Genomic DNA, 72089 nt, shown 5'->3' with positions numbered 1-72089 from the left:
AAGACTGCATCCATTTAAGCTAAAAATTGGTACTGTCTACTTTGCGTTCCGCGATTGGCATATTTTATTCAGAAAAGGCACGAAAGGAACCGACCGCCGGCCATTACAGACAGCTCTTGGCTTGAGAAGACACCAAATGGTGTAGTGTAAATTTCGGAGACAACTCTAACATATATACTGAAAGAAAGACTTCGTCACTTTGAAACAGCCTGTTCACAACCAGTTGTCACCCCCGGATTTATTAATTCCAAACTAAGAACTTGCTTCCCCCTTTGCAGTTTTCCCCGCAGGGGCTTCAAAGCTCAAGCGCAAAAATGTATGCTCCGTACTCTCGCATATATAAATTGCGGCTACAGAGCTGAATGCCACCAAGGTAAACCGAGAAGACGAAATGCTGCAGCTGCTGCTACTGTTGCCACAATTACGAATGCAGCAGTTGTGGCAAGTCGAGTGGATAACATTATACTTTGTTAAAAAGAGGGAACACACACACACTTACACATCTATACACATGAGCAAAGCTGTTAGCAACAAATTGAGAAAGCAAGACAAATTATTTGCTCACATGTCTACACACCATATGTGTAAGTCCGTCTGTATATATGTATATATATATATACATATGTTAAATTAATTTTTACAAATCAATCCGAATAAACCCAGCAATCATATTTCCGAACTCCAGCAGGTAAAAGGTGGAGGAACTTAGTGGACACCACGTGGTTGGTGGCCGATAAGCTCCAGGACTAAAGACCAGACTACAACATTGATTATGTGACGGCAGAGCCTTACCTTGAGCTGGGAAGAAAACTTTCGGAAAAGTCTCCCGAAGCTATTAAAAGTTCTCCGAAGCTAGTAAAAGTTGTTCACTCAGCAAAAGTGTCTCCTGGGATCTACCATAGGCATCAACATCCGTTTGAAGGCGAGTTAAAGTGAAAAGGAGAAACAATTCTCCCCAGGGTTGTGCGCTGAGTTTAGGACCCGCCACGTAAAAAATTGCCTTCCCAATGAAAAATCAGCAACAGCTTCGGAAGAGAAAAATACCCTTTAATGACAACAAACGGAATAAGGACTATGATTTGAGAGCATGCGTTTAGACTGTCCGGTCCCTTAAATGGGAAGGTGCCACTGCCCAGCTGGTCCTCGTAAAAATAAAGGCTAACATCACCGCTGTCCACGAAGTGCGATGGACGGGACAAGGACTGAAACGAGTAGATCCTTGTGGTAAAGGAGCGCAAATTCGGTGTAGGATTCGTGGTGGGATAGAGACACCGTCGCCGCGTCCTAGCATTCAGGTTTTACATTTCAGTATTCATATTTCCTTGTGTACCGGATTTCTACAACGGGCCGCGATGGGTAAAGACAAAAATGGTTTCTTTTTTAAGAGTCCTCGATGGTCTTAACTCTATAAGAAAGGAGAAAATGCATCACTACACACTACGGACCTCAGTTATAATAAATTGTGTAGACTTTTGGGCTCAGTGCTCAGGAAAATGCAACAGGTAGTGGAACTGTTTCAAACAAAGTCTTTTCGGAATCAGTATGAGGTCTTTTGTTTCAAGTATCCCTAAAAAAGGTAAGTCCTTCTCTCATATATATTACTTCAAGCCACCTAGGTTATTCGAAAATTGATGCAGAGCCACTGAGGATCGCGTTTGGGGAAGAATAAAGTCAGCTTTCTCGCGGATAATATCGGAACGTCAGTCTTAATTGACACAGTAAAAAGGTTACAATAAAGTTATGAGCATTGAGATAGCACCACTGGGCTACGGACAGCAGCTGACAGTAAAAAAGATACAAATACTTAAGTATAAAAAGTACACCTATGTATGTGTCTAGTTTCAGTTATTTAGATGGATAAACGAATGGAAGAATGAATGGATGAAATGGAATGGAATGACCAGCAAGCAAACGGTTGGTTGACTACTTGTAGAACACAATATTCTACAAAGTTAGCACAGTAAAAGGATGTGCGGTACAGGGAAAGCGCAAACACACTCACACAAAGACTTTAAAGAGAGGGAGAGATAGAAAAATACACGGTCGGACTATTAGAAAAATCAACAAAGTGCAGTTGATGCATCAAAGAAAACGTTGAATATGGCAACAAAACTGGGGTAGAACTGTAGCAACAAGAAGAACGAAACCTTTGAAATGAGAAGAAAAAACGTGGACGAGAGAAAACCAAATAAACGAAGAAAGGAAGCACTAGCAAACAGCAACGGATGCGCTGGACGGATGCTTGGTCGGAGAGATGAATAGCCATTGGACTCGTATGAGCGGATAGTTAGATAGATAGATGGCTAACTGACTGGATGGATGGATAGATGGATGGATGGGAAAAGTGCAGAAATGGCTGACGAGCGGGAAGTATGTTTATGTGTTTGTCAGGGCGACGAGATAAACTGATGAGTGGTTGGGACAGCTGCTTATTGCCACGACCGGCAAAATAGCACGCCAACGGCAAAATAAACGAAAGCCACTAATTCAATCGACAGTCGGCGTTGACCAAGGAGCAACACACACGCACACCCAAACATATATATAGTATATGTACTTAATAACTGTAAAGTAGCTGCAAAGGCATTGCGGAGGCTTTGTGCACTAACAGTACACCAGCACTACGGCGCACATACACATACAAAGCACCCACACTTCCTCCAATAAGAATTGCAATGCACGCTTTGTGCGCCAATGCACATGTGTGCGTGTGTGCGTGTGCAACACATAAGTGGCTAATGTATTGCTAATGAAAGGCATGGGAAAAGTATTTGAAGATTAAGCAAAATGTGCAACAACAAAAACGCTGGCTCACATGCTTAAAAATCGACGGCATACAAAAGCAGAGGAAATTAAAGCGCTTTAGTAGAAAATAAGAAATGCCGGTAAAAATTTGTGGAGAGAAAAAAAATACGAAGAGCAATGAATGGAGATTCTTATTTGCTTTGAAAGCACTCAAAAATGCAGCAGATTAAATGCATCACTGGCATACTGGCAAGCTGTTAATCTTTAATGCGGCATGCACGCAGACAGTCTACGGGCCCAGCTTAGGCAAAAGAACATGTCGGTGTGAGTCTATGTGTGTGTGTATGTGTCCAGACTGTAAGGCATAATATGAAATGAATGAGTGGGAAAACTTATTTGAGCTTCTTAGAAGCGGCTGCGTTGGAGTTTAGGACGAAAGCATAACAGTTGCAAAAGGAAAATATTAGTATGAAGCCGAGAAAAACAATTAAAATATAGAAAAAAAATTATTTAAGTAGTAAAAGAGAAATGAATATTAAAGCAATGAGAACAGACCATCATTTTAGAACGGGAGACTTTCATTGCGCGCGTGCTGAAATCCGAAGCTCAATACACATTTAACAGCTTAATTGAAAAGTTCTCGGCCTAACATATCCAAACACATTTTTTTTCTTGCAAAATTCGTTTTTTTATTCAAACAAGTTCCATTCATGGATTCAGGTGTAGAAGTTCACGCATTTGAGAAAAGTTCTCTGATTGCTTTTAACTTGGGAGTGGCCAGAAACGATATCGCTAAAGCAGCTCACGACTTGCGGTCTTTGACCATGTATACTCTGGGTAGCCAAAACACATCCGTTTGAAGGCGATCTAAAGTGGGAAGACACAACATCACCTCCACAGAGTTGTGCGCTGGATTTAGGATCCGCCAAAGTAAAAAACTCAAAACAACGGCCTCGGATACCGATGCCCAGAGCATACTAAAATTATCGAGGAAACATTTCTCCAGCCTCCTGAACGACAGTAAAAACATAACACAGCGAGATGTCGAATCCGACCCCACCGATGACGATGGTGAAGACGTTCCTTTGCCCAACTATAAAGAAGTTCGATGGATTGCCGGCCGAGCTATTCAAATACGCCGACGAAAAACTGATAAGGCGCATGCATCAGCTTCTTTGCAAAATATAGTCGATTGGAATTTAAGTGTGCTCTGCTCAATCCACAAAAAGGGAGATCTCATAATCTGCGCCAACTACCGTGGGATAAGTCTCCTCAAAATCGCACAAAAGGTCCTTTCAAGCGTTTTATTTAAAATATTAAAGCCCACCGTCAACAAATTGATGGAACCTTATCAGTGTGGCATTAGGGCTTGAAAATCAACAAATGACCAGATAATTTCCATGCGACAAATCTTGGAAAATACCGGTGAAAAGAGAATTGGCACACACCACTTCTTAGTCGATTTTAAAGCTACTTTTGACAGCGCGAAAAGGAGCTCCGTCAGGTTTCGGAAGAACCTCATCGAGCCGTTCGACACCAAACGAGGTTTCAGCCAAGGCGACTCCCTATCGTGCGACTTCTTCAGTCTACTGCTGGAACAAATAATTCGATCTGCAGAGCTGAATCGAGAGTTATTCATTAGTCATTAGTTAGTTCTGCTTTCTTCAGATTGGATAAGGTAGCAAAGCAAACGGGCAAGACAAAATATCTCCCGTAATCAAACAAGGAGTCGCCGCACTCGCGACTTGGCTCCAACGTCACTGTTGACAGTCATAATTTCATAGTCGTAAATAATTTGGACCCAGTTCAATGCAATAGCGATTCAATAACGTTATGTAATAGCGAATAAAAATTATTCCATGCCCATCCTTAAATACAGACGCTATAAACTTTGGAGCGGGTGCATCGTGGATGGACTCGAATGACTGTCAATTGAACTTCGCTACTTGGTTCGAGATCCAAACTACAAATTGGATGCCTAAGAACGCCCCACTAGACTAGCAAAGCTTCTGGCCAGTCACTATTGATGTGAGTGTTTCTAATGGAACACAAATCTTCTTCAAATGCGCAAGTCTGACTGTCTTTTGGTGATTGCTTACTTCGGAAGGTCCAGTTATTGGAAATACATGTTCGAATCAAAATCTGTCCCTAGAGGAATAATTCATAGTAGGTTCAAAGTAAATGATTTCCTGCCAATCCCTGGAGGGTTAAGTTAAGTGGCAGCTCTCCCAAGATGGAAGAGGGATCATACTCAGATTGCTTAGTAAAGTGCTTTGGTGAGCTTGGTACAATTTACTGTATTCGGATATTAATACTCTATAAAGCTTCTTGAATCTTGCACAAATCTGCTTAGTAATTGTATTTCCATTTCCTCTATTTCACTTGCAGGTCTAAATGTGAGAGGTCGGAAATAATTTAGTTTTGATCTGGCAAAAGCTTTTATCCTCTTCCAAACAACTTATGCAACTTACCGCATGAATACCAATTGAACGGTGTCCAGTTGCAACTCCTATAACTATGGGAAGTTGAACTTTGCTGAGGACGAGGAGCTCACTAGACCTCTTACGATTTAGTCCGAGCCAAAAGTAGCTCTTGCCGAGCTCGTTTGCGTCCCAAACATTCAAGAAGCCAGTTGAGCTCCTGTCACCGGTGAGACAGAAGTGTCTGACATAGCAAGGTAATTCGATTCCAAAAGTAAAGGGTCGAGACATCCCTTCACTAGTACGGTAAGCGTGCTATCCTTGGTCCCCACACCGTCAGAGAGTGCGCTCCAGATTAGTACTTTATTATGGAAGCCTGAACGGGGAGTTATGAGTTATTTCCCTACAGTATACTCCTCTATCAACTCTTTCCGCAAGCATTGAAACATTCGTAGAGAATCTTTGCTTTGCTTCAATCCAAATATATTCTTTTGAACACCATCCTGTCTAATCCAATCACTCTTATACAACGCGAGATACAGATTACTAAAATTATCTATCGAAAAATAATGGATTTCTTTTCCTAAACCCATTTATTCCCTGTAGTCTTTAAGAAAAAAATTTCCCAACAGGCTCTTTAAGTGGATTTCGTAATTTCCAGGACTCAATCGTAATTATATTAAAATTTTAACTATATTTATGTTTCCCTGAATAGTTAGACGGTCGTCATATGTTCCCAGGTCCAATCCCATCTCCTAACCATTTTCGGCATAGCTGAATATCTTTCTTAACTTTTTATTGAGATTTAGACATTTAATCAAACAACTTTTTTCGAATGATTTCTCATCCGTAGTCCACTTAGAATTCTTTGATTGGAATATGGAAGCTTCGACTAACGAACCAAATAAGTCTCTTTTATTCATTTCAGAGTTTAACAGAAGTTTAATGTTATTGAACAAGTGGAAGACCACAAATTTTTATAAAAGAACATATCTTATCATGTAAACTACAACAATTTTGAATGATGCTGAAACCACATACAGCATTTATATTTTTTGGAAAATAGCCAAAAGTGCCTACATTCACACGTATATGCTATACGCTTCAACGCGAAAAGACAAATGTAAAGGCGACGAGATGCTAAGATACCCACCTACGAAAAGGAGTAAAAGGCACGAATAGCGACAGCATAAGGAAGCACGCTTTGTCAAACATTCTGCTATGTACTCGTAACACATGAGTACACGAAAGATGAGACGCGTGCAGTGACAAGGAAGGAAGGTGGATACAGTGCACAAAGCTAGGCGGTGTCAAATTGCGAATCAGAGCAAGAAAACTGCATTGCCATTACAAAGAGAAAGTGAATACATTTTCCGAAGCTCGAACACACAAAAGAGGCTATGCAAAGCGCTATGAAAGGAAAAACGTAAGAAAGGATAAAGGCAATAGAGGATAAAAATTTAAATGCCATGGAGTAGCAACGGTGTTGTTTGAGAAATTCTTTATTTTCCTAGGCTCCTTTTATACGAATTTCGGTATTTAAAGGAAGCGTTGAAGTAAGAAATGCTGAACGCCTGGCATCGGCTACACAGGTGGCAAGGCATGCAAAACCAAGTTGAGCGAGGAGCGCAAATATTTGCCGAGGGCAGTGTTCATTGACATTGGCAAGACTATGCTGTAAGCTTCTGAGGTCCCCACAGTATGATACCCTGGAGGAGGTATCGACAGTGAGGCCGCAGAATCTGTGAAAATTTGTGTCAAGCGCAGGCATCTAGGACGATGACTCCTCCGCTTGGCTGTAGCAAGTGAACACCTTCCAGTATCGCAAAGGACTCAACTAGTCTATGCGTGGCTTATTGGCTCACCTGATTAACCTAACCTAACCTGCGTGCATTTTTGTGGTCTAACCTGCAATATCAGCGGTAACTTTTTAACTTTTACTATTGGAATTATGAAATTTTAAAATTTAAGTTACAAAACCAGCTGCCGCTTGCAATTCGGCTGCTAATCCACGAAAATATGCAACCGATAACAATTTTGAGCACACAATACCCACTAATCTTGTGAGGCACCAAAACGAAAACCGAAAAAATATTAACTTAAGTGAAATTACCGTTAGGAAAATTGAAGCAGAATGGCACATCAAATTTCATGGGCATATAATTTCAATAGCGAACAAGCATATGCATGAAAAAGTCACTTGTGGTGAAGAAAAAATTCAAATGCAATTGGGGAGAGTATGCCAGAATAAGGGAAATATCATAATAATAGTGCATGGGGAAAAAGTAGGACAAAACGAAAAAAGGAATGAAGGAAACATGCTAACTTTAGTTGCGCCGAAGCTATAATACCCTTTACGAGTAAAAAAAAAGTTGTCCATACAGATACTTGATTTCTAACAATCTGTTTATATGGCAGTTATATGCTACAGTGATCCGTTCTGAACAATTTGTTCGGAGATTGTATCATAGCTTTTGACAATAACACATGCGAAATTTCGAAAACATATCTTAACAAATAAAAAAGTTTTCCTTATGAGGACTAGATTTTGAGCAATCAGTTTGTATGGCAGCTATATGCTACAGTGGTCCGATGTGGGTCGTTCCTGCAAATTAGCTGCTCCTTGAAGAAAAAAGGACATATGCAAAGTTGCAGATCTTTAACTCAAAAACTGAGCAACTAGTTCATGCATATACAAAGTTCGCGGCCAAGTTACACCGTCCAGGGTATAGAAGGGAGAAAAAACTTTCAATAATAGGCGAAGTTTCGAGTGCAAAATAAATAAAATTAAACTACTTGCACAAGAAACTACACAAGGAGACATAGAAATGCGAAAGTAAGTAAAAACTACTTAAGTACAAGGCGTGCAAACAATAATGCCAACCGGGCGTATGAGTAACCCAGCGTGTCAGGTGCGCATATGTTTGCTTGTGTGGACGATATCGTGGAACTTACGGCCATGCATGCTGTGCAAAATGTCACGCATGCATTTGACAAGAAGAATAGTATAATTTCAATAATAAAACAACAACAACACAAATAGTAAACGTAAATGTAGTAGAGAATATTAAAGCTGGAAGAAAGTAGCTAAAACCCATTTAGGAGCAACTCAACAGCGATCAATAGTTCGAACTATTTACAACACATACACGCACACGCACATGCACACATGCATGCATATTTCATGTTAATGCTGCGGCATAAACGCAAATTGATAGCTACCACTGCAACAGCACTGCACTTAATTATATCATTATGGCTGAGTAAGCGCTCAGAAATGGCCGTAAGTGAGCGTAAGTGAGTGTAAGTAGGTGATCTGTGGATGATAAGGTGGTATTGAATTGAAATTTGATTACACGCAAACGAAGAGGGGAAAATAGGTAAGCGATTACATGCATGTTTAGTTGCTAGGTTAGGTGCTGGTAGCATGAATGCAAGACCAGAAATTCTCACTCATTGAAATTATTGCATATACATTTAGGAACGGAAGCTCCTTGAGTCAGCAAAGCATAAATTTCGTGTAAGGATACTTTAAGCGAAAAGCGCAAGCAAGAAGTAAGGGCGGTACAGTTGTGTGTGCGAATAAGCATTTTCTTATGGTATTGAGTTCTCTCAAATCCGTTATATACGAGTAAGAAACGGCCTTTTTGAAAACGCCTAGCATTATTTAGGGAATATATTACCCGAATATCATCTTAAGGATCAGAGTCAATAAGAAAAGTTAACCGAAATCGCAATTTCTTTTCTTCTCAAAACCAAATCTAATGGCTCCACTGCTAGAAATTTTAATAAAATTCGTTTTTTTCTGATCTTTATCTATCTTTAGCTGCTCTCAGCCCTAAACTTGTAAGTGATTACAAAGCTATAAACAGGTGAGGTACGTTGACGAAGATATACCACTGACTTTTTCCCAAGATTTCAAGTGAAAAATTGATGTTATACTTCGAGACAACTTTTATGATTAAGATACGGATCTAAAACTACATAAGATCCTATATTACGATATATTTAAGCACTCCCCTTCGGACCATCGAACTCAAGTTTCAATAGAGCAAACACAAGGTCGAGAGACATACTCTGACGTCTTCAGAAAGCCATTTGTTCTTCATTCCATCATATACCCTTGTTCCCAGTTACGTGATATGTGGCTATTAGGTAACATTTACGGAAACCTTATTTCTTCTACGATATTTAATCACTTAGTTACTGGTTACGTAATATATTACATATGACTAATAAGGCCAAAGCTTTTTAGCTACGTATTCATTTGAAGTGGAGAATCTAAAAAAAAGTAGGTTTATCCGTTCAAATTATATTATGGAAGTACGTTCAACCGAAGTGGTATGGGGGTCCCGCTATTTATCCTTGAACAGCTGTACTTTCAGAACACTCAATGAACCCTTACTGGCATATAAGTACCATACACATTTGACCGGTAGCAAAAGCAGCTGAGACTGCAGTGAACGTAAACGTCAGCGAAGCGTTACGAAATTATGACTCCGCCGGTATTTATGCGGTTGCAAGTAACTGTGCGCGCCTCATTTCACCTTTGACGCCGATCTACGATGCTGACATAGCGCATTGGTGGCTGCACCAAGCCGTCCAGCTGGTCAACGCTAATCACGGGGAAGAGAGACAATAGCGTTAGCGGTGGTCGAGTAGCGGTACTCCGCCGCCAGCTGCTTTTATGCAATGTAAATGTGGCGTCAATTCAACTACGGCGCTGAATCCAGCATTTCGACAGCTCCAAGGGCGAATGTGTTGTATAATTGACAGCCGACAACTGGTAGCTACAAACCGCCATCACTCAATAATGTCGTTTCAAGAACCATGCGCATCATAACACGCGCAACTGTGTAACAGTTTCATCAATGCAACCATCGCGAAACGGCTCACCACCGGCAGCTCTTGTCATTCCCCATCATCGTTTGCCTTGCATACCACCTACCTTATGACATCTGCTTTGCGATGCGCCAAAAGTCCATGCACGATTGCACAAAAATGGCAGCTGGGCGTTGTGAATGGGTGCACGACGTACGACGACGGTCGTCATTTGTCGGCGCCGACGAACGACAGTCAAGCGTGGTACGTGAGCATGTACGCGAAATAATCATACAAAGTGCCACTCAAATGTACGTGCCACATCGTTGTTGTTAGTGTCGAAAGTGAGTTGAAATAGTCCGGCATACAAATGGGTTAAGTGCAACGAACTGTGTTGGTTGCTTTATATGCATACGATGGTGAATCGGTCAATACAGAAAATTTTAAATCGGTAAGAAATTATTCTGGAAGGTAAGACGAAAAGAAAGGAAGCTAACAGCAATTGTTGAATGAGGTCCATTCTTTGTTGGACGAGTTGACAATAGAAGACCTTGACATGATGTGGCATTTCCGAATAGCAGTGTTTGAACTCAAGGGGAGACGAATCCGAAAAAAAAACTATCCGAAAGTCTCCCTGTGATCAAAAAGTGACAGTCACCCTTGTCACAGAGAGAAAGCAGAACATTCCCCAGCACTTACACCAACTTCGTCTTTCCGAGGCAACTTTCGTCTAGAGACTTGTAGTTTGCTAACAGCGGCCCAGACTGACCGTTGAAAGACCACTTCGCTCTAGATACAAAAAATGGTTTTTAACGATTTTGACTGAAAAGTACGATTCTACTGCGATACGCAGATGATATTGACATTCTAGGCCTTAACAACACAGTCATCAGCGCAACCTTTCCAAGCGTAGGGCCAGACAAAGTATCTGGAGGCCACATACAAAGTTTCCTCCCGTCTTGGGAACTACGTCACTGTTACAGCTATAATCTGAAAAAGTTAAGGACTTTGTATATCTCGGAACCAACATGAATTCCACCAATAATTTTAGCCTGGAGATCAAGCGCAGAATAACGCTTTCCAAAAGGAGCTACTTTGGCATCGGTAGGCAATTGAGAAGCAGAACCCTCTCTCGACAAAAAAAAATTACAATCTGTAAGTCTCTCATTATTGCCGGAAGGAAACACTTAGAGCTTTTGAGAAAACTAGTTCTCGCAAGATCTTTGGAGACGTTCGCGTGAGCGTTGGGTATCGAAGAAGATGGAACCAAGAACTATATGAGCTATACGGTAATGTGGATATATTTAAGCGCATAAATGGGTAGGCCATGTCGTTCGCATGGAAGCTGATGTTCAAGCGACCACGCATCCAATAGAAGGGCCAAATGCATAGCGACATGTTACACTCTATAAGTCTCTAATTATTTCCGGAAGGAAGCACTTAGAGCTTTAGTGCTTTCGAGAGAACTGTTCCTAGCAAGATCTTTGGAGCCAGTCGCGTGAGCGTTGGGTATCGAAGAAGATGGAACCAGGATATGTATAAACTATACGGTGATGTGGGCATAGTTAAACGCATAAATGGCTGGGCTATGTCTTTGCCATGGAAAATGATGTTCTAGCGACCACGCATCCAATAGAAGGGCCAAATGCATAGCGACCTGTCTCTGTTTATTGAAAATCTCTGTAGTAAGCATGGTGAGCATCACGATTGAAAACCCAGTCCTGCCTTAAATCTACATTTTTCAAAAGTAGAAACGCTCCTCTCGTTAAAAATTACAACATTTTAGGGGGGCTCAACAAGAAGTTCTTACGTCCTCATTCAGAAGAAGCAGCACTCTTGATCAGAGCTGAGTAAAGTTCACCAAATAAGAAAAGTTCCACTAGTAATCGAGTCAAGAAGACGGGGACGCAGTCGATGCATCCAATTGGAGCGAGCTTATGAAAAGCTGTGACGGTTAAAATATTTTTTGAGATCTCTACAAGAACTGTAAAGAGACAAAAAAGAGCGAACGATAGATTGAAAAATGAAGCTTCAATTTTTAAAGCATTAAATAAATTTAAATTCACTGTAACCCTTTGGACACTTTGAATAATGACAATGAGCATAAATAGACCTAATTAATTATTATTTCCATCATTTATTAATTATTTATACGAGTTTATTTGTAAATGACACATTTTTCCGCTACGCATGAACAACCGGTCAGTTACTCGTTACGTGCCACAGCATGATAACAGCGCTTCTTTCTCACAAACATAATGATGTCAACAACAATTCCATAACATTTGTCACTGACAATAATGAGGCAATCGACAATGCACACCGACAGCAGAACTATCAGCAAGCGGACAAATGGTCAGACAGAGCGGACGGCAAAAGGGGTTGGCAAAAGGGATATCAGTAATGCCAGCAGTAGTGCACCATTGCGGCAGATCAGTGAATGACATGCGCATAAATTTCACAACAGACCCAACAGTAGCTCGGAGCAAATGAGTCCGGTTATGGAAAATGCGATGGTAAAACGAGAAGAGTGAAATTGAGATGAGCGGTTGGTAGTTGCGGTCGTGGTATAGTATAGAGATGGAGTTCGGAAAAGACTAAGCAATTCAAATAAAATGACAACAAGCATCAAGATGAATTGAGTTGCATAAAGCGAACAGTAAGGAGAGCAATCCCAGTGCTGATGGGAAAGAAACCCTCAAGCTGCCGGGAACTGTCGAAGGTGGCTGAAAGTTGGTGAATACACTTAAGCATATGCCGGCAAATAGCAATGTAAACAGAGGTAGGTCATGTAAACATAAACAACGATAAGAGTAAGGAACTAGAGTGACAGATATTTTTTGACAAAATGAGAGCAAATACCTTTGTACAGTTATTGACAGCTATCGTCAGGCAATTCCATAAAATTTCGACATATTCACAGTATTTAAAAAAACAGTTTTGGCTGAGGACATAAAAGCAGTCGCATTTCGCTTCGCCTCATTCTTCTTCTTCTTTAATGGCGTAGGCACCGATTTACGTGGTTACAGCCGAGTCAACAACAGCGCGAAAGTCGTTTTTTCTTTTCGCAATATGGCGCCAATTCGAGGTATCAAGTGCAGCCCGGTCCCCCTCCACCTGATCTCTCCAACGGAGTGGAGGTCTTCCCATTCCTCTGTTTCACTCGGCGAATACTGCGTCGAATACTTTCGGAGCCATAAAAACCCCAATTGAAGGCGAGCTAAAGTGAGAAAGCGCACCGTCTCTCCCTGGGGATGTGACTGGGTTTGAGACCCGCCACGTTAAAAACACTACCAATGAAAAGAAGAAGCAGTCTCGCTCCTTTTTATTAGTTGGCAATAATATGAAGTAAAGCCTTTTCTAATTGATCTCATCAAGACAGAAAAGGCACTTTCTTTTTTTTTGGTTTGAAAGCTCTTTTTCTCGATTCGACAGCACGATAAAGACTTTTAAGGTTTGTCTGTGTCACCTTGGAAGACCGCCGAAGAAATAATCTAATTGTAAGAAAGATTCCCTCCAAAACAAACCAGATGCTTTAGCAGTTAGTTGTCCTGGACTACAATATCGGAACTTAACCGGCTCATGCACCTACACCTGCAGCTATTGGGAACGCAGGTTGCAGTCTTCACATGAGTCTTATAAATTAACCAAGATTCTGTTTTACTGAAGACCGTAAATTTGTATGGGCTTGCCGAATAAGACCCCTACCTATCACGCATATCTAATTAGTCGGCCACGGCTGTCCATCGTATTTATGAGTATGCATATTTTTAGCAATGAAACACATGTCAATGGTCGCCAAAGAGTTGGTCGTGGGCAGTCCGCAGACGACTATTGTGCACTACAGCTGCACTAATATGGACCGTAATGAATGGACGGATGAATGAATGAATGCAAGTGACAAGTTGCTCATTCTCACAATACAACTACGTTGGCAGCATCAACAACAGCATGCAATATGCAACGTGCCACAAGAAGGCAATAGCAGCAGCAGGCCAGTCACTACATGCCACTGCCCAAAAGGAGGTGCAGGAAGTGTATAGCACGACAGAGCAGCATAAACAAAGTCGGCCTGCAGTTTCAAGGATGGTTGTACACAACAAGCCAGTCGAGGGTTGTGCGATTGTGCAAGGCAATCGGTTGACCGAGAAATGTGTCAACTGCAAGCGGCGGCTGGTATAATTTGTGTGATTTTATTGCATTAAAATGCAACGTGCTGCTAGCTGGTTTGAGATGTCGCAGCGGCTTGCCGGAGCCGACCAGCTCAGGTTGATTTCATAGCAAGGTTTATCGTCTACAAAGACGAGGGGAATGTATAAGTATGTAGTAGAAATATATATTAATTTTACATGCAATCACTGGCTAGTATTTAGGACACGTGATATATGACTCTCATTGTGACTGAGTAATCAGTCAATCACTAGAGAGCAAGGTATTATGCTACAACATTGAGGCTCAAGTACACAAAATTTGACAATAAACAAATGAATTTAATAGACTCTGCTGCTTACAATGATTACTTACAATAAGGAATTGTAAGCTGTTTTAAAGGTAAGCAGATATCTTTAAGAATTCTTTTTTAAAACATAATCTTAAACAATCTAAGGCTTTTAGATTCGATGAAATGCCCTATAAAACAAATGACTTTAACAACCCGTTCCTGTAGACATGTCGTCCAAACTTAATTATATTGACGGCAGGACTCTTCTTCTTTTTTTACACTATTCCCATTGGATGAACGGGCGCCCTTGCTTCCATTGTCTAGCCATAAGTCTCAAAGTATCATCTTCCATTAGTATCAATCAGTAGGTAAGCATTAATGCTGCCGCTTTGGTCTCAATTACCACTGGATGTGCTGTTTTGATGTGCTATCGTCGGACTTCCATAAACTTGCTATATCGTTTCATCTTTGGGCTCAAAACACTTTGGGATTTCGATGAAACTACTTATGCACACTATGCTTTTGGTGGGCAGCCATTCAAGGTTTGGTGCCTACTACTATCCCTGGGCCTATGTAGGAAGACCTTGGTTCTAGGCTTTTCATATAGGAGTCATATCTGCTTCGTTATCTTGCAGTTAATTATCCATCCTCGGATTACCATCTGGACTTTGTTATGTATACATAGTGAATATTAAGCTCTCTCTATTGTACGTTTTCTTCCAATTAACTCTGCTTCAGATTCATCTAAAGATGCTCATTGTTTGACCAACTCGTCTGTTTTTTCATTACCGAAAATGTTCCTGAGGTTTGGAACTCAAGTTAAGAACATGCGGAGTTAACTCGCCCCTGATCTTAAAGCCTTTCTGCTATTGTCAACCACGCTGGAATTAATAATTTGCGTCGACAACGCCAGCAGTCCTGCTTGGCTATCCGTATATATGATTTCTTTCAGTATCCTGCTGTAGTTATTTAATAGAGCACCACAGGTTCTTTCTAAATCTCTATATCAAAGTATACACCCGCGACCACTCTGCACTCCAATTTGGAACCATCGGTATAGATAAAGACTGCACCATCCTCTTCTACCAAACTTCTTCTCCACTAACGTCTAGAGGGTATCCTCAACCGAAGGTGGTTTTTCAAATTTGAGTGCATCAGTCGGACGTGATCTTATAGCATCAGTAGCCCCTGCATAGTATGCTATCTTCTGTTAGTTTCTTTAAGGCTGGCTACCTAATCAGTACCCTTTTTGTCGGCATTGGCTTAATAACGATCGTATACATACACATACTAATATTTGGTTTAAAGTTCCAGTATCTGCTAAGTATTCTTTTGCAGGTAGGCCATATTCGCTTTAATTGCACTTTTTTCAATGTGTATCTTCCGATTTAGTTTAGTATCGATTTCAACCCTCAGATCTTTTCATGTATCCCATGGCAACCCTACCCTAACCAGCGTGTTCGTTGGATTTTTGTGAGCTTAACTAAATATATCCATGTCCCCGTAGAGCTACCTATCAATTGCCTGTCGAAACCAAAGTAAAACCTGTTGACAAGAACTATTCGGTTGATCCAGCGATAATTGGCGCAGACAGTGGAACGGCAGAACTTGATTGTTTCCAAGCTCATTTAATGGTCGGCGCCATCGATCTATATGAAAGACATTCAACTTTCTGGACGACCTGGATATTTATCTTTCCTTTCCCAATTCTCTCTCAATTCTGCATTGGTCAATTAGCACTACTGATAGCAGGTAAGTCTCTCTCTATATTCATTCATCCAATTGCCAAGCCATCAGTATATTCCTTAATCTTTAGTAACCCGACAACTCATTCAATTATATCTTTCGGTTTGGTTGCTTATTCTTGGTATTCCTCTTGATTACAAACTCGTCCATATATCCACCCGTTGAAGTCGTAGGAAATTGAGCTCCTTATTTTCGTGTCGCAGTCACTTCCTTTATCATCAGTCATAGACAAGGAACTCGAGGTTTAGAATTCTTTTTTCTTTATAAAAATATGACCTTTTTAATTTTGCAGGCTAGTTTCATTCTTTATAGCCAATCCGACAGTTTCTATTGCTATACAAAACTATTGAAGCTTGAGCCATTATCTAGATAATAGCTCTGCACCTCAACACAAAATGAAATTTAAAGACCGAAGAAGAAAACGCATATAAAATTCTACGGTATTTAAATTAATTTAAAGCAATTATGTAATCCTCACTTGTTAATGAAAGTCTCCGAAGCAATTTTCCAGCCAACAGGCGAGGCGAAGGAAAACCAAAAGTAATAAAAGCAATAAAGTGCCTCGAGTGTAGAAAATCCGAGGAACATTCGCACACACCTAATGAAGGCACTGTTATGAGATGTACATTGCTAGCACACACAACAATAATGACTTTTATAAAATAGCCTTATGCGTCGTTAGAGGCCATTGAAGCCCAAAAACGAGTTGGTTTCACTGAAGTTAAGTTGCCTGTAAGATGAAAGCCGAAACCTGTCGAGCCGCTCTTAAACAAACTTAGCTGAAATACAATGAAAACAGACAGCATAACACGCTTACAAACAAACTATTTGGCTTGTTAGATATGAGACGGTATATTTCGGCACATCCCCTTCGGTTACACCCATACACAGGCGCGAGGCATTACATACATTTGCCGACGGCAGTCACATACGAATATAGATTATTTACTGTGTATGTTTGCATGTGTGCGTGCATGTAAGTTGCAGCAGACGCACCTTCCGGCCATTAGCCGACAGCTGTCGGCCAGCTAGACCAGCTTCCCTTCAACACGAACTGTTGACTTATTAAATGCTTCATTGCCTGTGTTGTGCTTACTTTTCGTTGCCCTTTTTATACCCGAGCACAATGGGTGGTTTTAAGTGGGAATAACTGCCAGCTAAATTTTGGGATTATACGAACCTAATAACCTCTTCTCTTGATTCAGTGTCTCTATCGCATATGAAAGGATGGATTGTTTGAGAATTATTTCTGTTCTCCCCTTATTTATTCTTTCATCTAAAATATAAACATAAGGTATATCCCTACTTGAGCTTACCTATCCATGAATATAATGAAGGGATGTATTGTCTGGGATTTCTTTCGGCCTGTCCGTCTTTTTGTCCATATGTTCTTCTATCAAGCTTTTGATAAGTAATTTTCTTTCTATCCATCCATACATGTTGGACTTTACTTCATCTCAATAAGTAATTTTGTAACCACCCATCCAAACATCCATATATCTACTCTTGCACTGAAAACATAATTCGAGGCGCATTCCCCTGTTTGATTTCCTGTCTTTTCGAATATCTGGCTGGTGAGCTATTCATCCATGCATAATAAGTTCATCCGCCCAACTGTCAGGCAGTACGTCATTAAAAAGGTGTCACAGATTCATATCTCTCTGCTCTGTCTGTTTATGTATTATACTGTTCTTCGACGCGTCTATCCACCCACGCCTTTTGGCTACTCTTTACTTTGGTTGCCTGCTCATTAATTTATCTATTCCCTCGCGATTCCTTATTCCGGTCGAGATTCCATAGCTTCGACCGTCCAACAAACTATCCACTAATCTATCATTCTTTGACTACAGCATACCATCGTCTTTTGTTCTAACGCCTCTCCTTTTGTTATGCGCCGGGTATAAAATACTTTCGGCACTTACTTATCGCTACCTTATGGGTTATCATATAACGTAACTTGTGACATGACAGCATGGCACTTAGACCACAAAACAAGTGTTTATATTGTGTTGTTTGAAGGAGATGAACTTCCTTGCAGCGTCTTAGTCTATTTATACTTGTACTTTGCATCCTCGGTCTATTCCCTACCTTACGCCTTTGTTTTGTTTTTTCCTTTTTATGTTTTGGCCATTTTCTTCGGGCATTTATTATTTGGATAATCAGCTGCCTCTTCAATATTCACATATGTTCAGCCAAGTTGGGCCAAACTAACCGTTAATGGCACACTTAGGTACATTAAGGATGATCAACACTTTAGCTTATGAACTCATTTGTTAAACATTTCTACTGCAGAGGAGTTCCAAGCCCATTTAATGTGAAGATGTGTGAAAAGAGGCAGGCTTGGCAAAATAGTTATTTCAAATGAAAGAAACGTTAGGGGCGTGTTAGAACGGTTATTCAAAAAATTGTCTGTTTTGCCGCCTTAAGATTTACATTATTTACAAGGTACTTACTAAAGCTCCAATTTTAGCATATACTCGCCACCTTTTGGTTTGAACGCATGACAAAAATTTTGCCGATTAAATCAAGAATCTTCAGCCGTTTAACAAGATGCAAGATCTCGGAAGCACTCCTGCCGCAGAAAGAAAGCAGATACGGTCAAGTATTTGGGGGTCGTCCTAGATAGGAAGCTTTCATGGGAACCAAATAATGGTCGTCTTAGAAAATGCTACACTTGCAAAAAAGCTAGAAAGCATTCCACCGGCGGAGCTCATCAGCATGTGTAGTGCGCTAAAATCAACTCCAATCATGGTACCATATCAATAGATACCGCCGGAAGGTGTATGGCCGCGAAAGTTGCTCTCAGACTCTGAGAATCTGGATTTCTATATCAACATATGTCAGTGCATTCGAAAATCTTCGTACGCTTTGACTTTATACCAGATCTTTTGGGTCATGGAGTTGTCAAACCAAGCTTATGGCTTTTCTCCGTCCACATACTTGCGAGAGAGTTTTGGGTGGGTAGAAGTAGAAGAGTGGAGGAGCAGTAAGCGCCTTAACGACTGGGTAAAAAGCTTGGGTATGGTTGCTGGTTATTGATCGAAGCTGTACTCTACCTGCTGATTTATTTTTATGAGATCTTGACATTTGAAAACATGTTTTCTATGACTCCCTTTGAAAATATAGTTCATTATGCTCTAGAAACCCTTAAGTTTAAGCCCCTTCCTTGCCTTAAATACTCGTATATTTTAATATTCCATATTATCTTTTCTTCTTCTTTAGGTATCACCATTAAAGTACACACAAACGCCGTTAATTGCACTTACGGCAAAATGTTGCCGCTCATTCCCTTACTTATAAGATAATTTTTAGATAATTACGCGCAAATGTATACCCAAGTAACATTTAAGTATATATGGATGTGTGCCGTTGTATCGAACACTTTCCCATGTCTGGTGTATAGGAGTAATGTGTGTGCAACGCCAGGCATTTAACCTTTTGTTAAACTTTGCTTTTAGTGACACGTGCAACACATTCCGCGTTTATTGAATGGTAATTTTGACAGTTTTCGCCCGAATATTGTCACAGTTCAAAAGTTCATTATCAATACACTGGAATTTCAACAGATGCATATACATATACATATACAAACATACATGCACACGTGCACACGTGCGTGTGTGTGAATTAATTTTAAAGTTAGTTAGTTACGATTAAGTTGTCACTGCACAATTTCCATTGGAATTTAATTAGAGGGAATTTTGTAGCAGCCACTCGATGGCATATTTCGAAATTTTCAACCAATTTGGGATGAGTCAGGGACCACAAATATGTGAGCTTAACATTTTTCTACGTGGATGGGTTGGTGAAACGTGTCGGCTATGCATGGCTGACTTAAAGTCTAAAAGGCAACTAATTAAGTTAAAAATGTAAAATACTTCTGGCGGATATATGCACCTAATTAATTTAGTTATGCTGGGAGGTATAAGTGTTGCCAATTTTGCGGTGATTATACCAAAACTTGGAGAGTAGTGAATCGAACAAATAACTAGTATAAACTTAAGAGACTGGTATAATTCTTTGGAGATAGAAAAACAGCCCGTTATAATGATTTAATTAGTCAGCAGTTACTCTCTCTCTCTTCTGATTCAACAGATCAAGTTTTGCTTGTTTCGTTAGAGTAGAAGACATTCGATTTTGTAGATCCTATTGTCTCTTACTCTCTTCGATCTGACTTAAGAATTATAAAAAAGTTATATCACATTTATTATTGCAATAGATATTTACTCTCTTTCTCTTTCCAAGCTTAGATTGACTGGTTAGAGTACAAACCTTTTGGTTTTGTAGACACTATTTTCTACTTCTGCAAACTTCTGTCTCCTTCTCTCTTCGACGTGACTTAAAAATTGCACAGTGTTGAAATAGTATACCAAAGCATTATTAACTTTTAAAAGTGTGGACATCAAAGCTTATCTTATTATTGATTTTACGAACAAAACGCATTTCACTCAACTCATGGTATACCTCAACTGTCGTAATCGATAGCTATACATTTCATTAAAACTTGAGCTAAGCAGAAAGGTTAACATTCATGTCAAAAAGTATCACAACATTTACCACAAAGAGCAGCAAGCAAACACATGTCAATATTTGCAATTTTTCAATACCCAACCCCTGCGCAGTTCATTCGAAACGGCGCCTCAAGCTGACACTGAGTCAAAGTCACCGTAGCAGGAAGTGAGTCAAAGTGTGTCCAACGCGTGGATGACACTGATACCAATTTCTAAAGCTCACATACATACGTATAAATATCTGCTATATATATTAGTGGCCACACACATACACACGTATATATAGTGTGTATGAACTTTGCGCCACAGAGATTTATAACACTTCTGAGAGAGAACTTTATCGGGCATTGAAAGTTTAGTGCAACTAAAGTCCTCACCGCACCCAACCAAACGAGATTCATATCGGCGCTTCGTCTGTTCGGTCATTTGTACAAATTCTATATCCGCAAAGTGTTGAATTCAAATTAAAGGCACTTCCGTACTCACTTCCTGTCAACAATTTCCGCTTATTTAGCAAAACTGTTGTTCAACTATAAAAATAGTGGTGGGAGAGGTGGAGCAAAAAAATAAAAATAAATGAAAATCACTCTGCACTCAGTGAAAGTTTAAGTGAAATTTTTCACACTCATGCACACATGCGAATGTATAGTATATGTATGTATATGAAAATGTGTATGCGTGGAAAGTTGTTGGGATGGTTGTGGGGTAGCCCCGTCAAATGCTGATGCCCTTGCAGCTTCCAAGTGCGTATTTTGGACTGTTAAATATTTCCACCAACTATTTTCCTTTTCTCGCCACATCAACTCCTAAAAAGTTTTGCGTTCAAAATAATATGTTTTTCATAAAAAGAAAATAGTCGAGAGTCCTATATCAAGCTACACGCCATCAATAAGTGAATAGTTGTGGTGCGGAGCTTATGATGTGGCTAACAGTAACCAATGACTGTCGGCATACATGTGGAGAACGGTATGTGGTAAGTATGTATACATTCGCAAAATTTTTCTAATTACTGTTGAGACCACAAAAAAATATCAAAAAGTAAAGATATCGAAACACATCGTACACAATACCCTCAAGCTGCCCGAGGCCATTCAGCTTCTTCAAGGATTGTTTGAAGTAGTGGAAAGTAGTGAAAATCCTCAGGTCTTGGCCGTTCCCACGACAATCGAGTGTAAGTAACCGGAACGGGCCTGGATTTTTATCCTGCCAAGGACTGTAAACTAGGCATTATTGAAATTACTTCAGGAATGTTTTCTGCAGCTATAAAAACAACAACAGCAACCTCAGGTCTTAGAGAACAAGCAACACTGGGTATACAACAAAGTTTCTTTGTGTGAGCGGACTAAAAAGCTACCACTTCTAGGAAAAAGTGAGATTAGAGGATGATGACACGCTGGAACATCTATGCAAATGCCTAGCCTTCAGCCGGATGAGAAGGGACATATTTCAGCCACACTCAATACTCCAACAAGAGGCATTAAGCATTGCATTTCGAGTCAACTAAGTAACAAAGCAAGAGTGATAAATTAAGCTTGGCCATATTCAGTAATCCTTCCAAAACGGCCATTGTACATTTCATCAAAAAGAATTTCAGCCAACCCAATACTACTCAGCGGGAAATAAATATAGTCAACAAGTTGAAGAGAATATCATGATAGGATGAGGATGGCTTTATCCAACCATGGCTCAATAGAATTGTCTTCGAGATTTTCCGCAGTTTCAATTGAATCCTTCTTGAGCCGCAATTATTTTTAATGTTTAGCATTGCCATTGATACCGGGTCTCTACTAATAAAGAACGCCAACGGAAGGTAACTCAACAATTAATGTATGACATGAAAATTCTTACTGTGTTTGAGATTTTTAGGTTCAATGCCTAGGCAGCGCGTAAATAGTGCCAACAGTTTTTGTTATGTGTGCAGAGAACTATCTTTTAAATCGCAAAAACGTAATTTTACTACGCTTGTGCTAAAAGCTTACAAAGTAATTTTTGTATTGAAGTTGGGAACCAAGACAAAGCATGAGCCCCTCATATGTGTTGTAAAACTTCTGTAACATTGTTAACAGCTTGGTTAAAAGGTTCAAATCGTAAAATGCCCTTTGCAGTGCCAATGGTTTGGAGAGAACCTAAAAACTATGTTACAGACTGCTGTTTTCACGCTATCTCACGAATATTAAAGGTATTAGACCGATGTCTAAACATACGGTTAAGTACTGTAGTTTACGATCAGCTTTAAGACCTGTCAAACACAGTGAACAACTGCCTATTCCAAAAGCACCAGAATCTTGGAGTCTCGATGAAGAACTAGAATCGACTAGCTCTCAAGCGATTTTACAGAAACCGCAAAGGAAATGACAACCGATCCTTTATTTGTTTACCATGATGTTCAACAGTGCCGCATCTAATTTCACAGAGGGAACTTAATGATTTAGTTCGAGATCTAAGCTTTTCAAAATAGCAGTCCGAACTTTTAGCATCCAGACTAAAAAGTTGGAACCTTCTCCAAAGTGATGTAAATTTTACTTTTTATACTTAGAAAAAGGCAGAAAGATCTCATCTAATACACTATTCGGAAGTTAACCTTTTGTTTATCGCACTAGCACACAAACATGATACACGTGATTGACGTCTATTCATTGATTCTTCTAAACTAAGTTTAAAGGCAGTATTGGTTCATACCGGTAACAAATATGCATATGTGCCCTCAGCTCATGTGGTTCATATGAAGGAATCAAACGAGAATATGAGAGTTCTTTTAGAGCACATCCGTTATCAGGAGTATTGTTGAGCAATATGTGGAGACCTAAAAGTAATAGCCCTTCTTCTTGGATTGAAACTAGGATATACGAAATATTATTACTTCCTGTGCGAATGGGACAGCCGTGCGAGAGACTGTCATTATGTACAGAAGCAGTGGCCAGTACGTCAGGCACTCACTCCGGGACAAAACAAAACGTTACCAGTGAATCTCTACTTGATCTCAAAAAGGTATTACTACCACCTTTGCATATTAAATTGGGTTTAATGAAGAATTTTGTTAAGGCAATGGACTGGAAGAGGGTTCTTGTATCTGAAACAAAAATTTCCAATAGTCAGTGAAGCAAAAATTAAGGAGGGCATATTTGTGGGTCCGCAAATAAAAGAACTAATGAAAGATAAAAAATTTGAGGAAATGCTCAATGAAACTGAAATACGAGCCTATAGTGGCTTTATAAGCATTTTAAAAATTTTTCTGGAAATGTGAAAGCTGACATTTACAAAGATCTTGTGACTGAACTACATACTATAAAAAAATGGGACAAGCCCCTTAAAATTCAATTTCTGGAATCCCATCTGGATTTTTTCCTCGAAAGTTTAGGGGTCGCAAATGACGAACATGGGGAACGGTTCCACCAAGACATTTCTGCTATGGAGAAACGGTACCAAGGCAATTGGTGGCAATTTTTACATAAAAAAACTTTCATGTCACAAAAACCAGAGTTTACCAGAGTAAATAAAAAGACTATAATAGTTTTAATGTTCTACGTATCGTAATCCTAATAAATAGAGAGTTGAATTACTTATTAAAGCTCGCTATCGGAGTTCCAGACTTATCGATAACCTGCATTTATTTAGATTGGCTGTGCCATATTTCGGAAAACTGCCACCGAATACTAATTAAAGTAAGAGTCCCTGATATATACAATTCGTAAATAAAGTCAGAAAGCTGCTTCAGCTTGATGTCAGAGTTCTGAGCCTGGCGTTAGTGTACATTTAGGCTGTGTGGGACCCGATAATGCTTTGGCCAAGTTCTGATATATAAGGGTATTCGAAATTAGAATTTATGCCAAAAATGTTAAGGGATTTTTTTTTTTTAACCGAGACTATAGTACTAATGTTATTGATATTTAGTATAGAAACTGATCAAATTTGACCCGAATTGACAAAAAAAAAATTAGCTGAAGATTGTATTGAATGACGGCTTGTCTATTATATGAGGTCACATGAGCATCAATATGGTTTTGAGCTAATCTTTCTTGCAGAGTAAACTTCGATAGGTTATACCACATCCATTCGACGTCCTAAAGTGACTTAAAATGTTCAGGATGTTGCCTTTGTCGCATAGTATCAAAGAAGAAAAGGAAATTTCCGAACTAGGGTCTATCAGAAAGCACTGTTTATGTTTATAAAACCACAAATTGATCTTAGATCGTGTCTACTCGGACATTAAGAAGGAAAACAAAAGCATACTTGGGAACCAGTTGGCCCATATTCTAGTCTTTGCAAAACTGATGAATCATATTATATATTAGAGATATATATGCCCTTTGGGCGATTTTGTCACCCTTTCCTGAAAATTTTAAAATATTGCTGAACTGTTTACCAAATAATCACTATTTATGTTTGAAAGTATGGTTGCACCTTAGTCACAGGGGTTTGAGCACACGCTAGGTAATGTTGGTTAAGTGAAATTCCAAACTTTAGTTTAAATGAAGTTGCAAAAGCGTAAAAAGCAAAGTCATGTTTGTGGATTAAACACACAGCACAGCAACATGCATACACATTTACCGTTGCAATGATGATTTGTGCAACCCAAATTGGATGTATGTACTTGTACATATATATAATCGGTTGTATATAGTATCAGCAGCTATTTCTCTGCATGTGTGTGTGATTATGTGTTGTTGCGTGAACAATAAGTAAAAATTTTCTTTTCCTCGCACATTGGAATTTTCAATTTATCCGAAAAATATCCGCTTACACACACACGCAAACAACAACGAACACAGCAAAATGTTTTGAGTGCTCTTATCGATTTCAATTTTTGCTAAATTGCTCTAAGCTACTACATACAGTTAAATTGTGAAAATTTCAAAACTCACGCTTGCAAGTTCTTACTGGAAATATATTTATATTATATTTTGTATAGCGAAGCACTTGGGAGAGGATTAAATGAAAAAGTCAAACTGATCGCTTAATCAAAATTGCATTAAAAATTTAAAATGTTAGTTGTGTTATCAGCCATGTTGATGCTACAAATGGACCAAAAGTGACTGATACCTACTATGGGCCAAAAATAGTAAGACTTTTTAATTTACATTTCGCGCGACAATCCATTTGATTGAAAACCGTGATCGGAGACATTTGGTTTCATTATGACGGCGCCACTTCACACACTTCGCATCAATCAATATATTTATTGAGAAAAGACTTCGGTGAACAGTAATTTCACGTTTTATGCCGGCCGATTAGCCATCAGGATCGTGTGATATCATTCTGTTAGACTTTTTCCTGTGGGAATGTGTAAAGTCTAAAATCACGCGCACAATCCCGCTCCGATTCAGGCTTTGGATCAAAACATCAGGCGTATCATTCGCCAGCTACCATTTCGAAATGCTCGAACGAGTCATCGAAAACTGGATCATATGAGACATAGACCCGGCAAACGTTTGAAAGAAATAATATTCAAAAAATAAATGCCAACGAATGTTCTTTCGAATGATAATAAACATTCACCATTAAATTTGAAATTTCTATTCTGTTTTCTTTAAAAAAAAGTGAGGAATCTTGAAATGGATCACAAAAAAACTATCATTCTCTGTAGCAATTTTTTCAACTTAACAAATATTATTCACATACTGAGGACAAAGCAACTGGCAACGACTTCTTTCTGTTCTCCCACCTCAAAGGAATGCTCACTGGAAAGAAATTCAGCGACAAGTATAGAAGAATTTTAAAAGTAGAATTATCAAATATAAGACAAATTATGATGGAAAAGAAAAATTGATGACAAAAACTGCTCGCTGATTTATTTTAAGCTTGTTTGCGAATCGAAGCATTACACTTTATGAGTTCAGCTGTGGTTTCATCGTCGAAGCGACTTGCCACAAAAGCATAAATTTGCATTATTTTATATTTAAATTTATTCATTGATTTTTCAATAATTGGATAAGCCTATATAGACATATGTATGTGCATATGTTTACACGCCACACTTATGTAAATAATATGCATACCTTTACTTATAAATTAGGGCGTGTGTTATTTCGATTGTTTGATTTTGCTTTTTTGCAAACGCACTCTAATGCTTCAGTTTCTTCACCAAAAAATTAACTAAAATATTAATTAAAATATACAGGCTCTTTATATACAATTAAATACAATTAAAGCCCTGCCAAAAAAAATTTCACTTCTCATATATTCAACATGGGATTAATTATAGTTTGCAATACATTTTTATCTCCATAGTAGGAATACCTACAACTCTCAGAAAGCGATTTTCTTATACAAAATTTTCCGTTCTACAAAAAAGGTTTTAATGATTTTTTTCATAGAACCACTCTTTTAAAAGTTATATGCAGTTAAACTTATGCATCATATGTACTGAGCATTCATAAAGGTGTCTTATAAATGCTGTGTTGCTCATACGTGCTGGTGTACTATATAGTATGAACATAACATTTAATGCATAAATTAAACTGTGTGTGACTTTCAAAGAAATGTCTTAATGAAAAAAAGTGCGATCTGAGCTCGGGAAAAAGAAGGAGGGGGCGTGGCTGAATATTTAAAAGTTAGGAATGGTTTATCTCGAAAATTTTTAAGTCGATGGACACAACTTCTCGTAAAGCCAGTTTGTACAAAATTCTTTGAAATAATGATTTTCTTCATTGAGTTATAAACGGTGATCCAAGCAGAGAGAATTTTTCAATAACCTTTTCTGACAGATCACGTGTGTGTCGTGTCAAGCTTTCGTATTATTCCAAGAAACGGAAAACGGTAATGGTAACGGTAACCCTAACCCTAATATGCATACCATATGTATGTAAATACCAATCTCGAATTATATTGAAATGATATTTTTTTTGTTGCAAGTTGTATGTATGTACATGCTAGAATTGACGCAGCTGTCATTAACTTCACTTCAATATCAATTAATGTCGATGACGAATAGCAAATAGCAAAAATACCGCAACGGAGCGAGCGCAGCAAGCGACGTATTGTGCTGTCGAAAAGCAATTCTGCACAAGTAAATTTATTTCGCTCCACTCTTTTTTGTTTTGTTGAGTATACAACGCGTGCAGAAGGCAACGCTACGCTGCCTCTTTAAAAGCAACAACAATGCTCACCACAATGACAAACAATTTAAGGATATATGCACATAAATAAGGTAAAAACCAATGGTGGCAGCATAAAACAGATCTATTAAACGCAAAAAGCAGCAACAGCAACAACAACAACGACACGCAACTGTGGTGACAATCAGCACACAGCCAGTTGTGCCGTGATTAGTGAAGCTTCCAACACACAACCAAATGCAAATACAAATACATTAACAAATAAAATACACACACACACACGGACATACACCGAAACAAATCTAATCTATTTGCGCAGCTTGAGTGTATTTGTCAGGCAACATTGCTCTGCAGAGCGACACGCCACAGCAGCCGCCGGCTCGTTTCAATTGATGCGCCGCCACCAAACCAAATGAGTCTACCGAAAATTTGTTTGTGCGATGGAGTAGTATTTGCATTCGTTGCTAGCCGCCAATCAACCGTTCAATTTGTCTGCTTTCTCGGTGGTCAAAATAACGGATGTCGCTGCACGTGTAATCGAATCTGTTGCCGTTGATATTGTTATACCCTGAGCAGAGTGCATTAAGTTTGACACACCGAGAAGTTAAGTTTGGAGACCTTATAGAATATGCCCTCAGGATGGGGTTGACAAATCGAGAAGACTACAGAAAATGTCTAGAGCAGAACTCCAGGGAAACAATATATTGACATCTGCAATCCTCACGGTATAATACTCTGGAGGAGGTATCGAATGTCAGGCCGCAGACTCTATTAAAATTCGCGTCAAGCGCAAGTGTCCCAAAGGATGACTACCTCTCTTGGACCAGCAACTGAACTCCATCTGGTATTGCAAAGAACCGAAACTAGTCTATGCGTGGCTTATTGGCCTACCAGATTAACCTAACCTAACTTAACGAAATCTGTTTAAAAATTTGGTATGAGTTATTACCTAAAGCAATATTGTAAACTCCGAAGAAATTGTACAGATTGTGTTACTATAGCATATAACTATAACCGAACGATCGGAAACAAGTTCCTGTAAGGAATCTTTTGGATCTGTGAAGGGTATTATAGCTTCGGTGCAACTAAAGTTAACTTTTTTTCTTACTTTCCAATTCTCTTCAACTTGAATCTCTTAACGTCGCCAACTGTTACCATTCCGCGAGTATTTTACTCTTCTTATTTAACGGAAACTTGAATTTTTAGGTGCTTTTTTCAATACCTCCGCTTAATTTATATGCAAACGAACACTTGCAGACGACAAATATTTATATAAAATATACCTGCTGAAAATTTAATAAGGCCAATAAAGTTTTTTTTTTGTTTTTGGTTGTAGGGGGCAGTTCAGCTTAAGCCATTCTTAATGGTGAGATATTTCCACTGACTGAAAGCATATGGCAAAAAAAACGACTTGGAAATTGTAGGGTGTTCAAAAACCAACCTATCAACTTGGCGAAAACAGAAGTTGCAAAGCAAAGTTTCATTCCTTTGATCATCCGGTTCAACACGAGAAAATAGTAAAGAAAATATATTAAGTGTTTTGCTTTGGACTAGAGCGTATAAAATACCGGAGACGCATCTACCATTAATGGTCGGAACGCTTCTTCGGTCTGTTGATAGAGTTTAGAACCAATGGCTCATTCTAGATAAGAAGTTCTCACGGAAACCCAACATCGAGGAAAAAGCAAGGAAGGCATCTGTTGCCGGGGAGCCATTGTCAAAATGTGGGACACTCCACAAAGGTAGTTCTTTGGCTCTATGACGAGTCTTCTACAGGCTTCTTTCGTTACTATTTGTGGTACACCGATCCGAAATACTTAGCCTTGCTAGAGAAGTTTGGCGACTGCTGCAAAATGCAGCCTCCTTCAATGTGAACACTATTTACTTCGCTGACTGTGCGCTTCAGATTAGTGAAAGGCTCGGTACTGGACCTCAGACCAAATCAACAAGCGCTGCTCAAACACCAGCAGCTGTGCAGCCGCACAGTCCTTTTGACGCAGGGTAAATCTAGGTCCAGGGGAGGTCCACCTTTCAATGGTTCTAAAAGTTCTAACTGGACACTGTTCGTTGCATCCGTTATTTGCAAGAAGATGAGGGAGAATCATCTCACCACTTTCTCCCCGAATGTGCTGCTTTTGCCAGATCTAGGCGCTATTCTATGCCCGTCTGTGCGTCTATATGAACGCGAACTGATCTCGCAGTCTTTGAGTTATAGAACTGGAATTTTGCACACATACTTTTCTCCTCAAAAAACTGCTGATTTGTCAAAACCGTTGATATCGGACCTTTATTTCATATAGGTGACACACAAATTGAACAATCGAAATGAAGTCCATGTATGGTTTTTTGTTTTGTATTAGGAACAGATAGTAATCTCAAAACGCTGAGCGGCGGCAAAGACTGGAGTTCTGAAAAACCAACGAATTAATAAAAATCGAGATACTTTAGAGGCTACATACAACTGTGTTGCTCTTGGGCAAAATAAATAGGAAGATTCTCATACGATTTAGGGATATTTTTGGTCTATTACTAATACTTGAAGTATTAAAAGCCTTCATGTTTCATACACAAACAGTTCTAAATACCTCAATATCTTATGCCAAAGCTTTCAGTAGTAAATTATTTGTACTTAAACTTCCTCTAACTAAACTCCCGAGCATTAAGGGATCACTAAATCGGTCAACATGTCACTTGAAAGGGCAGCTGTGTTTAATACCTTTCGATTACTTGATTGTCGCCTGCCAAAATTCAATTCCCACACACTTACACGAAAGTGTAGTCACCGCCTGCTGCTTAAGCCTCAAAAATACTTATGTGCACGTATAGTACGCTTAGCTCGCGACAGCCACGAAAGAGAATTATAAAGGAGATACCCAATGATGAAGCGATTTCGATTTGTACACACCCACACGATTAGACTTCCAGGTGGCACAACGGCATGCTCCCCGCTGATTTAAGTGGTCGCAATTGCGCTAAACGTATCGGTAAGCCTCAACCACTCAGGCAGATATATCTACATTTAAACTCCAGCACTTAAAACTACACACCACATTCCACACGCTGCTCACTGAAGTCACGTGGAGACTTTCAATTAGTCAATCCCATTGAATCAACTTGCATATTTACTTGCCACCACTAATCGCCACAATTTGTCAGCGTGGAGATTAGTTAATTAGTTGTGCTTACAATTAAGGTGACTAAAATCGCAAAACTCATTTCACATAAGCGCACAAACATCGAGTGTCGCACGATAATAGCGCGACAGGTGGTCGTATATTTGGCATACATAGGACCATCTTGAGTGTGTGGTTTTAAAAACAAGAAGACATTTCGAAGTTTTTTGATTTGTTTGCAGCAGTTTGTATAAAGCTCATGGAGTATTTTCAGTAAAGAACCGAAGGTTATTATAGAGTTTCCTGTTAGAAATTTATTTCTTGCATTACTTTTTTCGAATCATAGGTCGATCATCTCTTTCTGAAGATTTTGGGAAAACGAATTCTCCAAGGACTGCGGCGATCATCCCTCTTAATTTCAGAAGATTGGGAAGAGGCGTAAGCATCCCCTCCTACATATACTCGTATGTCTTCTTGTTACTTCCATCTGGATTGATGAATGAGTGTATGTAGTTTAATGCATGCGTGACAGAAACAAATAGTGTTTTGAAAATCAAGCTCTTCTGGGCGGTCAATATAGATCTAGTCACACTTTAACTCAAGATGTGTGAAAACTTCGTCTCCCATTTATATGAGCCCTCTAATCAAATCAGATTTTGTAATAAACGATCACACTTCGGTGCATCAAAGTCCGAGATCAATCCAGACTTTAACAAGGATGTATGGAAATTTCGTTTCTCATTCATTGGAGCTTTATGACCGAATTTGGTTGGCTGGTTCAAAAAGGTGGCGCAAGAGGTCCGGACCGCCTTTATTAACCCCACTGTGCTCCCTGGTGATAACAGAATTAAGAATAAAGCTTAATCAGCAATACAGTCTTATCCGGTAGGATGCTGCACATTCGTAAAGATAATGTTCCAGCGTCACTTCTTCCATCGCGGAAGCTCTGCATTCCGCCGAATCTACTTTTCCAATTTTGTAAAGGTGGGAAGTATAAGCTTTTTCCAAGTCATCCTTTTCATACCCTTCTATTCCTATATGACTGGATACTCAGACGATATTCATGACTTCACATAGGACTTAGTTTGGCGCTACAGATAGCCTTTGTTGCTGCTTGGCTATCTACTAGAAGTTTTATGAACTTGCTGGTTTGAGCAGAAGCACACTTGACGCCTTCTGTTATGCCAACAGTTCAGATGGAATTGTAGACATTTAGTTTGAAGTTGCCTAGATTACTACAGAGGAAGGCCGCTGCTGTTCCTGTTTCACCCTTTTATCCGTCGGTGAATATGCAGATCTTACCGTGGGAAATCCCGATTACAGAACCATTTGTCCATTCGTTTCCACTTGGGAATGAAAACGTTCGTCATGGACCTCCTTTGCTCGCTCGGATTCCCAATTTAGCTGGAAAGCCTCCAAACAGCCACGTTGCAGCTGTTCCATGAGATAAACGCAGCACTTTGTGATAATGCCATTCCCCACACGACACCACCATATGATAATATAGGGTGGATGACGGTTATGGAGTCGTAAGCCCATTTTGGGGAAATGGCTGTTCTGCAGGAGCTTTAGATTCGAATAGCTCTGGAAGCCTTACTCTCAATTTGTTCCTTCCAGCTCAATTTTTTATCTAGGATAACTCCGATATATTTGACAGCTCTCGAGAGTGCAATAGTCATATCCCTTAAAGAGCGGAGATTTGAGTTGTGCAATTTTTGTTCTTCTTGTGAGAAGATAAATTTCTGATTTCTCCGTATTGACAGTTAGGCCGTAACAATCCGCCCAGTTGGTCGGGATACGTGATTAAGATTCATCTCTGAACAAAAGACAGAGATGTCCACCGCATAGGAGACCTTAAAGTTCTCTGTGTCGAGTAGGAATGTTAATTCGCTGATACCGTTAGCCGATAGCAGTGTAGCCGTACTAGCGTTGTAGAATGCACCATTTACTTCAACGATGAATTCTCGACTAAATTAGTAAGAAAAGATCATAATACTTAAACATTTTGAAGCTCTACAATGGAACCCAATCCGTCAACCTTCAAAACCGACAGTTTACAATTATTTCACGAAAACCTTTCCATTCATATCAGCTGCCAGTAAAATTCATAAACTATTGGCGAGACTTGGATGCACCGCATGTCTCATAATCAACTCCACTTATAAGCAATCCAAATGCATCCGCAAGCTGAGACAGCCTTTTGACACTAACCTAATCCAACTTATCGTATTATTCCACTTTAATTGGTGTTTATATTTCCCCCAAATCGATTTTCCACTGACTTCTAAATCGAGCCATATTCCTTTCATTTCTTATTTCGCATCGTCGCCCATTTTCAATGTCCTTCACGCGCCAGCTGCACCAATGGCAATGTACTAAATGCACACACACACACCTATTCTATACAGGCTCCCAATAGCGTGCCACTGGGAGTGCGCCGAAGATTTGCTGATAAATTGATTTAAAAGCGGGTAAATGCGATTTTTATTTATTGCCATCGTGCCGCCGCAGACGCTACCAGCAACCAGCTACAAGCAGGCAACGAGCTTAAAGAGTGTTGAGCTGCATGGCGAGGGTCATGGCAAAACAGTAGTGGTGCCGCACAGTTTTTCAAGTAGACCATTCGTATTGATTTCCCTCGCTTAGTCTCAATCGGTGCTTGCTTTCTTTTCATTCTGTTAAGCTTCAACTTTCTCGCCTAAATTCTCACTCAGTGCTGGTGCGTCGCTGACAAGTTTTCAAGTTAAAGGCACAGCGACGTTAGCGCCACCAACGCTTCAAGTAGCGTCGACAGCAGCTACCACAACACCTTTTGCCACTCGACAAGCACTCTCAGCGCTGGTTTTACTCACGAGCTCACTTCAGCTCTTGCAGTGGCAAAGACATTATGGCAAGCAGCGGTGTTGACATGATTTGTGTTTGCTTTCATTCTCTTTTTTCGCTTTTTTTATTCGGCGTGTTCAAGGATGTATTTTCCGCCTTGCTATCGTTGCTGTTGTTGGGGTATGTATTTTCAATACTTTCACGGGCAATTAAATTGCATTTTACGGAGAAACCCGGTGAGTTAGTACATCTACCTACATAAAAGTTTGCTCTGGTGTGAGTGTGTTGGGATCAGCATTGACCCGTTTTAGCGGCATCATTAAATAACTGAGTTCATTTGCTTTTGCCATCGTTTTACTAGCCATGGTACAGGTGGGGCACCAACTAAAGAGAGTTATGTATGTAGAGCTAACATGCATATGAAGAAGTATATGGCGCTTCATTCGTTCCAAATATTTTTAAATCCAATTACAAAGTTGTTTAATAGTAGTTATTGATTTTTTTGTTTCCCTGTAGTCCAAAACTCATTTTGATTAAGAGCACTAAATTAAATATTCTGGGAAACTTTTGTGTCGATATGAGAAAAGCGTCTAGCTGCTATACCCTTTCTTATTCGATGGGAAATCAAAATTAACGAGCTCTTGTTTCGATGGCTTCTTGTTACTTCCATCAGGATGGATGAGTGAGTATAAGTAGTTCAATGTATCCATGACAGACACAAATAGTATTCTGAAAATCAAGGTCTTCTGAACGATCAATCTACAAGTAAATCTAGTCACACTTTAACTCAGGATGTGTGAAAATTTCGTCTCCCGCTCATGGAAGCTTTTAACGAGTCAGGTTTTGTAGGAAACGATCACAATTCGGTACATCAAGTTCCGAAGACAATCCAGATCCACACTTTAACTCATGATTTATGGAAATTTTGTCTCCCATTCATTGCAACTCTATGACTGAATTTGGTTGGTTGGTTCAAAAAGGAGACGCAAGAGCGCCGGACCTCATGCAACTGCCTTCAGTAAGCCCACTGTAGACCTGGTGGTAACAGAATTAAGCCTTATTCATCAATTCAGTCTTATCCGGCTAAAGGCTACGCATACGCAAAAATAATGTTCCAGCGTCTCTTCTATCTCCACGCATGATCTCCAATTTTGTAAAGTGGAAAGTACAAGCTTTGTAGTTTGTCCACCATCAACTCTACCAAAAAGGAACTTTGTGCTCTGCACTATGTTGGCAAAGTTTTTTTATAAACCATAAAACATTGTTCGACAGTTTTAGTTTTGTGATATTCTATTAATCATTTGTCGGCATCGATCAGATTGGACAACTATATCATATATCTCCCATATCACCGATTTTTCAGATTTTTTAAATTTCATCTTAAAAATCACACAAAACCGGTCTTAAATTGGTCGCTTAGGCAAAATTGTTCAGACTAATTCGCAGAACCCGCAGATCCGATTTTATAGAAAAAAAATCAGTCCGCTTTAATAGGCACTTCACACTACTGCCAGTACTTGAGTCTGTCAACGCCAAGCCATTATCTTAAATATACTCGCATTTAGCCGAAATAATCTTCGACTTCGTAAAAACTCCAACTTCCTTATTTTGGCAGCAGTAAAAGTACGTGTTTTTTATATTTATTTTTTAAATTAATGTTCACTCTTCAGCGAAATTATTTGCCTTACTAACAAAACTTGAGCCACTTGAGAATATTACGTCAACGCTTGTTACTGTTGTTGTTATCGTTGAGTGTTGTCATGTGGCGGACGTGGTGGTGGTGCTGTGTTTGCACTACACTAAACACCATTAAGCTGAAGTGGCTGGTACAGGTGGCACGCGGATATACCATGTACATATAACCCATATTAGGGTGTCACTTAAATGTGTAATGGAAATTTTTTATTTCTTTCAGATTATCTAAAATGCAACTGCTAAAGCATCTAGAAGTTATCACTTCAAATTTTGTAACGGTATTAAATTTTGGTTTCGATTGCCATAAGTTAATTTTATTAATTATTTATTAATTAAAAAAAATAAAATTAATTAGTTTTAAATAATTAATTAATTTTAATTTTAATAAATATTAAATAAATAATAATTAATTTTATATATTTAATTAAATTTTAATTAATTTTATTAATTAATTATTTTATTTAATTATTTTAAATTAAATTTTATTAATTAATTCATTCATTTAATTTTTTTAATTAAAAAAATATTTAAATTAAGTAAAAAAAAATAATTTAGATAATTATTTAATTATAAAAAAATTTTTTAATTATTATTTTTTAATTAATAAATAATTAATAAAATTATTTAATTTTTTTTTAATAAAAATAAAATCCATTACTTTTTAATTAATGAAACTAATTATTTTATTTTTTTATTTTTAAAATGGTAATTTAAAACTTGAGCCAAGCTTGACGCACCCTAACAGCCTTTCAACGTTTAGAAAATGTTTATGTGTAAAATTTCAACGCTGCGTTATCGTTTAATCATGTAAATAGTCAAATAGTAAATATTTCCAGCCGAGTTTTTAAAGATCACCCTAATATAACTTAAATTTCTGTCTACGTATACATACATCTATATGAGTTGTCAAATTCATTGTTATCCTCAAGTCTATTATGTTGCTTGCGCTCACATCCACAGCTCATCGCAATATATTTATTTCCCAACAACAACGTTGTTGTTATCGTATTATGCTTCATACATAATATTGGCAAGACGCAGCAACATAACAGCACTTCCGTCAAGTAGTTCCGGTATGAGTGGCGCACATAAAACTCAAACTTAACGCTGGGATTCTCAGCCTAACCTCTCCGCCACAACAAAGCATTTAAATCTCACAGTCTCACACCTAAAACTTTTTATTCCCTCCCTCTTTTCTTCCGTTGATTTTTTAAAGCCACACAAGTGCTGTCATTAAGCTGTTTATTGTTATTATTGTTGTGCGGGCATAAAGTGAAATTCTCCAAATTTAATCCTCCAAATTTAATCGTAATCGAAAGAGCGTAAATTATTTACGACATTTTTAAGGATTTTATTATCGTCGCGCACACCTAACACCCACCTAACACCCACCTAATGTCATTGTGACGGTGAGCGAGTGCCGAAACATCAGATGAAATCCTGTTGCTTCTGCAGGTTATTGTTAAGTAATCATCATGGTTCACATTTACGGTGGGTGTACTATGTATATGCTGCCTGCCTTGAATGTAAGCGTTCCGGTGCTTATTGATTTTGATGTGAAGAAGCATTTAAGAAATTTCGTACTTGAATTCACAGCACAGCACTTAAGGAATTGGCTGAACTCAATTCCATGCTAATATATATTTACAAAATTTTGTACAGCTACCCCTATCAAACCGTTTACCACCTTTAAATAACACACGAATCAATAGACTCTTCAATTCCATGACTTAAATTTAAGATTTAATGATTTCGAGCAACCTCATAGTCTAGAGGGTTGTGTTCTCAGCTATTACAATATTTAGTTGTGGTTTGGGTCTCGACTAAAAGTTTTTTACCCAAAAGCGTAAGCAGCGTAAAGCAAATATAGTTTAGATAAGCTTTTTCTTATTTCCTTAAAAATTATTTAGCCTAAAACTCATGTAAATCAAAACTCAAAAAATAACTATAAAAGATTTCAGAACAAAAAATAAAAATAGAGTTTGTTGTAAACGTCTATCTATCTAATTTTGGGCGCTTTGTGTGAAGCATTATCTCGAGCAATTATCTACGTCAAATTTCATGAAGATCACATTTCTTTCGATGAAAATTTCTTCCCAGCGGGCATTCTTTTGAGATCTGAGAACAGGGAATAGTCGCTGTGGGTCAGATCGGAAGAACAAAGTGGATGCGGAAGCAAATTCGAAGACAATTCGTTGACTTGATGAAACAGCACTTTCGACACTTTCATTTTTCGACGATTTCTTCATTCAGTGGTCCAACAATACTTTTTAATAGGCGCTGTTGATGGTGTTTTCCTTTTCAAGGAATTCAGTCAAAAATATTCCATGCAGATCCAAGAATACAGACGCCATGATCTTGCCAGCTGGCTGTCCACGCTTTGGAGCGGACTCATCATGTGCTGTTCACTCGGATGACTGTCGATTGAACTGATTGGATTAATTTAATTTCATTTTTCGCCCGTGATGAATATTTTAAGTTACTATAAGCAACACAAATATCGTTCTGAGTATGCATACCATGAAAAATGTCAAGCTTTACGATACAGTTTTGAATTGCCAGATTGCAACACTAGGGTTGGCAAATGCCGAAATATTAAAGGCACATACTCGTATGTATGTACGTATGTAGGCTGTTACACCGATAGTCAAAACAGCGATAGTCACAGCACCGGTCAGAACATCTTCGATGGCGGCGAGGTGAACATTGCTAAGATTGAGTTCCTCTTGGAGCCAGAAGTATCCCATAGCTATGTTTCGGTTTTTGACGAACGCTTGCCAAGCTCACCGGGTCTACATAGAAAATAATTCCAAATATCAAAATATTAATGGCAACCAACGTTTAATTTAAAGGAAAACCGTTAAATATGTCTCATTACCGTCTAAAATATATTGAGCAAGCTTTATCAAAAGAACAAGAACGCTCGCACTTCAAACAACAAATGGAGAGTCAGCGTTGTGAGCATTATAATGAGCGGCGAATTCAAGGAATCGAAAGGCTATTAATCGACGGCGTTTTATTGATTTTTATTTTAAGTCTAAAGCTGCCAACGAGTTCGCATAAAAATGAAATTAATATTATAAATCAGTTAAAGTTTTATTAACTAAATTTATACCACCAGCCAGTACCAGTTTTGCCAAATTTTTATTAGTTTCTGAGTTTACCGACTAGCACATACTTATTTTTTAATCATTAACTTTATCTTTGCCTTTCTTTTCCATGCTCTTAATTTCATAAAACAATCAAAAGTTAATGCATTTTTATACGGTTGCTGTCAGTACCAACTACTCGCTGACTATCCACCTCCTTTTCCATTCGAAACTTCACCACAGCCCATTCTTCAACATAAATAAATCCGTTAATGATATCGTCAGCACAGTAAATTCATTATTTACAAACTCAATACTGATAATTTTCTCACACATACACATACAGCAACAGCAGCAGCAGACTGACACACTCACATAAACCAGTTTTATCGTCTTTCATTTGCAATACTTCATTGTCTCCTGACAATTGCTTCACGTCGCTGCTTCGTGTCGGGCTCCGGTTCAAGCGCTTCACTTCATTTATGCTTTATACGAGCTCCGCTCCATTCATTTAATTATTCAATTAAACAACATTGGTAAAATTTTCAATTAATCAAAAATTGTAAAGCCGTTCCACAAAGAAAGAATAACATTGTGTTAATGAATATTTTTTTGCCTTTTGTTAGCATCCTTCATCTGTCTCGACAAACATTCATGAAATTGTTGTTCTTAATCACCATGCCTCTTATTGAAAGATGTCCTTTAAGTGAATTAAATAGGTGAGAATTAGGGTCTCAAATATTATTGTATGCAGTAGTTCAATAGTTTTTAGTATGAACACGGCAGCAATATCAATTAAAGCAGAGATTCTGACCTTTAAGCCGACACTTGGATTGTAGTCTAACCCTTGGATAGCCCAAATCGTTCAGCCACCCTAACTGAAATTGCCGTGGATTCCGTTTTCCGACGATCGAAGAGATGAAACAAAATTTGCTGAAGGAGCAGAAGGCCATCCCAAAAACTTCTCATGAAAAGTTTTTCGAGGACTTGAAAGTCGTTGGCGTTTCCATAAATTTATTAAGATGGTTAATATCAATCCCAACAACTTTACTAACTTCGCCAAAGATGAATATACCGGGATGGAGGGCCCAAGGCTCCTCAATAACTCCTTTACAGCAGTATAGGACGACCAACGTCTTCCTCATTTTACTTTTGATGTTTGACCTTCAATCTACGATAAATCCCAAGTACTTTATCTTGGCCAGCGTTAGCTAAATAGAGCTTCCAATCAAGGTGAGAATGAATCCAAAAGTAGCCTAGTTGGAACTTATTTCCTCAACTTTAGAGTTGAAATTCCATTTTGTAGTTAGTGTTTAATGTAAAACACCCAATAAACTCGATTTTGAGGTGAACCACAAACTTTTTATTAATTACCGTTATATATTTGTTTAACTTCATTTCTATGCAACATATTACAGTTGTCACAATACCTTCGTTGCATACCTGAAGGCGCAAAGCGAAATTAAAATTTAGTTCAAATTCTTGCTGTTATTGCAGAAATTACAACAAAACTTATTAAGTAAATAGGAAATTCAGACTATGCAAACAACGCACACATACTTATAGAAACTCACCCAACCATAAATAGTTGTATTATATTCCATACTCGTAGAGAGCATAGAATCATACGCAATTTGTATGCACACAGACAAACACACACACAGGCACACACATGCGCCGAGTGAGCGAGTGAACACATTTAATCACCAACTAAATCACAACAATAATTTGTTTGTTTTCTTCATTATTTGACCTCATCCAACGCAATTGCAATTGCATTTAAATGCCGAATGTTGAAATTTGGAAAATACTTGCAGCAATTGGCAAATGTAAATTTCCGGAATTTATTTTGATTGCTCGCTGTATGCCGGCCAGCATTTACTCGCTTGCCAAATTAACAACCAAATAAATATTTGTGGAAATGCTAACAACATATGTGTGCAGGTATGTATGTATGTATATGTGTGCGTACATTTTAATAAAATATATGTATAAAAACATTTAGCAGTAATTTACCGTTCACTTGAGTGTTCGTTCGATTTGCTGTCCATTTGCCTGTGTATTTGTTGTTTGTAGATAATTGAAATTATTTGTGCTGGAATCTAATGCCAAAAACAGCCATCGATTTGCTGCGGTTCAGTACGCACTAAATACTTGCAGCCACATACATACAAACATTTGTACGCTAAACAATTGGACTATGCGTTTGGACTAAATGTTTGCCTTTTTCACACTCACACTCACACCAAAAAACGCGCACACACATACCAACCAACGCACACTCTCACCAACACCAACAAACGCACACATATATACCATATATACTTACGTATATTGAATTGCCGAACTTCCAGCAGCGACGAATGTCAATGTGCTTGCAAAACTAAAAGGTGCATACACTGTGAGAAATTTAACATAAGTAGCCTAATATTATTACGTAGAGTTCTTAAGTTGTGTTTATCATATCTTTTTCTTCTAATTTTATAGTATTTCCATAACAAAATAGGAAAAGACGTCAGCTTCACATGCACCAAAACTGAAGGGTATGCACAAAAAAGCTGTTTTCATATAAGAACTTGGCTTTGATCGTTCAGTTTGTTTGTCCGCTATATGATATAGTGATCCGATCTAAATCAGATATTGTAGCGTTGCTTATAATAATACGAGTAATACATATTAAATTTCGTGAAGATATTTTCAAATGAAAAAGTTTTCCTCACCTTCACTTTATTACCATCGTTCAGTTTGTATGGCAACTATAAGGTATAGTAATCCGATCTGAACAATTTCTTTGAAGACTGCAGCATTGCCTTAAATAATAATTAGCGCCGAATTTCTTGTAGATATCTCTTCAATTTAAAAAGTTTCATTATAAGAATTCTATTCAGATCATTCAGTTTGTATGGCAGCTATATGTTGTAGTGGTCCAATCTGAACAGTTCCTTCGGAGCTTGTATATGCGCCTTAGGCAATAATCTGTGCCGAATTTCTTGACGATATCTCATTAAATCAATAAACTTTCCGTACAAAAACTGAGTTCCGATCGCTAAGTTTGCAGCTACACATATGTTGTAGTGGTCGTTCGATCATATCGGCTGTTCCGACAAATGAGGAGCTTCTTGGCGAGAAAAGGACGGATGAGGAACTAGGTCATGAGTCTTGATTCGCATAAGATCAAAATGCTATCATTAAAGTAATCGACGAGTCAAAGATTTCTTTCCTTTCCAGAGAGCAGCCGCAGTTTTGTCAATGATTTATTGATAGAGCCTCAGTTAGATTTTGAACACAGGGACTTTAACGTAGTATTCATTTTGTGTTAAAAAAGTTATGTGATAATATAAAAAATCCGAACTGCGAGGAAACTAGACAGTTTAAGGGAATTTAAGTGCTCTATGTCATTTCGAAATACTCGCGCCCTAAAAATGTTATAAAAATAAGAAAAAAAAGTATTCCGAACTTTACTCAAGTACTTTCACCGTGTACTGTACCTCACACAGAGCGCCGATTGTTGTCTCATGCAATTTACGAAAACCAATTCGAATTTGATTTTAATTAAGGTCAATGTGCAGACAATTTTCATTTAGTGGACGCACGAGGGGAACCCAAACTGACTGAAACGGTGTAAATAACAGTGCAACGCGATCAAACGCCAAATAGTAACTGTATATATTCGTATATACTATGGTATATTAAACGTTAAATAGAGCGACCAAATTAATAGTTGGTTTAGAACAGTGATTACACATACAAGGGTTGATAAACGAACAAAGGGTCGGGCACTTGTAGAAGATTTTATCTAGTATAACCACCTCGATTAACCCAACTCCTTGCTAGTTTTCGTGGTCAAAGTTTTATAGTTTTAGACAGCCAGTTGTGTTCGATTAGTGTCAGAAGGAAGTCCTCAAGAAGGACCAAAGAGGGGCGTCAACGGAAGATGACCTCACTTTAGGGGTTGGGAAAAGCGTCTAATTTTCAACGGAGACGAGGTTTAATAGTTGTCCCAAAACAATTGTTAGTCCGATTGATTCACTGATTGATCGAAATCGTGTTAACCGATGGAAACCATAAATATTCGTGATTTTGGTTATTTGTTAAAACAGTGGAGTTCAGTATTTCCACTCCTTTTATAATGTTGTTGACAGTCCTTGACCGGATAAAAAATCCAGGTCCGTTCCGGTTACGTAGACCTGACTGTCATGGGGACGAACGCTTTTTGTAGCAGTTAGATTAAGTTAGGCTCGGTTAAGAGATCGATCCTAACAGGGAACTCATTTGGACAGCTAAGAACGAGAATCCATTATAATAAAGACTCCTATGTACTAAATCATAAGCCAATTATAAATCGATAAAGCGCTTTGCGCCTCCCACAAATTGGTTGAGACGGGTTAAGTCTTCTGGTTTGACGAAGATAAGACTATCGAAATGTTTCAGCCTCAGTCGTGCAAAGGCTGGGCAATGGAGGTGAAAGCGCCTGGATGTTTCCAACTCATCCTTCTCCATACAACATTGACAACTAGCGCCCAACAAGATTTTTAGCCTTACCCTGTGGATGCCGATTGGACAGTGTTTAGTGAAAACCCCTACAATTTCAACTCTTTTTGTACATAACCGGTTTAGAGGCCCGAAGATGACTGAAGGTATATGTATATATTATAGACAATTTGGTTTCCCTAGATTTCAAAAGAGGTAAAGTGATCCCTAGCGATGGATAAAAAAAATACTATATATTTCCTCACACAAGTTCAATTTGCAACATGATCTCGAAATATTCCCGAAAAAATATATTGTAGGATTTTATGCTGCTGGTGGATGACTGAGGCAACTTTAGTTTTCGAAAAACTAGGTATATGTTGCTTAGGAAGATTAAGGAGAAAATGAAGAACATATTGTTATCTAGCAGTTAGCACTGCTTAGAATTGAGTACTTTTTCTCTTCGACCATTTACTAATACTACAAGGAGTTGGTAAACAACTTCGCTATGGCGAAGAACAGCGTCTGGTGATACACTTGTACCATGGACTGTATTAACATTTAAGGAGGCAAGATTTAACGAAGTGTTTAGGGCGTAAGGTCTAGTAAAACAATAGCAAGCTTAACACAACAGAGTACAATACAACCCTTCTCTCTCTCTCTCTCTCTCTACACAACAGTAGACTGGTAGTAAAATTTGATGTTGTAAAGTTTTCGCTATAAAAAGACTACGAGAATTTGATGGCGAAAATCAACATTTGTAGTACCGATGCTGGTAATTAACAAATTTTAGTGTTTATTGAATGGCATTTCAGTAATTACAAACAAAGTTAATGGTATTTGAGTGGATTATACAATACAAGTGAGTGTAAGAGCGACCGCAGCAGTAGTTGGTGAGCAGAGTTGTACGCAAAATACAAACTCCCACAAAATTTTGACATAACAAATAGCAAAGAGTGTAAAGTTTAGCCACGCGCGGAGTATACGAGTAGAGCCTGCTAGCTACAGCGGTTATGCAATAAAATCGTCAATCAACAGCAGATAATGATGGTGTCGTTTATTGTTATTGCCTTGACAATGACCGGAAAATTAATTAAATTGTAATGCAGCCTTCTAAGTTGTCGGCAATGAAGTAAACGCCTTTTGTAGCGGAAATTGATTAATGCCAACCATTCTTCAGAAACTTTTATTATATACTAAAAATTATAAAATCAAATTAACACGTTTTGAGGGGAATACTAAATAAATTCATGGAATTATTTTCAAAATTGAATAGATAAAGATAAAGATAAAGATAAAGATAAAGATAAAGATAAAGATAAAGATAAAGATAAAGATAAAGATAAAGATAAAGATAAAGATAAAGATAAAGATAAAGATAAAGATAAAGATAGAGATAAAGATAAAGATAAAGATAAAGATAAAGATAAACATAAAGATAAAGATAAAGATAAAGATAAAGATAAAGATAAAGATAAAGATAAAGATAAAGATAGAGATAGAGATAGAGATAGAGATAGAGATAGAGATAGAGATAGAGATAGAGATAGAGATAGAGATAGAGATAGAGATAGAGATAGAGATAGAGATAGAGATAGAGATAGAGATAAAGATAAAGATAAAGATAAAGATAAAGATAAAGATAAAGATAAAGATAGAGATAGAGAGAAAGATAGAGACAGAAAATAGAGGGACCTAGCTGGCTTGTTAACTTTATTTGACACTATTTGAAGATGATGTCACCAAATCGGACTACTTCACTTGGTCTCTGGTTCAGTATATTTGTATATACAGACACCTCAATGAGAAACCAAAATGTACACAGTGAACACTTAGTCATATAACGCCATATTATATTATCGCATTACACCACGCTCTCTTTCGATAACTTCGTATTCCCGTCCCACTTAAAATGTTTAACGCCATTACACTTTACTTTCTCGCCGTCGTTTCAACAGCCGGCCTATTTGTTGTTGCTGATTTATTTATTGCAATTGAAAATCTGAATTCTAAACGAATTCTCTACACTTACATACTTGTAGAAAAAAGAACAGAACTTTTAACTAACTCGAATACGCGCTGTTGTTTGAACAAGTTTACTTAATTCCAGCATTGTATGTAGTAAACATTCCAGCCGTGTTCCACATGAACGAATAAACACTATGTGCGAAAAGTAATGAAACTTCTCTAACAGCAAATCGTATACCAAAAACAAATACTTAGTAAAATTTACTGTAATACTCACAGTTAAACGAAAATCTAATAAAACAAAAGAAGTACAAGCAAAAATTAGAAGCGCAAAAAAAAACATATATTATGCAACAGTAACACACTAAAAACGTATTATATAGTGAAAGGCTGTAGACCTAGACGTCTGTTTGCGACGCCACAGGCACTTCCGGTCCGACTTTCTTGGACTGTGATTCCCTTGTGCCGTTGTGTTATCTTTTTCACTTCGTCTTTCACTTACTTTCTATTCGTTTCGTATTTACCCTACTAATGCAGTGAGTGCGAGCTACTTTTGAAGCAGCAGTGCATACACACAGGCGCATTGCAAGCATAAATAAACACAGCGTGTTCTTTTACAACACTTTTGACGCGCAAAGAATGAAAGAATGTTTGCAGTATGCTGTTTTTATTTACTTGGGTGTGTTGTACCCACTGTTGTGCTGTTCGTTTTGTTGGCATGCCGTTGGCTAACCAACGTAAATAAATAATTAAAAATGGAAACAACAAAAAAAATAATACAAAATTTGCAAACGCGCAGCTTTGAGCGCCTGGAAAATGAGCACATGAGCAAAGCGCTGTGAAAGTGGCGAAAATTATAATTAATATTTTTTTATGGCGAGATATTTTGAGTGAACTAAATATTAGCGTGGCGAAAAAATTGTATCTTATTACAGTGCTGCACATTATGTTTCGGAGCATTGCAAATTAAACTTACATTTGTATCCACTGCAAGTTTAACGCCTCGTTATATCAAAATTATACATATAAAGCTGAATTTGAACTATGAGTCAATCTTTTTCGATCCGATAGAATAGCCTAAACTAGTTCAAGGCATGTGAGGCACGTTCAATATGGCGAAATAACAGCTCAATTGAAAACTCCTCGTCCCGACAGATGATCGTACTACAAAAGAAAGTCTACCACCTCCAGCTTCACTCCTTCCCACAGGTTTGGAAGCGTTCTGACCGCTTCCCTTACTCATGTTAGCGTCGGATTGTCGTTGCATTTTAAGATTTTCCTGCTAAGCCATCCTGCTCCATCAAATGACGGCGTCGGTGCGCTCGGTTCGGCGTTCATTCTCGAGAAAAGAGCTTCCAAAAGCTTCATTTCCACTATTTTCATTTCCACTATTTGTCCCAGCAGGTTACGGAGGTCTGTGAGCGCGATGGTCAACTGCTGTTCGCAATCTCATTGGCTGCCGTTGTTGGTTCGTCGTCCGCATGCTTGACATCTAGCTTCCCGGCTGCATCTTTGCACTTCCTCTTTTTCGAGGGCTCATTGGTCTCACTCTCCATCGAACGCCGCCTCTTTCCAGCGATATGCTCCTCAATGCGATTAGCATGCGCTGAATCAGAGGCATTACACCAATTTAGAGTTGCGAAGTGTGTCCAGCCGTTCTTCACCTTCTCTCTAGCCCTAGCTAGCCGTTTCTCCTCTTATTCCGTCAAGCTGAATTTGCGTTCGCGGCGATTGCATATTCCGACCGCCGCCTTGTATTTCGCTTTTTCCTTCAACCTCCCTCTAGTTGCCACAGTTGGAACCCTCGGTCGCCTACACAGGAGAGCGAAGATGGGTTTCTTCTCTTTCCGCGTTTATGCTTACAACGCTCTCCTGGTCCGAGTCTTCATAGACTGTGGCAACCGTGCACTATAAAGTTTTTTCGACAGTAGTACTAGAACCACCGCAACTAGCTTCCGTTGCAGTGGAGGTGTGGCTTCCTGGTACCAAAGCTCATACGATCACTATGCCTGTCGGTGGTTGCGCCTCGTCTTCCACCGACGTTTGTACGAATATCCCAATCCGCTTCGTTCCTTTATTGTCCTCCATTATGAGTGTTTGTTTCGGGTATCTTTACCCCTAGCGTGTTATACCTACCGCTAGATACCTCATTAGCAATGGTCGTTGTATACCCATTCACCTACTTCTAAGGATGCATATAAAGCTATCCAACATAAAAGGATGATTGGGAAAATACGCCAGCCTTCGCTTGAAGCTGTCGTCCAGCAAAGTAATGACTCTAACAATACCCACTTTGAGGTCATGATGGTATAAATGGCGACACCTGCGCGGAGGATATGTTAAACTCAAAATAAAGAATATTAGCTGAGTCTTCGTACGATTTTTGCAGAAAGTTACCAATGAAAGCGGTATACTTGGATTTACCAAATATTAATGTTCATAACTGTACATGAAACATGTTTAGATTCCATGTATTATTCATCTATAAACGAGGGATCCAAGTACATTGCTTTCCACAATGCGTTCTTGAAAAGTTCCAAGACGATCCGAAGTTTTCGAGCCAAATTTGGTTCAGCGGGAAATGGGTCTCATATTTCTGGGTCAATGGGTATGTACACAAGCAAAATTGCAACATATGGATCGAAGAGCAACCTGAAGTGATTCAAGGGCACCCATTTCATCCAGAAAAAACAATGCTTTGGTGTGGTTTGTAGGAAGTGAAATCACCGGTCCATATTTCTTCAAAAATGAAGCCGATGAGAACGCAACCATCAACGGCGACCGTTATCGCGCCATGATAACCGACCCTTTGATCTCTGAAATTGAAGCTCGTGAACTCGGCGACATTTGGTTTCAACAAGACGGCGCCACTTTCCACATATCTCATCAATTAATGGATTTATTGTCAGATCACTTCGGTGAGTAGATAATTTCACGTTTTGGGCCGATCGTGTGATCACCCTATTTAACGTTTTGCAATATATTCCCAACACTAGTGCATTGCTGCATCAATTTTAACGTTTGCACACTTTGCAACCACAAAATTCATAAATTTTTCATTCATTGCGGCCATACAAAAACACAACAACATCGAAATAAATAAAAGTAATGCAGAAAGAGAAAAGTCGAAAAACTAAATTTTACACATTCCACGCTTTCATTGCATAATTATTTTTTGTTTTTTTTTTGCTTTTCGTTTCACATTGCATAAATAGTTGCGGTGAGCATAACGCGTGTTAGTAATCCTGCCTTTTACAGCTGGCGCGATGACGTTTGGTTGTCCAGTTGGTCATTTTTTTATGGCGCGGCGTGCACGCTGCCGCACAAGCATTTGCAAGTTTTGTTATTGTAGCGCTTTTGGTGTGCCATTAATTTTGCATCCATTAAATTCATTTGAAATTTTAAGCGCACACTTTCGCCACCCACCGCCGCCCACGTGATACTCGAGCCCTACTAGAGCTTTTTCAAGCATATCATTTTCCCCTCGCTTTCTAATTTTTTACACGCTGCAAATTTAGTACCGAAATTTTTGCATTCCTCTTTTCATTTCCTTTTGGCGCTACCATAAAGCCGAGACCAAAGTGTTGAGGCGTATAAAGTTACAACGCCGCCATTTAAACGCACAAAACCGGTTTGGAAAACACAATTTCGTTTCGCATGAACCGTACATTTGGCAATGGCAGACAAGTAGTACGGTAAAAGAAACAACCGATATGGCTCAAACGTAAATCTGGAAATGAGTAGGAAAAGTTAAAGAGGCAAAAGAAATTCCTCCAAATTAGATAATTAGAAGTCATAGACATAATATCACTGAGCTAAAATGGCCTTTTCAGGCGCGAGGGAGTTTCTCGATATCGTGTACAGAATACATTAAGTGTAAAACATAGTTTGTAACACCCAGAAGGATGTCGGGAACCCTTTAAATATATATATAAAAGGAAATGAAAGAAACTAGGAACTTGAGTTTTTGAGATTTAGAACTGAAATTTTTCAACACGTCCTTTTCTTCCCAAGCAGCTGCTCATATGTTGGAACCGCAAATATCGGACTACTATAGCATATAACTTCCCTACAAACAGACCGACCAAAATTAACTCCTTGTAAAGTAAGATCCACCAAACACACAGACACTTCAAATTTAATGCATTTGTTTTTTGAAGATTATGTCTTTCAAATGTTGCCCGCGACTACTTGTCAGATGGTCCATCAGTTGCATCCAATTTTCAATGACTCCTTCGAGCATTTCAACTCTAAAACAAGAAGTTATCTGCTCACCGAAGTGTTCTCTTAATAAATCCATTGATTGATGCTATGTGTAGGAAGTGGTGCCGTCTTGTTGAAACCGAATATCACTGAGTTCACGAGCTTCAATCGCAGGCCTCAAATGGTCAGTTATCCTGGCGCCATAACTGTCGTAATTCACAGTTACGTTCTCACCGGTATCCGATGTTCCCACTTGCTCACAAACCACATCAAAGCGATATTTTTTCTGGATGAAATGAAAGCTCTTGAATCTCTTCAGCTTGATCTTCGTCCCAAATGCGGCAATTTTGCTTCTTTAAATACCCATTGAGCCAGAAACGGGCCTCATCGCTCAACAAAATTTGGCTCAAAAACGTCGGATTTTCTTGGAACTTTTCATGCGCCCATAAAGCAAAAAAATGCGACAAGTCGTTACATACGTCAGTCCGAGTTGCTGCAAACGGCGCCGAATACGATACCAGTTCCGTTGCGAAGTCCGTGGGGAAGCGAAGCTTTTTTAGTCATCGCATATCGTGAATTTGGACAAACTCTATGGTCTCTCTAATGATACCTCTTTCAGCGTGTCATACTGTGGGGCCTCCAAATGCTTAATTTGCTTTCTGATGCCTTGCTCTTGACATTCCCTGCAATCTTCCTTATATGTCGGTCGCATTCTGCAGACGTGTGCCGCCACCAGTCTCCGACCAATGAGTATTCCAATCATGCCCTACAGTGCATTCCATCGAGTGACAATAGGAGCTTTGTATGTTACCTATCTTTCGTTTTACAGATGACTTTTGCAGTTTTACTCTGAGGTAGATCGTTCTATCGCGTTTTGATTGTCCTTGTTGTGCTCCCAATAGCAAGATCTCTAGCTACTTAAAATGCTGTGCTTATTCTAATTCTGGGTAGTGTCAGCCACACAAATTCCGACCTTCATTTTCAAGTCATTCGTATAAATACTTAATGTGTTGCACGCAGATAATATGCCTTTACGCTAACCATCTTTTTCAATGTCTAATCTGAATCTTCTTTCTCAATTGAAAAGTGAGATCAAGTAGTTGAATCAACTGTCTCTAGAGCTATAGTATGTGAAAGAAAGTCCTTCGGACTACGATGCAACCTCTTTCGGAACCTCTTGAAAACTTAATATTCTGTCCATTAACTTCCAAGCATCTTAAATTTTTGGGTTTTGCAGAAGAAGATCTAAACGAAAAAAGGATCTGAAAGAATACCAGAACTTGGTTCTTAGTGAGAATCAGGTGAATCTGTTTCCTTCGAATCGCTTGATCGATTGGTAGAAAAAAGTTTACAGAACCAGTTGTCATAGTCCCCAACATATTAACCGGTGGTAAAAAGACTAGTGGATAATGGAAAAGATGGGCTCCCAGGCGTGGTCCAGAGACTATTAATGTGTCCGTCAAGCATTCACTATAATAAATATGTGGACCATTAGGTTAGGCTACAAATAATCCAAGCACGCAAGTATTAGATAAAAGGAGATAAAGACTTCAATGAAGTCCTACTAACTAACTGATAAAGACGTGGTATAAAATTATTCGAATAAGACTACAATTGTGTAGCTGAAATAAAACTTCGTGACGTTTCTTCATTTTGGAAACGTTCAAGGTTTACTTGGTTTGGGTATATTACATACATTGTATAATACTTTTAAATAAGGCACATCTCTCTTTACTCTCCTCTTTTACTCCACATCCCATCCACCCATTCTGCACGCAGCCATCTTCTGGTCGTTAATAAGTAAAACCAACGCATTAATCTAGTGTCCTCTTCGTGCCGGACGCACTCAAGTCAAAAGGAATTATCGCCCGATTCAAGCGGTGGGACACCTTCACATAATTTCCTTGCGGTGATTTCATTTTTGCTTTCCGCTGAATTCTTTGTCATTTGTAAATATGTTTTACAATCAATAAATAAATAATTGAAGTTTTTGCTGAAGAGCACATTGCCACGGTTTCCCACCCACCACAATGCAGCCGCTCACAAGTGCATTAAGTAGGCTGATAAATTGCGACCAGCGTGTTGACCTCGCACAGTGACTGCTGCATTTATGGTAGCAGGCGTGCGTGGTGGGGGTCGCAGCTGTCGCTGAGTCGCATGCCACCAACCAGCGTATACACAATGGAATTCCAATATGTTTTTCCGCTTATTCCTTTGTGGCCGAACTTACAATGTGCACAAGCAATGTTGCTTTTTATACTCTTGCAACATGTTGCTACAGATTATAAGAGTTTTGATTTTTTCTTTGAAAATCTTTCAAAAGTAAGCGGGTCCTCGCCCTTAATAAGTTGAATGTATATCTCTTCCAAACCTTGATCTTAATGAAACTTGGTACAATGCTCCTTCACAAAATCATAAGGTGTTGTTCGTAGATGCGCGTAATCGGATGACAACCATGCCTATTGAACATCATTAATCGAAGACACATATAAGGTCATAGCTAGGCACCAAATTTACATATAAAACTCTAGTTTGGCACTGGCGATCGCAGTAGTAAGAGGCATGGGTGGGCTAAAAAAAAATTTTGATAAAGTGGTCGTGGCCCACATTTGGTTTAAGGTATACATATATCTCATAAACCACTAAAGTTACAAAGTGTAGCAGATTGAATTGTTAATAAATCCAATCGGATCCGTAACTGAAAGTTCTAAATTTGAAGTGTCGCGGCTTGATAAAGAACTTGAAATAGATGTTTCTATTCAATACACGAACTGACTACAGTATTATACATTGCAGTCACCCGCACATCAACGATTTATAATGTGTTTTTTCATGATTTTAAACTGTATAAAGACTACTATATTTAATATAATAATTTTCATGTTTCAGGTAAATGTTTATTTCAACCCCTAAAATACTTAGGAAAATTTTTCTTATTATGTAAAATGATAATAGTTAATAGATAAAATCAGATTGATGCTCTCGCAACTCCCATATATTACCTTTAATGATTTTCGCTTTTCTAACAAACCTTATGTCGATTATGTCGGTCAGTATTTCATCAATTTTTTTTTTGTCGCCTTCAAAGTAATCTCCACCAGATGTAATACAAGGTTTGACAATTAAGTAATGAGACTGATTTTATTGCCGCGCTTGTGGTAAACCTGTGATCTTGAAACTCCTTTCTCTTTTTTTGGACATCCCTCCCCTCTCCATTGATATATGTATCATCGCTCTAGTTTTTTTTAGTTCGCCTGCTGCGTCAAGTTGAGTAGACGTGTGTTTGTAGTGCTCGTCACGAAAATGAAAAAAACGAAATCAAGAGCAACGCGTCGCGATAAAATTTTGCGCCAAATTGGGCGAAACAGCTTCGGAAACGTACGCTAAAATTGTAAGAGTGTATGGTAATAGTGCTCTTAGTCGTGCCCAGATGTTCCGATGGCACAAAGAGTTTAAGGAAGGGCGTGAAAGCGTGGAAGACGAGGCGCGGAGTGGAAGACCAGTCGAGGTGCGGACTGACGAGATTGCGCAGCGTGGAATCGTCCACAAAGAATTCGTTCCACCGGGGGAAACTGTGAATAAAGTCTACTATTGCCAAGTACTCGAAAGATTGCGAAAACGAGTCAACAGGGTGCGCCCAGACATCGCTCGTAACTGGATCCTTCATCACGACAACGCGCCGTGCCACACCGCCCTCAGCGTGTCCCAGTATTTGGCCTCTAAAGGGATCGCCGTGTTGCAACAGCCGCCTTATTCGCCCGACATGTCACCCTGTGACTTTTTTTGTTTCCTAAAACAAAATCGGTGGTCAAAGGAACCCATTTTGAGTCGATTACGGACATCCAGGCGGCCGTGACGAGGGTACTCGCGGACATCCCAGTCGAAGCGTTCCAGAAATGTTACGAAGCATGGAAAATGCGCTGGAATCGCTATATAGCTGCCCAAGGGGACTACTTTGAAGGGGATGGCAGAGTTGTAGAATAATTTTCAAATATACGGTTTTTATGGAATCAGTCTCATTACTTAATTGTCATACCTCGTATACTCGTACTTCTGCTAACGATCTTTACAATCCTCGAAATATTTTTCATTAGCACTTTTTGGGAAGGCCTTCAGCTCTTCAGCAAATTTTGTTTTATCTCTTCGATTGACTGAAAATGGGTTCCACGGAGCAACAATTTCAGTTTGAGGAACAAGAAAAAATCACACGGAGCCAAAACTTCTGAAAACGGCTGTTTATCGATGGTATTCATTGCGTTTATGGTTTTAAATTTGGTCACTATCGTGGCTGGATGTAAAAACAATTCAGCTTTATCGGAACGAGTCGAGCAAGAACCCAAAATCATTCGAACGAATTCGCGGGAGATGCCGAGGTCTCTTGCCATCTCTCGAACATTTGCCTGACGATTTTCAAGCACCATATCCTTCCTGCATCAGCATTCGCAGCGATTCCGCACACGAGATTTGGTTAGAAATACATAATTTGAGACAAATTCTTTGTTCGATACTTTTTTCCATTCAAAAATCGCAACGTACTACTGAGGTGTACCGACTTAAGCAGCCGCTGTAAACAAAATGGTTGACAGATCGCGTACATATTTGGCATAGTAATTAGACGCAGTCCCAATAACTTAGCAACATTACTTAATAACTTCAGGATACTGTCACAATGTATGTAAACATAAAACTGCTTGGTTTCCGATCCTCTGGTTGCACTTTAAGGTATTTCCCCAGCTTTGTTTTGTGTAAGGTGCAAAAGTGTAAAAGCGAAAAGAAATGATTGGTTGCATCCGAACTTAGCCCATGCTTCCTTGCTTTTTTTTGATTTTTTGTTCTCCTTTTCTGCAACTTCTTTTACGCCAGACTTTATACGATTTATGCCAGCGTGCCTTGCGTTTCCGTTGCGCTTGCTGCTATAGTATATGTATATACATATATCTATATATATATGGACAACAACAAATATATCGTATGCACATTTTTCGCTGTCAGTAACCAATATAACTGCACTTGCAACAATATGTTGCAATACAATGACGACGATTGCCTTGTCGACAAGTCGCACTGATGGGCATTGCCAACTCCCCGAACGACGCAACAGCTGTTTAAGAATTTTCGCAATGAGTTGCCTTTTGATTACGTATGTAAATATGTAGGTGTGTGCTTGTTTGTGCGTCCAGCTGCGTGTATATGTAAGTTCATATGTGTATGTGTTGCCTTTTATGCATATGTGTATGTGTGTCTGCTTCGCAATGCCCGAAAATGGTACAAGGAAACTAAACAACAACAACAACAACAGCAGCAGCGGCAGCAGTAGTCGTGTAGTAGCAGCATACAGGAATGTGGCAGCAACATTAATATAGCAAATGTGGCACATGATTGACATGCTGTCCACAATACGAAAATTGTCCTTGGCGCACTTGCAACATGCCACAATTACAAAAATGCACATACATCTACATACATAAATGCTGCTTGTACTTGTTTCCAAATATCACACATACAACAACAACAATGCCAACACGCCATACACATGTGGCATGCAACTAACTAAGCAATCGCTGCTACTGTATTCACCCGAATACCATAGATGCACGACACTTCGATAAGTCTATGGACTCCGTAAAAATTTTGAGAGAGATCCTTAGCTACAAGACAAGAAAACTTTCAATTCTTGTTTGTGGAAATTCTCTCGTTTACCAGAGAAAAGTATAATATAACTTTTCAACCAAAAGGTAGTCTTGGTTATGCTCAAGATTCGTCAAAGACAATCATTTATAAGAGTGTCAACAAAACAAGCTCATTTTTTTGGAAAATTGGGTTGATACTAAATGGGTCATATTAACATAAATATCATATGGGTTGAGCGAAGAGAAATGTGTACGAAGACTCGAAACTGAGCATGATATCGCGTCTTACTAAAACATCATAGGATGAAACACGGAAAATAATACGTATACTGATAAGGCTCTCTATTTAACTATGGTTCCACAAAAATATGACGTTCGATCACGATCTTGCTTTGACACTGAATATACAAGTATATCACTGAAACCTATCCTCGATATTTATACTACATAGTCAAGTGAAGTATGATGCAACCTTTACTTTCAGACGGCTCAATAAGTCATTGGATCAAATGAAGACACATTAAGAGAGGCGGACCAACTCTAAATGACTACAATTCAGCTTTTCATACCAACATTTTTGCCACGACAAGGCCAAGTGGGCTTCTACTATAACCAACAAGTCCATTAACCTACACCAATAGAAGGAATCGAAAAGGTAGACGCTTGGCACGTTTGACCCGCTCGGTGGCAGCCAAGAACATCTTTATATTTTACATATGGGAATGAAAAGAAATCATTCGGTCCCAAGTCAGGACTTTACGTTGGATGACTCATCAAATTATTGTTTTGTGAATTCAAAAATGCAGTTGTTTCAGTCGATGTGTGAGAGCTCACATTATCATTGTGAAGAGAGATCCGCCTTCGGTGGTTGGTTTCTTGACAGAAAACTGATAAGCAAATGGTTGCCATAGACTTTTCAGCTCTTTTAAGGTTTCCTTGAAGTAAGGAAACATAGAAGGAAACATAGAGGAACATGAATCATCAAAAGGCGCCTATCTCTAAGTCACCATCATTAGGAACTTGATAAAGTAGAATTAGAGGCATGCGCAGAGGATGGTGAGACGCTTCAGCCGGTTTGAGCAGATTATCATCCAAATTGTACATTGGAATCACGTATTTTATAAAATCCACTGAATTTTTAAATACGGCGTAATTGATTAGCAATTGGAACCTTAATGGGCCCCTAATAATGGCTTAAATGAGGCCGCCTGCGGTCTCTATTTTCAATCAATCAACGAACTTGATATATCCAATGAGCTGAACACTGAATAGACTCTATAATATCCTATTGACGGAAATCTAATACGACTATTAACGATCCCATATATAGCTGATAAACAGGATTTCATCTGCTAATACTATACTACAACGTAAAGTATCGAAATCTTTGATAAAGCTGTGGTAAATTTCCAAAATTTGATATGTTCTTTCATTACTGCTTCTCTCAAGACCTACTCGTAATCCAAATGATCAGAACATGAAATATCAGAACGATCAACTGAAGACGGTCTAGCGAAAAAAACGTGAACAACCAGTTTGCTTAAAATTTTATGTTTTCAATGTAATCCCGGCTTCGCAATCAATAAATATTTTTCAGAAGTGTTTTGGAGAGTTTGTTGTAGCGATTTTCTAGTTTTCGCTCTAAAAGCTCAGGTTGGTTGTCATCGAAATCATCCTTAAGCCTAGACGTACTGTTTCAACGGGGTCAAATCATAGGGAGAAGGCTGTTAGATGAGTGGGGTTTGCAGGACATGCAATGAAGTGGTTAGTTTAATATGGGGACTCATTGCATGTTGGACTTCTTTTTTACTCCAAGTGCGCCATTCACTAGGAGGCAGTTGGTGAAGGTATTGATGGCTACATGGCAAAAATGGCATCCAATAGACATTCTTGAAACCTAGCTGAAAACTCTACCTACACCGAACACATTATACCTGGTAAACAAGCATGGCTCTATGAACATGGAACATGACGTCGCAATTATTTAACCACAACAACCTATTTTGATGGCCATAATTACGATTTGTAAAAGATTCAAATACAAATCACGCTGCTGCGTACGCCGATGTTATTGATATCAATGACCATAATAACCGCGCCGTTAGTTCTGCTTTCTCAAAACTGAATAAAACGCGAAGAGTATGGGTCTGGTTGTGAACGAGGACAAGACGAAATATCTTCTGTCATCAAGCAAACAGTCATCGCATTCGTGATTGACAGTCATAACTTTGAAGACACAATTTCGTTTATCATGGAACCAGAATCTCCACCAACAACAATATCAGCATCGAAATCGAACACAGAATCACTCTTGCCAACAGGTGCTACTTTGGACTGAGTAGGCAATTGAGAAGTAAAGTCCTCTCAAGACGAACAAAAACTAAGACTCTATAAGTCACTCATTATTCCCGTCCTGCTATATGGTGCAGGGGCATGGACGATGACAACATCTGATGAGTCGACGTCACGAGTTTACGAGAAAAAAGTTCTGCGAAAAATTTATGGTGCTTTGCGCGTTGGTCACGGCGAATATCGCATTCGATGGAACGATGAGCTGTAGGAGGTATACGACCGGACGACATGACATAGTTCAACGAATTAAAAGACAGCGGCTACGATGGCTAGGTCACATGCAGTCGAAAGAGACCACTCCAGCTTTGAACGTGTTTGATTCAGTACCTGCCGTGGGAAGCAGAGGAATAGGAAAACGTCCATTACGTTGGAGAGATCAGGTGGAGAAGGATCTGGCTGCACGTGGTATCTCCAATTGGCGCCAAACAACGTTGCATTTTAAAATTACTAACTTTTCAAACTGCCCCTGTTCCTACAACTGCTTATTCACACACATCCATGCCATAACATCAACGGCAGCCAAGCGGTGCTGCATGTTGCATTTACAATTGTATGCCAGCGCCAGGGGAGCTGTTGCAAAATTTTACTGTTACTATAGTCAACGCTCGCAACAGCAGGTCATTGGGGCAGTGTGGCACTCCACAGACTACACGTACGCACTGATGCAAACATATGTACTCATATGCAGTCATATACGTGTGTTGGTGTCTACAATGTTAATGTTGCATGCATGCAAATTACCAACGCAGCATTACTTTACCACTTGAAATTCCGAAACGAGTGGGCTAGGTGAAGATGGCAATAGGCACACACACACACATCTAACAAGCGGATGCGTGTTGCCCTTGCTGCAAAGGCTGGACCAGTAACGTGTTGTCCAACAATCAATTTTCTGTTATTTTACAAATTTCTCAATCGACAATGCGAAAATCTATTTGCAACAAGCCTGTTGCAAGCCTTGCCAAGCATGTTGCAACAAATGCGAAATGTTTTAACACTTTCTGTACAAATGTTGTCGAGGTTCGAAACGGTGCGGCAACAACAACGCGCTTTGGGGCGGAGCGCTTAGAGTGGATGCATGTTGCGCCCGGCACAAAATTGGTTTTACTGCAATTTTTGTTCCACCACTCAGCATTGTTATGACATCTGCTTTATTTGTCAGTATTTGCATGTTGCAACAATGCCGCATTTGCATTTTGTTAAGTGTGTTGCAACAATGGACGAATTTTTAATAGCAGATGTATGCAGAGATCTGTTGGTTGAATACTCGTATAGCTATGTGGTAATAGATTCTCGCACAGCAAAAATATGACTTCTACAGAAAAGAAGCTTATAATCCCTGTCAAAACCCCCCATTTCAAAAACGTTCTCAAAAGAATGCACGCACCTTCCCGTTCTGAAGGAACGCTCAACGAATGCGATTTCTTCGCTTGATTATTTGAGCTCTTTTAAGAAAACTTTACATACTACAGTCTTTTCTCGAAACTTTGAACAAATATTTCCCTTCTTCCTACATTTTGAACAGTTGCTACATTTTTCTTAGAGAGAAATTCTATTCAGTCTTAACATGACTTAAGACAGTATTTTGAATAATGGAATATTTGAGTCAACCCACAATTGAGTTCAAGACTTTATTTTCAATGTTTTGAACTTTAAATTTATGCAGAGAAAAATGCTCAAATTTATAGTTTTTGTAATTGGCATGGACATTTTTTATGCTTTCCAGCTGAAAGTGGTGACCTGCATAAGTAAGGAGCTTCCGTGTTTGACTAAAAACCGGTGTGATGAAAAATTGTTAGCACCTTCTTGGCACCAAACTAAATATCTATGACCATCGAACATGCAGCTTGTTCTCAAACCGAATTTACTGTATTTCTTCACCATATACTAATCGCTCGGCATTAATTTTAAATATGACATTTAAAAGGAAATATGCCGCGTGCTTATTAATTGCTTCATTATATGATATTAAATGAGTTAAATTACTTTTGTTGGTCTTCTAATGAGGCTTCTTACTCCAATGACACTACACTGCTAAAAAAATTTCGACATTACAGAAAGTTCATCGTTTTTAGAAAAGGTAAGGGTGCATGTGTTTATGCTTAAATTAAAACTCATAACTCAAGAGAAATAGTAGGCTAATGGTTCGGAACTTGTTATCAATGTTCGGGTCGGAGTCGATTTGGCCAATTCCGTCTATCTGTCTGACTGTTCGCTCGTATATACGAACTAATCCATCAGTTTTTGAGATACCGATCTGAAATTTCGCACAAATCCTTTTCTGCCCAAGAACCGCGGCAAGATATCTTTACAAAATTCAGCGTAAATAATTGTGCAAGACAATGTTATAATCTTTGAACAAATTCTTCAGACCGAACTACTATAATATTTGGCTCATATCTCTAGCGAAAAGGGAACTTAGTACGCTTTAGGGGTCAGCACAGGGCACGTACCCTTAAGTTCTCACCTTTATAAATTATTAAAGTGGATTCGGCGGAATACGAAGCATGTGCTAAGGATTATGAGCCTCTAGAACATTATCTTTGTGAATGCCTAACCTTCAGCAGGCTAAGAAAGGATGTCTTCTACTGCTCTTAACTAAAGAGACATTGCCCAGCTGGTGTCGAAAAAAATCAGGTCTTTGCGAACTACCCTGAGTTGTTGAATAAGGCTTACCACTCGTTAGTACAATGGGTCTTGTGATAGCCTAAATGCGACCGCCTGCTGTCTGGCGCTCCCGTGCTTCACTTTTCAACCATCCAACCAAATCATATGCCAATCTGCCCTACAAACTGACCGATCAAACTCAAGATTTTTTATGGAAGAAGAACATTTTCACGATTTTTCTCGTAGCATTTTAATATGAAGTACTAAATAATTATTTATGTTATAGCCAGGTGAACACGATCCACCCACGGCACCTCAATTCTTTTTAGAACATTGCCTTATAGAAAATTGCGTCGAATTGATGTCCAATTTCTCCGCTATTCGGTCGAGTATTTTTTCTAATATTCATTTGACACTGTAGAACTGTTTTCTTGGACCCCTAGTTGTCCCATTCCACAATAGTATTGGCTACCTAACCAATATTTCCGGAACGATTCATAACAAATTTCAAATTTAGATTAAGTTCTAAAAGCGCAGCTTCGTTCCAGATACTCCTACTTATCAAGAATCGACTCGACATATGAAATATATGTCCACCGTGCAACCAGTCCCTCTATAACATTAACCACCACTATGCATGCCCAGCGACCTCACTCCTCTAACAGACTTCTACGTATGATCTGAGACCGTCGAAACACCAGGTTTCTTGGACCTACCGTTGGATGACCTCGATAACTACTTATCTGAACCTTACCATCCTAACGGGGAATAGATTACCGTTACAGAAACAACAACAACAACCAATTCATATGCGTTTTCCAATGAAATTTGAGGTCAAGGTTCATTTTGTGTGGCTCTCCACTTCTGCACTAAACGGTTAACAGAATAACTAAATGTAAAATGAGAAGAAAACTCGCGGTTAAATTTTTAGCAGTTTTGTTAATGACAAATATTTATTACTAATTTCTTCAGTTTCTCTCCATATTTCAAACTATATTCTTGCAAATCCTTAAAGTGCTAGTCTACTTTTCACTTAATCCACATTACGATAACACAACCGAATCTACTGAAACCACTTATGGTCATAGGTCCTTAATATTCTTTGCTTGTTACACAAATTTTTCGAGCCTTAACAAAACCAAACTATTATACCACTCTTAAAATATTTGTTCAGTGTATAACCAATTAAGCGTCCATTAAACCAATTAGGTACACCGCGTAAATTTCCGGTGATACAATATGCATGCAACATGCACATACCTGGTAACATATAAACATCGCCAGCTATATATATAGCCACCTGCACGCCTGTCACACTTACACAAAGCGTCGATATGTCCGACCAAATCATACATTTCGAGAGTTTCAACACGCTCGCCAACATATTCTACACAAGCATTGGCCTGGACGCATACCAGAAAGCCGGGCAACGCACCAACAACATACGTCGCCAATTGTTGAGCATATTTTTCATCATCACAATAGCCAACATGAACATAACCTTACTTAGCGAATTGCTATACATATTTATGGCCTTCGCAAAAAATAACAACTTCGTTGAGGCAACAATGCTTTCGTCATTTGTGGGTTTCGTCATTGTGGGTGATTTCAAAATCTACAGCATTTGGCGGCAACGTGCGCGCATCACCGCTATGATGCAAGCGCTACATGCGCTCTATCCCCAAACGCTGGCCGAGCAAACGAAATACGAAGTGCAGCGCGCACTACAGCGTTATCAACGTTTCGCGTATGCATTTGTTTTGCTGCACGAGCTGCTAGTCTGGAGTTATAATCTATTTCCGCTACTCAACTATTTCATCTATGAAGTTTGGCTGGCGGCACGTGTTGTGGGCAAAACGCTGCCCTACAACTGTTGGACACCATTCGATTGGCATGTTAATGATTGGCGCTATTATCCGATGTATCTGACGCAAATTGCTGCCGGGCAAGCGTGTCTCTCCGGGCAATTGGCCAATGACTTGCTCTTGAGCGCAGTGGCAGTGCAGTTGATAATGCATTATCGGCAACTGGCACGACGCATAGAATTGCATGTAGCGGGCGGAGGGGGCGGCAGTGGAAGCAAATGGCGCACAGCGGCGACTAACGTGTGTCGTGAGCAAGATTTAAGTTTTCTACGCAGCGTTATTGCCTATCATCAGCAGATACTGAAGTGCGTATAAACATATTTTTTTTTTTTTAGAATTTTGAATTAGTTATTGTTACAGTTACTTCTCTATACGCTTGCAGCTTATCACAGGCTTTGAATGATGTCTTCGGTATTTCGCTCTTTATCAGCTTTGCCTCGACTGCGCTGATTATCTGCTTTGTGCTCTTCCAAATCACCATTGGTGCCAATATTGATGCAATCATTATGTTGGCGTTCTTTCTCTTCTGCTCGTTGGTGCAAATCTTTCTTATTTGCTACTATGCCCAGCAGATTTTGGAAGCGGTAAACTTTTTGCTCTATTATTGTTATGTTTTTTCTGAATATTTTTTTATATTTGCCTTTCTACTTTTCTTATTTACATATGTACATACATACCTCACGTAATATTTAACTCGCTTCATTTACTCTCTCCATTTTCGTCTCATATTTAGAGTGAATACATCAGCTATGCAGTTTATAATCACAATTGGTTCGATTCTGATTTGCGTTATCGGAAAATGTTGATATATATAATGGCACGCGCACAGAAGCCGTCGAAATTGCAAGCAACTGCTTTGGTGATAGTTTCTATGCCCACCATGACCGATGTGAGTAACAGTAAATTCATTTTTATGTGGTATATAGTTATACATAAAGCAAAGAGTAATCGCCAACCGCACACTCAGCGCCAGTAGTTTCGCTTTAACCAGAAGAAGCATCTGGATTCTTCCAATAGATGATAATTTCTCCGTCTCGCTCTTTCCCGGTTATTATCTCTGGCAACAAGTTCTTAATTCAATAAATCGTTCGTAGAATCTTTTCTATGAACCTCAAGACCATTTTTGACAGGCGAAGGGGTGAAAAATGCCATCCGCATCATCAATGCTGCGGTAACAGCAACGGTATGTGCCACTTGCAGATCATAAAAAAAAATCTTTTCCATTTTGTGGCGGTATTTTTTGAAGTATCCGAGACCCAATAGCAGCTGAAGTCGTAGAAGTCGGCTTGGCAAAGTTTACGACTTCCCCATAAGATAAAAATCTCTTATAAGTAAAGCCGTGTCTCTCATTCTCCTACCTTCCTTTGTTCAATGGCTGGAAAATGGGCGTTGGAGTTTGTGCGGGAATATACTGTTCAGAGTTAGGCATAATGCAACCTTTCAAGTTGCCGTACCCTCTTCGGTATATTTCAGGCTGAGGTCTTTGCTATTGCGAAAGTCGCGGAGCTGGCGTCTAATGCACCAGCAAGCAAATCCAAAGTCAAGATCTACGTAGACAGTATCACATATCGGCCAGAGGTGTCTTGGGTAGCAGAGATGCAATGGAAAGTGTTGCCAGATGTAAGCAACTTCACTTCTACTAGGTGCCAGGCCACAAAGGCATCAATGGCAATGAAATAGTGGTTGACATTGCCAAGAATGATGTGCGGCCAAAATCCAAAAACGTGGTTAACATTGGGAAACCCATGTATTGTTTAAACGACGATCTTAACAAAAGTATGGTAAAGAAAAACCCGATTGTACGAGCTACCTGAGTGCAAAACTGCAAAAGTCAGGTGCAAAACGGTAGATCGGAAGTACACAAAATTCCTATTGGCACTCGATAGAAGGACACACGCTCGCAGGATGGGGCTGTAAGCATCTGGGATCTCCACAGTATGATACACTGGAGGAGATATCGATGGTGAGGCCGCGGAGTCTATTAAAATTTGCAACAAGCGTAGGGACCCTAAACGATGACTTCTTCTCTTGGACTTAGCAACTTAACTCCTTCTACCTACCAGATTAAATATTAAGTATAAAATATTTTTGGTTGAATTCAGTGCAGATTGAAACGCAAATAAACGAGATATTCAAGAAAGCAGCCACCTATAAGCTGATTTTAGAGAGTAACTGATACTGCTGGTTAACGGTCAGAACTTTTTTGTAATCCAACAACAAATTTTATTAATTTTTATGTGATTCCTATACCAAAGCAAATGAATTCAAACCGAAAACTTGTCTGGATATTTAATGCTCGACGACATTTATTTTTCTAATTTTTTTCACGGACTTTTTTTTTCCATGTTGTGTCTGAAAGATGGGAAACCCGTAGGCTAACTTCAACCCTTGCTTCGAAGGCAAATATTCGCTGGTCTCTGCACTCCTTTAAGTAATAAAAACTTTATAGTTGTAAATAATATTCTAGCATATTTAGTATTATAAGCTAATCCAAACATTCCTCTTTGCAGCTTCTTCAATTATCCTATAAGGGTTTTGCAGTTATCCGCACGATGTATGCACGTGAACCGAAGAACATTTCCAAATAATTATTTGAAATTACGATCATTAATATATGAGTATGAAAGTAAAAAAAATTTAATAAAATCTTCAGAGGCAAAGAAGTGTATAAAAAAGCTATTTAGTTTAAAGTTGTGAGTTCTTAGTTTAACTAATCATTTATAGCAATCGTATGCACATCCTTGAGTTTCCTTCCTTGATTATCTTATGAATAAAGCCCACCTAAATTTATCTAATGCAAATGGTAAATAATATATACATATAATGTAGAGTTCCTCCCCGGTATATACAGGCGCTACTAGCTTAAATCTATATGATAATTAGTTACTCCTAACCTTCAAACAACGCTATAGGATCATTAGTTTGCAAATTCTATCATTTTGAGTGAAGCACATTTTTTTTATTGTGTAAAAATGAATAAAAAGAATTTCGAATGTTAATAAAGGTATTGCTTCTAGAAGGGAAAAAACATAGAAGCAAACACTCGGCTTAATGACGAGGTTCTTGATACTGCACCAGGAAAATCAAGCGTCAAGGATGAAAGGTATGTATGTTAAGTTTAGACATGGTGAAATGAGCATCGAGAAGAGTGAACGCAGTGGACACCCAAAAGAAATCAACAGAATAATTTTAGATGACCGCAAAGTGAAGTTGTTCATAATAGCAGGCACTCTAAAGATACCAACTAAATATGGACATCGTATCATTTACAAATATTATATTTGGGTATGAGAAAATTGTGAGCAAATTGGGTAAGTCAGTGAACTCCTTCGTCAAGAAGCATAATTTCGAACATTCTCCCCAACAATGTAGAAATGCGATTTGGAAGAGCCAAGCCAAGTCCTTAAAAAAAGCAATCATTTAAGGTTCAATAAAACTCTAGAAGCAGTTACACATACATTCGTGTTGTTCAAGCCATAACATACTACCATTTTGAAATCACTTTCTAATGGCTGTGTGATTTTTATCAATAAGTCTCTTTACAAAGCAATATTCACAGTGTTTTTCCTAACTTTACGTGTTTCGTGACCACGCCAACCCATTTGACTGCGACGAATGCCTCTTCATGCACAGAGGTGTATCATTAAGGGCAGCGCGAAATAACTTCAAACGCCTACTAAATTAGCTATTGAATAATTTTACATGAACGTGTATATGCACAGTGTAATTACGGTTATAAACAAGTACTGTTATTAGTTCGACATAATCAAGCAATGAAAATCAATCAATGAATATATTAAAAAACTCCTCCTTAGAGCAAATGTTACACTAGTCAACAGCATTTTACTTATTTTTACGATGAACAGCCAGCGACTAGTAAGAGCTCACCCGTGAGCTGGAGTCTAGTTTATATACTATATATGTATAAATCGGATCGTCTTTTTATAAAATCGCATATGTCAGAAATATTCTACGGATAATTCTTGACAACTTTGCCGAAAAGACTATTAGTCTAAAACTGGCTTCGAGACAGCGAAGTTTTAAAAATCGAAATAATCGGTTGTAGGGGAGGTATGTGATATAGTTGTCCGATCTGTTCGACCCCGACAAACGATCAATAGAATACGAAAAAAAAGTTAAATATCATTCACTTAAAATCGCTCAAAACCGGTTTTAGACCCATGGTCTCTTCGGCAAAGTTGTTCAGAATGATCCGTAGAACAATTGCCACATACGTGATTTTCCGGTTTTTATGCTCTCTGTGGATCTACCCACTTTACCCGACATTCGAAACCGTCCAACAACCTAGCGAATGGCCACACAAAAATTACCCGAAGCCGAAAGAACATGTCAAAGTCGGTCAAAATCATGGGATGCTTATCGTGTTCTTTGATTACTGTAGTGCGCTTTATCATGAATTCATTTCATAGGGTCAAACGGTCAGTCAAGAGTACTACTTGAACATTTTGAGGTCTGCGTGATGGATTTTTTACCACGATAATCACTTTGTCGAGCCATCAAAAGTCACTCGGTGAAGGCACTGAAAGTTATCCCAGCCGATTTCACTGAAATGAGACCTTTTTTAAAGGCGATAATAAAGATTTGTTTTAAAATAAAGGAAAATGATTTTTTTTGTCAGTCATCGTAAAATTAACTCATATCTGGGATATTTTAACTCTTCAAGAAAATGTCGCTATCTTCGAAGTTCAATCCTCGACCCGATTACGAAACAGTATCAGATGTGATAAATGAGTTACTTTACTAATAACAGATCGTGGTTTAGTTCAACAGTTCAAAACTCTTTCATAATCTAGCCACTAAGGACATTTCTTCACAGAGATATCTTGGGTTTTCACGGAAGCAGTTAGGACTTTCTGTCACCTAAGTACTGTTACGTTGTAGTACTGTCGGTTCACTGCTTAAACCGCTGTTACTTTAATCAATATTCTTATACTCCTATTGTTTTTCAAACACCGTCAGCATTCTTGGCCAGCCCGAATGTTTACAGGATAATAAAAAAAAATTGTTGCATGGTGTTAAGTATATCCATGCTTTTTGTTGAACAGATAACTCCTTCGCCTATTTATATAAGATGCTACTACTGTTGGCACACATTGCTCCGCGAGTATGTCAAAGAAAATGATCGAATTCGGCGCCTTCATGAGTACAGCCAATTTCTGGTATAGCTTCAATGGCATTGTGGCCTACGATGATATCTACCGACAACCAGGCGATGCGCCACAGCAAAAAAGTTTTGCTGCTCGATTTACAACAGTACTGCGTCAAATATACAGCCTTATTGGGCTGGTCAACTTGATTTGGGTGCTCATCATAGAAGCTTCGTTCGTTGTTGTCAACTTTATAGAGAATTCCGATTTCTTGCAAGCTGCGCGAAATTTCACCTTCATGGGATTCGTTATTGTGTCAATTCTAAAGATTTTAAGTAATCTGCGACAGCGTTCACGACTCAGCATCCTCATGCAGAAGCTCTACGAAATCTATCCAAAGCAGTCGACAGATCAGCCGCCATACGAACTACAGAGCCATCTGTCGCACTACAGACGCATTGGTTTTATGCATGCCTTTACGCATGCCTTCACTGTTGGCACCTACAATTTTCTGCCGATGATCAACTACTTATTTTTGGCGCCTTTGCTGCAGCATACAGACGTGGTGCGCGAACTGCCGTACTATTGTTGGGTACCCTTTGAGTGGCGCGACAATTGGCTCTATTATCCGCTTTATGTGTCGCAGGTATGTGCCAGCCTCACAGGCTTGGGTGGTTATTTAGCTAGTGATTTGTTATTCTGCGCTGCAACTGTACAACTAATAATCCATTTCCGGAAATTGGCACGTGACATTGAAGCATATCAGGCGGGTTGCTCGTGTGCCACAGCGGATGTGTGTACGCAGCAGGCGCAGCGCGATTTAGACTTTCTCAGTGCAGCCGTTTATTATCATAGTCATACATTGGCGTAAGTTGGCAACGCAGTATTGTAGTTGTGATTGTAAAAAGTGTTTTTTTATAATTTTCTATTTTGCTTTTAGTCTCTGCCAGCTAATCAATGAAATATTTGGTCTACCAGTGCTCATCAATTTCATCTCGACATCTTTCGTTATATGTTTTCTGGCCTTTCAATTTAGCATTGGCGTGCCTTTGGATTCAATGGTCGCATTGGTTTCCTATATGATTTGCTGTTTAGTTCAATTTTATATGATTTGTAGTTATGGTCAGGAGTTGATAACAACGGTAAGTGGTGATGAAAATTGAATGAAGTTCAAGCAGTGCAGTCAAGTACAGTGTTGTGCCAGTTTGGATAGAAAATTATATACTATATTAATCAACACGCAATAGATAGACTATATATAGATATTTGTCCTGCACCAACTCTATCCTAAGGTTCCTGTTCCCAAATCTAAAAAGATCGTATATAAGCATTGTTCGAAAAACTAATATTATCTTCACTGAACAAGTTCTCAAACTTCATTTCAGGAGCCATGTTGAAAAATTTTATTTTCTAGAAGCCGCTATAGATTTGTGAAATCCTTTCCTATATTTGAAGATTGCTCCAGACCATTTTTCTCTTTTCTGAAGAACATCAAGTTTTTGCTGAGATAAAAATACTTTACCCTTGTTTCGATAGAAAACGCAAGATGAATGGGTTTCTGCTAGAAGAGACACATCCAGGGTCAGGGCTGAGTTAGCTGAATCAGTGGCGGCTCAACCCAAAAATCAACACCATCAAAACTCAGCCGGGAACTCAAAAAAACTGTTGAAAACTTAGATCACAGTTTTGAAAAGAGGAGTAGAATTGAACGCTGGAGAACACCCTCAGTTCCCGATCTGAAGTTAATACCAAACTCTCAAACCTTTGGAGAAACTAAACTCTTGCCGGATACAGAGTCAATCGCTTGGCAATTTTTTTAGTCTTGAAATATGTTGCTACAAAATATAATAGTTTTTTTACCTATCGATATTCTAAAAATGGTTGAAATTAGACGATAACCCAGCTCCCCATATAACGGTACTGTTAAAAACCACTAAAAGTGCCATAAATCAATAACTAAATACCCCAGAGACATAAATTCTACGCCTGATATGGTATAAGACGGTTTTATGTCAGGGGGTGTAAAAATTGGACGATGGGAGTTTCCCCACCCACTTTCAGGTTAAATCACATATCTCGGTACCCGCTCGACCGACTTTGGCTAAATTTCGTTGTGGCATTCTTCTTACATCCCTATGTTACACTACAATGGGGCGAAATCGGATTACAACCACGCTTACTTTCCATATAACATTATTTTAAATTTCTTTCGATTCTTTCACTTTCGGACCAATACTTCCCTTAGCCCCCATATTCATAATATAAAGGTTTTCGAACCTCCGGGTGACCTTATACCCCATATATCGGCCAATAGGTGAGTTATCTCAATGAAAATTAGAGAGCATGTTTTACTGTGTCTAAAATAGATCAAATTGAACGAAAATTTGATCTAGATCCCATATAGCTAATATAAAGATTTTCGAACATCCGGCTGACTTTCTTTCACATGATTGGTGATTATGTGAAGTATATTCTTCATGAAACCCAGTGAGCTTAATATAAAGTTTTGCCCTTTTGTAAATGATTAAATTTTAATTGGTGCTAATTGGTAGTTTTTCACGACATAAGTCCAATAATTGAAGTGATTTCCTAGTTCCTTTGGAACCGTGCTTAGTGCAGTCAGGAACAAACACCATTCCGTCACCAGGGTTAAGTATGAAATGAGTTGAAGAAAGACTTTACAATTTTATCTATTTTTCTTATTTACAAATATTTATCACATTTTTACTAAAGCTGAATATACATATATATTTCTTAATTTTAATAGAGCGAAAATATTGGTCATGCCGTTTACAACCACAACTGGCTCGTTGCCGACGTTCGTTACAAGAAAATGTTGATCTTGATCATACGACGCGCTCAGAAGCCAGCTATACTCAAAGCTACCACTTTTGTAAATATCTCCATGGGTACCTTAACTGATGTGAGTAAATATTTGATATATATATAGCTGATGTATATATTATAGAACTAAATGTTATGTGTTTCCTTTCGCAGTTACTTCAATTATCATATAAATTCTTCGCATTAATTCGCACCATGTACGCCCGATAAGCGATGAATTGCTGCTGACGGATTTGAAAGGGAAATGGTGAACAGTACAATGTAATCTATATGAATTTATCGTTAAATCAGTACAAAAATTGGTTTCTGGAGTTACTCGAAGTTTCATATACTCCAAAAAGATTCCTATTGTATAATATTAAACGGCTTTCAAGTTTGAATAAAATAAACTGTATTTAAGGAATAAAAGATATGGTTATATATTTTGCATTTTTCAGTATGTTTGAAAGTGGAAAGGGAGCTTTTTGAGTTCTTAAGAGAAAACCGAGTTTCCAGATCCTGTACACCATAACATAACTATCATACTAAAATACTTTTTGTCAAAGTGCGCTTTTAATGTATGAATTATACGACGTAATTGCCATAGTTCAGCGAATTAAGAAACAGGTCATGTCGTTCGAATTGACGAAAATGCTCCAGCTCTGAAAGATAGAAAGAGGTTTTCTAGATACCAATTATAGCCTCGACTCTTCTCCGACCGTATGCAAAGGCGAAGTGATAAAAGTAAAAAAAAATATATTATTTATGGATTAGTTTACAAAGAGAACCAGCAAGACTGTCATGTAAGCCCATTTCGTTGGCCAAGGTGTTTAACATTGCACAAAAAACATTTGGAATTATTTTAATAATGCTTTATACAAACGGGTGTCACAAGAGTTTGATGTAATCAAACTTCTTGGACCAAATTTCTATATACTAAACACATGCTGACCCATTTCTGAAGCGCATGCTTACTTTGCAGTTTCTACCTAAATTAGATAATTTTATTTATGCTAAATAAAACCTTTAAATACATTCAAAAATAATTAATTCCTTTTCACGGTAAACACATTTTCACGCCGCTTCCGCGGACTCACTCTCTGTACTATATTTTCTGTTTCTGTTCTGTTTCTACTCCAATTTTCATTGACTATTCAACACATCTGTTAGAAAACGCTACAGAAAACATTACAATAAACGCAAAACAAAATATGAGCTCACTTGAAAGCTTGCAAATGTAATCATGTAGAGATATGCAAATATACTTATATATGTACAAAGGTACGTGTGTAAAGTAAATCGAAATCATTGAAATTACACTAAGCAGCTTAGACATTTTTTACAAGTATTTAATTTTACATTTCAGTGCACACATATAAGTACATAACTACATATGTATGTGAGTATGTGTAGAAGTTGTTTTTCATAATTTCAAAGCAGTCGCTGATATAGTCGACAATGTGTTCTGTTCTCTCTGTCATGCTTCAGTGCCTAAGGATAGGCAAATTACTTACATGCTGGCGGGACAATAAGGACTGAACACACTTGCCATCAAAATGTGTATATATATGCACTACACGTTGTGACAAAAAAGTGCCCAGAAATCGTTTTTTCTTCTCCATTCCGTTGATTGTTGGCTTGTTTGTACATATGTCAGACTCATCCGCATAATGCCCTCCATTAATGTGGTGTCGGAATTTGCACGTTCAGGCCTGTCCAAAGAGACCTGTTTACGGTACTCTTTTTGAAAACAATTTAACTTTATCGGGACAAGTTGAGCAAAAACGCGCGTCATACCTAAAATATTCACTAAATCATTCGAACGGACTTGCGATAGATGTCGAGCCCTCTCGCCATCTCTCTAACACTTGAAAATCGAGTACCATATCCTTCACTTTTTTAATATTTTCATCAGTTGAAGAGGTCGAAGGTCGCCCCGAACTAGTCATGACTTCAACGATCTCTCGACCATCTTTGAGGGCTTTGCACCACTCGTAGACTTGTATTTTTGATAAAACTGAATCGCAGTAAGCCTTTTCCAACATTCGCAACGATTCCACACACGAAATTTGGTTTGAAGTACAAAATTTGAGACAAATTCCTTTTTCAATATTTTTATTTTTTTTCAATTACCCGGGTATTTAAATTACAATTTCGAGGTACTTTTTTGTCACAATGTACATATGACAATGTATGTATATGTTTATATATCTAGTAAGGCGTTAATAATAAAACGGTAACGATAACGATAGACAGTTAGAGAGATAATGACAATAACAGACAATTACTGAGTGCTTTTATTTGACACATGGTTACCGTTAGCTACAGGAGCCCATACGCACTCATCACATTATGGAGAATTTGCCAATTCGATATGTGTCTGCACTTAAAAAGGCATTGTTTGGAAATTTCAAAGAAGAATTTAAATTTCATAAAGTGAATTTTAAATGTCATGCATTTTATTGTGTTTTTAGTTAACAATAACCTGAGCAGGGTATATTCAGTTTGTAACACCCAGAAAACAAGCTGCGCCGGTTTATGCTTATCCGTCTGTCTTTATATAAACGAAAGGTTGCCTTAGCCTCCATATACCTAATATATAGT

At 38.6% G+C, this 72089-nt stretch overlaps 2 protein-coding genes and 1 pseudogene across 2 annotated transcripts; 2 read left to right on the top strand and 1 right to left on the bottom strand.

The window, feature by feature from the left end:
• Positions 1 to 46136: 46136 nt before the first annotated feature.
• Positions 46137 to 51371, bottom strand: LOC115066459 (uncharacterized; annotated as a pseudogene).
• A 9640-nt stretch (positions 51372 to 61011) lies between these two features.
• Positions 61012 to 64327, top strand: LOC105230490 (putative odorant receptor 85d). The gene is made up of 4 exons (XM_049447964.1): positions 61012 to 61859; positions 61937 to 62138; positions 62288 to 62443; positions 64065 to 64327. The coding sequence occupies exons 1-4, from the start codon at positions 61024 to 61026 to the stop codon at positions 64140 to 64142; spliced, it is 1272 nt and encodes a 423-aa protein (XP_049303921.1). The 5' UTR covers positions 61012 to 61023; the 3' UTR covers positions 64143 to 64327.
• A 2354-nt stretch (positions 64328 to 66681) lies between these two features.
• Positions 66682 to 69716, top strand: LOC105230491 (putative odorant receptor 85d). Its single transcript, XM_011211276.3, has 4 exons — positions 66682 to 67529; positions 67603 to 67804; positions 69430 to 69585; positions 69660 to 69716. Exons 1-4 carry the CDS (start codon positions 66682 to 66684, stop codon positions 69714 to 69716), a joined length of 1263 nt encoding a protein of 420 aa, XP_011209578.3.
• Positions 69717 to 72089: the final 2373 nt, after the last annotated feature.

This window comes from Bactrocera dorsalis, chromosome 2, assembly GCF_023373825.1.
Source record: "Bactrocera dorsalis isolate Fly_Bdor chromosome 2, ASM2337382v1, whole genome shotgun sequence".
Lineage (NCBI taxonomy): Eukaryota > Metazoa > Arthropoda > Insecta > Diptera > Tephritidae > Bactrocera > Bactrocera dorsalis.
The sequence above is the reverse complement of the archived record's forward strand: the minus strand, read 5'-3'. Positions and strand labels throughout refer to the sequence as shown.

Excerpts from the sequence above, each read along its gene's own strand:
- LOC105230490 (XM_049447964.1), top strand. The coding sequence starts at position 61,024 with ATGTCCGACCAAATCATACATTTCGAGAGTTTCAACACGCTCGCCAAC. Across the intron at positions 61,860-61,936 it reads TATCATCAGCAGATACTGAA|CTTATCACAGGCTTTGAATG; the intron begins GTGCGTATAAAC and ends ATACGCTTGCAG. Across the intron at positions 62,444-64,064 it reads CTATGCCCACCATGACCGAT|CTTCTTCAATTATCCTATAA; the intron begins GTGAGTAACAGT and ends TCCTCTTTGCAG.
- LOC105230491 (XM_011211276.3), top strand. The coding sequence starts at position 66,682 with ATGTCAAAGAAAATGATCGAATTCGGCGCCTTCATGAGTACAGCCAAT. Across the intron at positions 67,530-67,602 it reads TATCATAGTCATACATTGGC|TCTCTGCCAGCTAATCAATG; the intron begins GTAAGTTGGCAA and ends TTTTGCTTTTAG. Across the intron at positions 69,586-69,659 it reads CCATGGGTACCTTAACTGAT|TTACTTCAATTATCATATAA; the intron begins GTGAGTAAATAT and ends TTCCTTTCGCAG.